A 72,089-nucleotide genomic window follows, 5' to 3' on the forward strand; every position below is an offset into this window, starting at 1 on the left:
GCAAATGTGGTTGCACTGGGAAGCTCGATTCGGTGGCACCATGACTCGATCAACAACATATTCAAGTTGCATTGTAGTCAGGTTTAACTTGAAATGAAATTTATTCGAGCGATAGTATGCCATGAAAATACCATGATATGCAGATGTCAACATAATGCCGGTATTAACCTACACATGCTCATGATCATATTACTTACCGCATAAGCTAGACCAAACAACTGAAATACCACTGAAAACATAGTAAGCGTAGCATGAATATGAAACTAACACATGTGAGATTATTTAAATAACTATATGCATTATATGAGATCATATTCAAGTAAAAATCATAGTCATTGAAATGTCACTCTTGCAAATATTTGTGGTGGCTTGCCTTGGTTCAGAGGAGGGTCACACTCCTCCTGGTTCTCCTCAAGGCAGCAAGATCCTTCTGAAAATATTAGAAATGGTATAAAGAAAATGTCACACAACACTTTTAAACGCACCAGAAATTAAAAATAGCAAACAAAAATCTCAAAATTTACATGCTGATAGAGGAGATCAAGACAAAACCAATGCAAAAAGAATCAACTGATTTGGACTGGTAGAATAGAAGTTATAGCAGCTCAAAGTTGGGTCAATTTTGCGATTTAAAATGAATTTCAGAATAAACAAAAGTGATGACATCGAAGGCGTATTTAGGATTACGCCTCCACTTATACCACGGGAGCGACGGAGAGACTGTCAGGTGGGGCCCATTGTCAGGTTTAGAGGGAGGGGAGGCAGGGGACGGCGGCTCTGTCACCGGTGGATCTGGGGCGAGGAGTCCACGGCGGCCGCTGGCGAAGGGATGGTTGGATGCGCCTCTGCACGGCAAACAAGCACATACCAGTAGTGTGGGCGAGGTGGAAGGACAATGTTGCAGCGTTCTTCTCCATAGGCGGCGGTGGAGGGGGCTTGATACGTCTCCAACGTATCTATAATTTTTGATTGTTCCATGCTATTATATTATCTGTTTTGGATATTTTATACGCATTAATATGCTATTTTATATTATTTTTGGGACTAACCTATTAACCTAGAGTTAGTGCCAGTGTATGATTTTTCCTTGTTTTAGAGTTTCGTAGAAAAGGAATACCAAATGGAGTCCAAACGGAATGAAACCTCCGCGATGATTTTTCTTGGACCAGAAGACAGCCAGGAGACTTGGAGATGAAGTCGAAGGAGCCACGAGGCGGCCACAAGGACGGAGGGCGCACCCCAACCCTTGTGCCCCCCTGTGAACCTCCTGACCTAATTCTTTCGGCTATATATTCCCATATATCCCCAAACCACCCGAAGCATCCACGAAAACACTTTTCCACTGCCGCAACCTTCTGTAGCCGTGAGATACCATCTAGGGACTTTTTCCGGCACCCTTTCGGAGGGGGATTGGATCACGGAGGGCTTCTACATCAACCCTATTGCCCTTCCAATGAAGCGTCGTTAGTAGTTTACCACAGACCTATGGGTCCATAGTTAGTAGCTAGATAGCTTCTTCTCTCTCTTTGATTCTCAATACCATGTTCTCCTTGATGTTCTTGGAGATCTATTTGATGTAATACTTTTTTGCGGTGTGTTTGCCGAGATCCCGTGAATTGTGGATTTATGATCAGCTTATCTATGAATATTATTTTAATCTTCTCTGAATTCTTTTATGCATGATTTGATATCTTTGTAATTCTCTTTGAACTATCGGTTTGGTTTGGCCAACTAGATTGGTTTTTCTTGCAATGGGAGAAATGCTTAGCTTTGGGTTCAATCTTGCGGTGTCCTTTCCAAGTGATAGTAGGGGCAGCAAGGCACGTATTGTATTGTTGCCATCGAGGATAAAAATATGGGGTTTTCATCATATTGCTTGAGTTAATTCCTCTACATCATGTCATCTTACTTAATGCGTTACTCCATTCTTTATGAGCTTAATACTCTAGATGCATGTTGGATAGCAGTCGATGTGTGGAGTAATAGTAGTAGATGCAGAATCGTTTCAGTCTACTTGACACGGACGTGATGCCTATATTCATGATCATTGCCTTAGATATCGTCATAACTTTGCGCTTTTCTATCAATTGCTCGGCAGTAATTTGTTCACCCACCGTATTATTTGCTATCTTGAGAGAAGCCTCTAGTGAAACCTATGGCCCCTAGGTCTATTTTCCATCATATTAGTTTCCAATCTACTATTTTGCAATCTTTTACTTTCCGATCTATAAACCAAAAATACCAAAAATATTTACTTTATTGTTTATCTATCTCTATCAGATCTCACTTTTGTAAGTAACCGTGAAGGGATTGACAACCCCTTTATCGCATTGGGTGCAAGTTGTTTGATTGTTTGTGCAGGTATTCGGTGATTTGTGCATTATCTCCTACTGGATTTTTTTAGGGAATTGACAGTAGGAGAGAACTCCTACTGTTTTTTCATATATCTATATAAATGGGGTGTTTACATAGACATACATGGTTACACACATTGGCTGGCCTCACCACCAGAGGGAGTGTGAAAGCCTATCACCTTCTCAACTTTTGCTACTTTGTGTTTACTAAAACTGTGTTTACAAAAAATGAGACTAGAACATGCAAGGCCTAGTCAAGCGTGGCCTAGTCAAGCGCGGCCCAATATGAGAGCAAGGCCGTTCTGCGAGCAGCCTTGACCCTGTGTTGCAGAAATCCAAGATTCTCCTTAAAGCGCGCATGCCAGGACCCAATGGTGAGATTGACTCCTCTAAAGTGTTTGTTATTTCTTTCTTTCCACAAACTCCAGGCAGCCGTTAGGAAAATCTCAGTGGAGAAGGGGTTGGACCAATCCGTTCGTGCAAGTTGTAGAGCAGTTAACCTGTTATCAAAGTCAGGCCACTAAATGTGCAGTTTGGCCCAACATCTCTTGCTGAATTGGCACGTAAACACCATGTGGTCCACTGTTTCTTCAATGTTCTGCCCGCAGAGGAGACAAGTGAAGTCATTACCAATGTTGTAGTGTCTTCTGCGAAGCATGTTACGTGTGTTGAGTCTGTCGTGGAACAGTAACCAGCCAAACACTTTGATCTTCATAGTGCAACTAGATTTCCAGAGATGCTAAAAGGCGGGGTGCGTGTTTGCATCGCGGAAATAATTGGTGTAGTAGTCTTTTGGTCTGAACTCGGCGGTGCCCCAGATGTAGTGCCAAATATCAGTGAGGGACGCAGAGGGGGAAATCCTGGCTGACTCCTCTTGTATATCTTGTATCTCTCGAAGGGCCTGAGGGGATACTGGGAGTTGAAAGGTTTCATGTAGAGCGGTGGAGGCCCATAAGTCAGCAACGGTCATATCTTCGTGGGTGGCAAAAGAGAAGGCGCGTGGATGCGAGGTTTCCAACACTTCATGCGACCAGAGATCTTTCTAGAGTAGCACGGTCGAGCCGTCAACTACTTGCACCATCGAAACCCCTCTATAAATCGGTGTAAGCTTGAGAATGTCTCTCCACCAAAAGGACCCTACCGGATCCGCGACATGTGGTACTTGATCAGTATAGTGATTATCCCAGAGCATATTGACCCATGGTACGTCTTGTTTGTTGAAGAATTTGTGCAGAAACTTCAGGAGAAGGGCTTCGTTATGGATTTTGATATTAATCACCCCGAGCCCCCCTTGTTCTTGGGTCTACACACCAAATCCCAGGCCGTCAGGGAGTTACACTTGTCACCCTGCTCGGTTTTCTTCGTCCAAAGGCAACGTCTTCTTATTTTATCCAAGATCTCAATAAGTTTTGGGGGGAACTTTAGGGTGCACATGGCAAACACCAGAAGAGAAGTGACAGATGCATTAAGCCACGAGAGCCTACCCCCATAAGACATCATGGCAATGGTGGAAGAGAGACGACGCTCCAATCTGCAGACCAAGGGCATGAATTCCTGGATAGTTGGTCTAGATGTGCCAAGGGGGGAGGCCGAGATAAGTGAACGGCATCGTGCCAACGGTGCAACCAAATATTTTGGCTAAGTTTGCAGTGGAGTTAGCATCTAGATTAATTGGGATGAGAGTGGACTTATGAAAATTAATCTTGAGGCCGATGGAGTATTCATAATCAGAGAGGATCTGTTTAACCCGAGCTGCTTGAAGAGGACAGGCCGGCAAAACAAGGAGAGTATCATCCGCGTACTGAATGACTGGGTAATCAGTTTGCCCATTGCAAGGGAAAGGTAAATGCAGCTCTCCTTGTCTGAACGCCTCATTTACTACTGCCTGTAAAAGCTCGGCTGCGAGAACAAAAATGAGTGGGGACAAGGGGTCCCCTTGCCTCACCCCACAAAGACATTAAAACTGTCGGCCAGGGACGCCGTTAAGGAGCACCGAGGATCGACCAGAGGAAAAGAGGCATCGGATCCAAGAAATCCATCTGTCATTGAACCCCATGTGTTGCATGATGTTTATCATTGGCTCGTGCGCTATGGTGTCAAATGCTTTGGCGAAGTCAAGTTTGAGGAGGGTGATCTCTCTGCCCGAGCTCTGGCATTGATGTAGGTACTGATATGTCCGGCCTTTTATAAACCCATACTGGTTACGATGGATCAGATTCAGAATGGTGCCTTGTAACCGATCGGCCAGTAACTTGGTTAGTAGTTTAAGACAACAGTTTAGCAAAGTTATGGGTCTGTAATCAAAAACCGACTCAGGAGCATTAATTTTTGGTATGAGCGTAATTAACCCATCATTGATACCGGTAATATCCAGCGTACCTTCATAAAACTATGAGCAAAGAGCATAGAAGTCGTGACGAATAATAGGCCAACATGCTTTCAAAAAAGCCCCACTGAAACCATCTCGGCCAGGTGCACGATCAGATGGCATATCTTTGACCACTTCGTCAATTTCTTCATGGGTGAAAGGAGCAGTCAGGTGATCAAGATTGGTTGAATGCAGAATAAGAGCCGTCAAATCAAATTTAATGTCAGAAGGAGAGACTGTCCCTGGACGGGTCTTGTAAATGTGGAATAAAAGGGCCTCTTTAGCAGGGTGATCCTCAACCATCATGCCTGTGACGCCCCCGATTTGACTGTACACTAATCATGCACGCAAATGTGTACGATCACGATCAGGGACTCACGGGAAGATATCACAACACAACTCTACAACATAATTAAGTCATACAAGCATCATAATACAAGCCAGGGGCCTCGAGGGCTCGAATACAAGTGCTCGATCATAGACAAGTCAGCGGAAGCAACAATATCTGAGTACAGACATAAGTTAAACAAGTTTGCCTTAAAAGGCTAGCACAAAAGTAGCGACGATTGAAAAGGCAAGGCCTCCTGCCTGGGACCTCCTAACTACTCCTCGAAGCCGAACTCCATGTAGCATCATCCTCGGGATCTCTAGCTCCTAGACTCCAGCATCTGGTTGCGACAATCAGGTATAGAAGGGGGAAAAGAGGGAGAAAAGCAACCGTGAGTACTCATCCAAAGTACTCGCAAGCAAGGAGCTACACTACATATGCACGGGTATATGTGTAAGGGGCATATCAGTGGACTGAACTGCAGAATGCCAGAATAAAAAGGGGGATAGCTAGTCCTGTCGAGGACTACGCTTCTGGTCATCTCCATCTTGCAGCATGTAGAAGAGAGTAGATTGAAGTCCTCCAAGTAGCATCGCATAGCATAATCCTACCCGGCGATCCCCTCCTCGTCACCCTGTTAGAGAGCGATCACCGGGTTATATCTGGCACTTGGAAGGGTGTGTTTTATTAAGTATCCAGTTCTAGTTGTCATAAGGTCAAGGTACAACTCCGGGCCGTCCTTTTACCGAGGGACACGGCTATTCGAATAGATAAACTTCCCTGCAGGGGTGCACCACATAACCCAACACGCTCGATCCCATTTGGCCGGACACACTTTTCTGGGTCATGCCCGGCCTCGTAAGATCAACACGTCGCAGCCCCACCTAAGCACAACAGAGCGGTCAGCACGCCGGTCTAATCCTAAGCGCGCAGGGGTCTGGGCCCATCGCCCTATGCACACCTGCACGTTGCGAACGCGGCCGCGAGCAGACCTAGCAACCCACACGATCACGGCGGTTACGTCAACACGGTCCAACACGGCGCGCGCCACTCAGTCGCTGACGTCAAGAAGGCTTCGGCTAATACCACGACATCGGGATACCCATAACTACTCCCGCGTAGATGGTTAGTGCGTATAGACCAAATGGCCAGACTCAGATCAAATACCAAGATCTCGTTAAGCGTGTTAAGTATCTGCGAACGCCGACCAGGGCCAGGCCCACCTCTCTCCTAGGTGGTCTCAACCTGCCCTGTCGCTCCGCCATAAAGTAACAGTCGGGGGCCGTCAGGAACCCAGGCCCACCTCTACCGGGGTGGAGCCACCTGTCCTTTCAGCCCCCTCATCAGAATCACTTGCGGGTACTCCTCGAGCCGACCCGACTTTAGTCACCACATGTGTCATGTATATAATGTATATAGGATATACCTGTGATCACCTCCCGAAGTGATCACGGCCCAGTAATATAGCATGGCAGACGGACAAGAGTGTAGGGCCACTGATGGAACACTAGCATCCTATACTAAGCAGTAGGATAGCAGGTAAGGGTAACAACTGTAGCAACAATGACAGGCTATGCATTAGTATAGGATTAACGGAAAGCAGTAACATGCTACACTACTCTAATGCAAGCAGTATAGAGAAGAATGGGCGATATCTGGTGATCAAGGGGGGGGGGGGCTTGCCTGGTTGCTCTGGCAAGTAGGAGGGGTCGTCAACTCTGTAGTCGAACTGGTCAGCAGCAGTGTCGGTCTCGTAGTCTACCGGAGAGAAGAGGGGGGAAGAAACAGTAAATACAATGCAAACATAAGCATGACGATGCGTGACATGACAATGAACAGTGCGAGGTGTGTCCTAACGCGACAGTAGGTGGTACCGGAAGGGGGGGAACATCCGGGAAGTATTCCCGATGTTTCGCGTTTTCGGACAGACGGACCGGAGGGGAAAAGTTGCGAGTTTGATAGGTTAGGGAGGTGTGGTGGACGAACGGACTGCTTATCCGGATTCGTCTCGTCGTTCTGAGCAACTTTCATGTAGAAAACATTTTCATCCGAGTTACGGTTTAAAAGATATGAATTTTCAAAGATTATTTGAATTTCTGGAATTATTTGAATTAACAGAAAAGATAAAATGACGTCAGCATGACGTGCTGATGACGTCAGCAGTCAACAGACTCGCTGACCAGGTCAAACTGACCAGTGGGTCCTACATGTCATAGAGAGAGGGCTAACAGTGGGTTATTTTAATTAAACGTGGTTAATTAGCGGGCTGGGTCCCACATGTCAGTGACTAATTAGCTAAACTAATTACTTTTAATTATAAAATCATTTTAATTAGTTATTTAAGTGGTGGGGCCCGCACGTCAGTGGCTGGGGCCTGCCCAGTCAGCACGTTGACCGCGGTCAACAAGTCAAGGGGGGCCCTGGGGCCCGTGTTTAGTGGCCGTGAGGTGGGGCCCGGAGGGCCACGTCGGCGGGCGGCGCCGGAGACACGCCGGCGACCATCTCCGCGGCGGAGCATCGCCGGGCTTCGCCGGAAAAACGCTACGGGCACGGGGAGAGGTGCGGCTAGGCGCGTTCGATCGAGCGTCCGACGCCGCATCGATCTACGTCGGTCCTGTGGGCTAACTCGACCGGAGTGGCGCGCTTCATCGACGGCAGTGTCGACCGTGGCGGACGCCGGTGTTCTGGTGTCATCGCGAACAACGACAGAGGCTGCGACATGCCCAAAAGAGGGGTCCGACGGGGTCCTAGAGGTGCCCGGAGCACGACTACGAGCTCGGTTGAGCACTTTATCGTCGGTAGCGACGACGACGAGCACCGCGGCGGAGTAAAGCTCGGGTGAAAATGGAAGTGGCGGCTACGGGCATCTACGAGCAGCGCTGAGAGAGGGGAAAGGAGAGACTGCTCACCGGGGAGGCACACGGAGGCCACGGTGGTGGCTTAGGAGCAGCAGGGCGTCGGCAATCGGCGGAGGAGCGCCGGCGACCGTAGGCGCGGAAGAACTCGATTCAGGGGCTGTGGTGGCGCCGAGCTCGAACCCTTGGTCAGAGATGGAGTAGAGGAAGCAGGCGGAGCTGTTGGACTCCTCGGCGAGGCGCGGGGAGCATGGTGGCCGCGTTAATGGCGAACGGCGGCGATGATGGTGTTCGGGCGAGATGGAAAAGCGAGGGAGAGGAGCAGGCGGGGGAGAAAGATCTCGAGGGTTGTCGACGAGGCCTAGGGGACTCGTCCTTATCCCCTCAGCGATGTGGCGGCGTGGGGCGGCGAGCAGGTTAGGCGGGGACGGCGAGGGGCGTGCGCCCTCGGTCGGTTGAACAGAAGAGGAGGGGGAAGACGACAAGGGGAGGGGGGAGGTGCTGGGCCGCTGGACCGATTCGGCCGGCTAAGGCCCAGGGGTAGGCGGTGGATCTCTCTCTCTCTCTCACCTCTTCTTTTACTTTTTTTTAACTTTTCTGTTTTCTTTTATTTTCAGAAAGCAAAATAGTTTTATAAAAACTAATCTTGCACCTAAAATACCAATTTAACTTAGGCCACTGCTATAATTAACTTGGCACCAAAATAAAGTAGTTTAGTATTTTTACCAATTAGAAAGGCAATTAAATTATCGGCTAGGACATTGTTTTATTTAGTTTAGGGCAGTGAAACACCTTATAAAAATGTTGGTTCACCACCAATAGTAACAAATGATTATTAGCCACATGATGAACATTTTAGATTTCATGTTTGTGAAAGTTTGAATTTCACTTAGTAATTGAATTTTGAATCGTTTTTTTAACTAACCCGAGATTAACTAAAGTGATCATGGTGACGTGGTATCGTTAACAGAGGTTTACTGTAGCTTAATTATCCGGGCGTCACAATTCTCCTCCACTACAAAAAATCTCGTCCCGAGATTTAAGAGGGGAAGTGACGGGAAACGGATTTGGTCGCGAAATTCTAACGAGGGTCCTCGATCTTGGTTGCTCTTCTCGAAGCGGTTGATCCATTACGTTGATGTCTTCATTTTCCTGCTTCAGGTCAACATGATGAAGCTGGCATCCTTTTCTCAGGGACTCCATCGTACTTATGAAAGGATAGGAGGGAAACTACAAGGACAGGTGTCTGCAAGGGCTGATATTCGGCAATTAGCTCTGGGGTTTTGGACCAAGGTATCCCTTGAGTCGAAACTTAGGAAAACATCGAGAGCAAAGTAAGAAGGTACAATAAGGAGTTTCAAGCGGCCAGGCAATCGTTCGATGCCTGAAACAGGGCGTGAAAGGGGCTCAAAGCAATCGGGAATAAGTATTGCGTCTTATACCAGAATAGATCAATAGGCAGGTGGCCCGTGAATTACATACAAAGTCAAGCACGAGGAATAACTTTGACAAAAGGGTGTACAGGAGAGTCAGGTTTCAATCCTGTGGAACTGTGGGTTATGGGCCCACCATGTGGACTAAAAAGTAGGAGGAACGGTGACATCTTGCACTGTCATGATAGCAAGACATGTCAGAGGGTAGCCTGTCGATTATGTCGACAACAACGTCGGTACCAATGGCGAGGGACGAAGAGAACCATTTTCCTGCTCGTTGAAACGAGGCGGACCATTAGGCAAAGTTCTCGTCCATCGGTGGTTTCCGAAATGTCACCAACAATAGTAACAGGGTCTTACTGACAGAGTTGTACACCGAGGTGTTTACATAAGCAGGAGAATATTACTGCTTAGATCATATAGATCACCAGAAAGGTTAAACCAAACAATGGAAAGGTAAATATGTTTATCAGATTAAACAGAAGAATGGAAAGGAAAATGTGTTTAAACACATATTTCAAGGTTATATCCTTCCCTAGGACATGGTCAACAGGTGAAGATCGAACTTTGGAAACAAAAAGGATCCATCAGGAACAACTTATAGAATAAGTCTTACAATTTCCTCATGGAAGAATAGCTAACCTTGCTAAAAAGGAAAACTTATAACACTAGGTCCTGCGGCCAGGTGTGTTAGGCATGACGTCACTTTACCGGGTCATAAATAGACCAATGTTACAACTCTTGGAAATATGTTCCATCCATCATATCTGAGCGAGATTCAGATCTGATTGGTGTGAGGATAACTCAGACTCAGGATGCCTGAGAAGAAAGGTGCAACATGAATTGTCGAGATGACATTGTAAGATACTCGAGAATTGAACTATGGAAACGAGTCCCGAAACAAGAGTTCATCATTAAACCAAGGAGAGGATGAGGGGGTGGTTGATGGACTCAGCGACAATTCCTCGAGATTTGCAAAACGAGGGATTTCCACACTTATGTGAACAAGGAGATAACATTTGTCAGATCAAATGATATAGTGAGGTATGCTCGAGGAAAACATACTCAATTAAACATTGGTTGAAAGGTGTACCCGAAATATGGGATTAGGTAGAACGATCAATGTTAGAACGGTGATTCGATAACCAATGGTCTAAGAATGAAATATCGACCAATAACATCAAAGCAATAGGGTTGCTAGAAGTTTTGAAGTCGCACATCATAGTTCAATTGTCGGTTTTCCTTTTAGAAACAACACGGAGACCAAGAAAGAATGGTGATGGGGAGAAGTATCACTGTACCAAGATGTCATACGAGGTGGTGAGATTCTTACGACATACTTGACATAAAAGATGGTAATACTCCAAGGTAGAACATATCATAAGCTAGATAGCAAGGAAATCAAGGTACAACACAAAACACGAACAAATTTGTGTTGAATGGAAGTCAATAAAATGGTCGATGATAAAACAAATCATCGAGGGCAAGGATGGTATTTCTCATCCGGAATTCGATAGATATCTTGGAAGAGCTCAGAAAGTTGATGATGTTCACGTCACATTTGTAGCGAGAATTTTTGAAGAGGTAATCGATCGGCGATGACATCAAGTCAAAGGAATGATGAAGCGAAAAGTTATTGGAACCAGGGGTACGACACAAACTCGAAATCAAGCTTGTTGTCCAAGGCGAAATGATAAGACGAGGAAGGTCGGCGTAAGCTTAGCTCATCGTCGAAAATCGTGCTTCAGAAAGACGGACCAGATAGCACAGTTAAAAAGTTGCATGATAATGACATAGCCGAGCAGGCCAGGGATGACGCGATCGAGTACAAACTCGTAAGCAAAGGAGATTACTAAGAGTTGTTTAATCGTGATGCAGACTCGATTCAGTTATCGATGTCCTTGAGTGTTTAATAACTCGGGGGTCGTGAAAAATTGGAATAAATGAGAATGTAATACTTGATGGAGAACTCATAAGAAGTTATGCAGTTCCGTGATAATCTCGGGATACCAGGGGGTAATACTCGACGACAAACCAAAGTAGAGGTTGGGCTGGGGTATTGCTCTTACAGATGACAAGTGCTTAAACTTGTACGAGAAATGGTATTTAAAGGAGAACATGGTCGGAACCACGATTGCAAAAGGCCAGATCCCAGATATAAGATGAACTTATACCAAGGGAATAATTAATTTAAGAAAAGCTTTAATGATAAGATCTACATCGTGTCCATGGGCATGAACACAAAGTTCAAGATCGACTCCCACTTCTTCAATGCATAACCTTCCCTTCGCCTCTCGTATTTTGATAATGACATTAGTTGTCGAAAGTTTTACCTGGTGCAATACCAGATAAGTATGTCCCGCGAAATCTTTCGGGTTCACACAGATTAAGGAAGGCATAGGTTCAACCCATCGGGGTATCGAAGAAAGATATACTACAAACTTCGGACTAAATATTACAAGCTCGAAAGAAGAGCATTGTTCAAAAAAACAGAGGATACAATTTACCAAAGGCATTATATACCCATGGAAAGGCTCACAAGGTTATTCAATATGAAGGACACTGTCGGATAAAATCCAACAAAGGAACCGATGGTCCACAAGGGATCTGATGTGAGCATCGGTACTCAACCAGAGGAAGGAGAATGCAAGGAGATCTGATTATAGAAGCAACTGACTAGCTCAAAGTTCAAATGCAAAAGAATTATGATTTCCAAATCATGGGGTCAGAAGCAACGCTCTGATCAAGGATGGATAAGTTGAGTAGGCTTAGGGGTACAATCGATGGCAATTTGATAGGTCGAGATCCAGCTCACGTTTAAAATGTCGTCTGAGCCGGAAGAATGAATTCTAGGATATGATTGAGGATTGCGAGCATTCGCAACAAATTGAATCAACGGACTCAAAATGATAATGACAAGAGATGCCAATAAGATTACGAGACTTATGGGATTAACCATAATGCAAGCAAACAAGAATTTCAAGAGCAATAGGCTCCTGAGGATTTTCGAAAGATCGAATAGTATTTTGAAGACTATTGTGGAATACTTGAATCAACTGGGGATGAGCGGATACTCGGTAAGTGCGAGGATTATCCGTAGGGGTATTCAGGTGACAAAGAACAGCAAGGCAGTAAGCTCAGAGGATTCTCGGAAGAACAGAGAGAATTTCGGGGTATCTTGTAATAACAAGATCAACTGGGAAACATTGTATGAATGGCGAGTATACGTGGTTATCCATAGGAGTTTATTGATGAAAGGGAATTGCAAAAGCGATGAACACAAGTCCTCGGGTAATCAGCAGAGAGTATCTTCAGGGTCTTCACGTGCAGCAGACGATCATCAGTAAATAAGGGGCTCTCCGGGTGAAAGTGATAACGAGATCCTAATGTTAGATTTAGTAAAATCATTTAACCCGAATAGAAGAGAGATCAGAGTCCTAGAGTATAGGCAGGGAGTAAAAGATCCTAATACCACCCAATGGCGACGTGGGCCCGGAAGACACACAGCCATGTTAGTAAAAGTTTTGTAATATCTAGACTCGACTTCGGCCAAGGAGTGTGGAAAGGGGGATTCCTACAGGCAGTCGGCTCTGATACCAACTTGTGACGCCCCCGATTTGACCGTACACTAATCATGCACGCAAATGTGTACGATCACGATCAGGGACTCACGGGAAGATATCACAACACAACTCTACAACATAATTAAGTCATACAAGCATCATAATACAAGCCAGGGGCCTCGAGGGCTCGAATACAAGTGCTCGATCATAGACGAGTCAGCGGAAGCAACAATATCTGAGTACATACATAAGTTAAACAATTTGCCTTAAAAGGCTAGCACAAAAGTAGCGACGATTGAAAAGGCAAGGCCTCCTGCCTGGGACCTCCTAACTACTCCTCGAAGCCGAACTCCATGTAGCATCATCCTCGGGATCTCTAGCTCCTGGACTCCAGCATCTGGTTGCGACAATCAGGTATAGAAGGGGGAAAAGAGGGAGAAAAGCAACCGTGAGTACTCATCCAAAGTACTCGCAAGCAAGGAGCTACACTACATATGCATGGGTATATGTGTAAAGGGGCATATCAGTGGACTGAACTGCAGAATGCCAGAATAAAAAGGGGGATAGCTAGTCCTGTCGAGGACTACGCTTCTGGTCATCTCCATCTTGCAGCATGTAGAAGAGAGTAGATTGAAGTCCTCCAAGTAGCATCGCATAGCATAATCCTACCCGGCGATCCCCTCCTCGTCACCCTGTTAGAGAGCGATCACCGGGTTATATCTGGCACTTGGAAGGGTGTGTTTTATTAAGTATCCAGTTCTAGTTGTCATAAGGTCAAGGTACAACTCCGGGCCGTCCTTTTACCGAGGGACACGGCTATTCGAATAGATAAACTTCCCTGCAGGGGTGCACCACATAACCCAACACGCTCGATCCCATTTGGCCGGACACACTTTTCTGGGTCATGCCCGGCCTCGTAAGATCAACACGTCGCAGCCCCACCTAAGCACAACAGAGCGGTCAGCACGCCGGTCTAATCCTAAGCGCGCAGGGGTCTGGGCCCATCGCCCTATGCACACCTGCACGTTGCGAACGCGGCCGCGAGCAGACCTAGCAACCCACACGATCACGGCGGTTACGTCAACACGGTCCAACACGGCGCGCGCCACTCAGTCGCTGACGTCAAGAAGGCTTCGGCTAATACCACGACGTCGGGATACCCATAACTACTCCCGCGTAGATGGTTAGTGCGTATAGACCAAATGGCCAGACTCAGATCAAATACCAAGATCTCGTTAAGCGTGTTAAGTATCTGCGAACGCCGACCAGGGCCAGGCCCACCTCTCTCCTAGGTGGTCTCAACCTGCCCTGTCGCTCCGCCATAAAGTAACAGTCGGGGGCCGTCAGGAACCCAGGCCCACCTCTACCGGGGTGGAGCCACCTGTCCTTTCAGCCCCCTCATCAGAATCACTTGCGGGTACTCCTCGAGCCGACCCGACTTTAGTCACCACATGTGTCATGTATATAATGTATATAGGATATACCCGTGATCACCTCCCGAAGTGATCACGGCCCAGTAATATAGCATGGCAGACGGACAAGAGTGTAGGGCCACTGATGGAACACTAGCATCCTATACTAAGCAGTAGGATAGCAGGTAAGGGTAACAACTGTAGCAACAATGACAGGCTATGCATCAGTATAGGATTAACGGAAAGCAGTAACATGCTACACTACTCTAATGCAAGCAGTATAGAGAAGAATGGGCGATATCTGGTGATCAAGGGGGGGCTTGCCTGGTTGCTCTGGCAAGTAGGAGGGGTCGTCAACTCTGTAGTCGAACTGGTCAGCAGCAGCGTCGGTCTCATAGTCTACCGGAGAGAAGAGGGGGGAAGAAACAGTAAATACAATGCAAACATAAGCATGACGATGCGTGACATGACAATGAACAGTGCGAGGTGTGTCCTAACGCGACAGTAGGTGGTACCGGCGACGGGGGGAACATCCGGGAAGTATTCCCGATGTTTCGCGTTTTCGGACAGACGGACCGGAGGGGAAAAGTTGCGAGTTCGATAGGTTAGGGAGGTGTGGTGGACGAACGGACTGCTTATCCGGATTCGTCTCGTCGTTCTGAGCAACTTTCATGTAGAAAACATTTTCATCCGAGTTACGGTTTAAAAGATATGAATTTTCAAAGATTATTTGAATTTCTGGAATTATTTGAATTAACAGAAAAGATAAAATGACGTCAGCATGACGTGCTGATGACGTCAGCAGTCAACAGACTCGCTGACCAGGTCAAACTGACCAGTGGGTCCTACATGTCATAGAGAGAGGGCTAACAGTGGGTTATTTTAATTAAACGTGGTTAATTAGCGGGCTGAGTCCCACATGTCAGTGACTAATTAGCTAAACTAATTACTTGTAATTATAAAATCATTTTAATTAGTTATTTAAGTGGTGGGGCCCGCACGTCAGTGGCTGGGGCCTGCCCAGTCAGCACTTTGACCGCGGTCAACAAGTCAAGGGGGGCCTGGGGCCCGTGTTTAGTGGCTGTGAGGTGGGGCCCGGAGGGCCACGTCGGTGGGCGGCGCCGGAGACACGCCGGCGACCATCTCCGCGGCGGAGCATCGCCGGAAAAACGCTACGTGGCACGGGGAGAGGTGCCGCTAGGCGCGTTCGATCGAGCGTCCGACGCCGCATCGATCTACGTCGGTCCCGTGGGCTAACTCGACCGGAGTGGCGCGCTTCATCGACGGCGGTGTCGACCGTGGCGGACGCCGGTGTTCTGGTGTCATCGCGAACAACGACAGAGGCTGCGACATGCCCAAAAGAGGGGTCCGACGGGGTCCTAGAGGTGCCCGGAGCACGACTACGAGCTCGGTCGAGCACTTTATCGTCGGTAGCGACGGCGACGAGCACCGCGGCGGAGTAAAGCTCGGGTGAAAATGGAAGTGGCGGCTACGGGCATCTACGAGCAGCGCTGAGAGAGGGGAAAGGAGAGACTGCTCACCGGGGAGGCACACGGAGGCCACGGTGGTGGCTTAGGAGCAGCAGGGCGTCGGCAATCGGCGGAGGAGCGCCGGCGACCGTAGGCGCGGAAGAACTCGATTCCGGGGCTGTGGTGGCGCCGAGCTCGAACCCTTGGTCAGAGATGGAGTAGAGGAAGCAGGCGGAGCTGTTGGACTCCTCGGCGAGGCGCGGGGAGCATGGTGGCCGCGTTAATGGCGAACGGCGGCGATGATGGTGTTCGGGCGAGATGGAAAAGCGAGGGAGAGGAGCAGGCGGGGGAGAAAGATCTCGAGGGTTGTCGATGAGGCCTAGGGACTCGTCCTTATCCCCTCGGCGATGTGGCGGCGTGGGGCGGCGAGCAGGTCAGGCGGGGACGGCGAGGGGCGTGCGCCCTCGGTCGGTTGAACAGAAGAGGAGGGGGAAGACGACAAGGGGAGGGGGGAGGTGCTGGGCCGCTGGACCGATTCGGCCGGCTAAGGCCCAGGGGTAGGCGGTGGATCTCTCTCTCTCTCTCTCACCTCTTCTTTTACTTTTTTTTTAACTTTTCTGTTTTCTTTTATTTTCAGAAAGCAAAATAGTTTTATAAAAACTTATCTTGCACCTAAAATACCAATTTAACTTAGGCCACTGCTATAATTAACTTGGCACCAAAATAAAGTAGTTTAGTATTTTTACCAATTAGAAAGGCAATTAAATTATCGGCTAGGACATTGTTTTATTTCGTTTAGGGCAGTGAAACACCTTATAAAAATGTTGGTTCACCACCAATAGTAACAAATGATTATTAGCCACATGATGAACATTTTAGATTTCATGTTTGTGAAATTTTGAATTTCACTTAGTAATTGAATTTGAATTTGAATTTTGAATCGGTATTTTTTGAACTAACCCGAGATTAACTAAAGTGATCATGGTGACGTGGCATCGTCAACAGAGGTTTACTGTAGCTTAATTATCCGGGCGTCACAATGCCATCATCTGTTCGGAAGGAAGCAATATTGTTCTTGCTGTATCTTTCTGTGGCCACGGCTTGGAAAAACTTGGTGTTTTCATCTCCGAACTTGATCCACCGGATAGTACAGCGCTTTTTCCAATATAGCTTCTGATATTTGAGCAGTCGTATCAAGTGTGACTTGAGTATGCATCTGAAATTTGCCTCGGGTGTTGTCAATCGATGTTTATTTTCAAGCTCATCTAGATCCGCCAGGACAGCGTTGCAGTTGGTGATTGCAACAGAAAGACGAGAGATGTGTTTACTCCAGGATTTTAGAGCGTGCCGTAGAGCTTTAAACTTGCGGCAAAGGATGGTGGCCGCATTATCAGATTGGATTGGTCGATCCCACACTTGCTGCACCACATCCACAAATCCTGGGTGAAGGATCCAGTATGGCTCAAAACGGAAGAGTTTGCTCCTTGGAATTTTTGTCTCAATAGATACAACACAAGGTATGTGGTCGGACACTGGCTTGCCAAGCGGTCTAACGAGAGTTTTAGGTTAGTCCAATGAAGTGAGGTGAGAAACCAGTCAATCTGTTCAAGGAGAGGGTCAAGCTGCATGTTACTCCAAGTGTACGTCCTACCTTGCACAGGAATCTCAATAAGTTGTTGTTTGTAGATGATATCGTTGAATGTAAGCATGCCCTGTGTGTTTCCCCTGGTTTATTACGATTATCAGGAGCGCGCATATAATTAAAATCCCCAAGAAAAAGCCAGTCGTGCCCACTAGGAATGTGAACATCATATAGCCATTGCGTAAACTCTTGTCGATCGTCCCCAATGCATGGCCCATAAACATTTGCTAGCGTCCAGTTTTGAGAGGATTGCGTGCTGACGAAATTGATAACTAGCGCAAAGAGGTCAGTCGAAACTATCGAGCCTGAGAAAACAACGCTTTTCCAAATCATGAGCAACCCACCCGAGGAACCACGCGAAGGAACAAACGCAAATCGATCGAATTGTCTAGGCCAACAAGTTTTAATAAAAGCAAAAGTGACTTCCGACATCTTAGTCTCCTGAAGACAATCGATAGCACAACCACTAGTTTTTATTGCATTATTAAGAGCTAGCTGCTTCTTCCCTGAATTGAGTCCTCGGATGTTCCATGAAAGCACATTCCAGCAGCTCAAACGCGGCATGATGATTAGACAGTGCTGTGAGGGAGAGCTTCTCCCTGTTCCTCCATCGAGGGCACATTAGCAGAAGATTCCGGCAGCACAGTGGGTTCGGCGGACAGAGCTTCAGTAGAAACCCCTGATGCAGGTATAGCACACATGTTGATCCCAATTGACCGCAGAGTAGTAATAGGAGTTGGGGGCGGAATGTCACCTGTGTTAGGAGCTGCAGTGCTGGTGGATCCAACAGAGGGAAAGATCCGAGGCTTCACTTTGGAGTTGGTCTTACGAGTATCAGTGAGGAGGGGGACCTTGAACCCATCATATTTATTTGAGCGAAGACTGCGATAGACTTCAGTTGTGGAAATAGGAGCAGCAGTTCTGGTAGGTCTGGTACGAGTCCCAGTGGTGACAGTAGGAGCCACAGACACAGGCAGAGCAGTCCCAGGAAGTTGGGGATCGGGTAGCGCTGTGGTCTCAGAAATGCCGTCCTCAGTAGCAGCACCAGGTATCTCCTCGATGATCACTGAAGATGGGGCCGGCTGAGTGTGAATTCTTGATTGGTGGGAGAAGTTGAAGCCAGTAGAGTCATGAGTGACCAAAACAGAGAGATGCACAGAGTTGCTTCTCAGACCAAACCCATCCCTCCATGGTCCAAACGAAGCAAGTAACGAGATGACAGCTTGGAAGATGTAGATGTTCAGATTCTTCCTGGGGATTGGGTCATTCAACAGTCTGGACAGAAGTTCATTTCCTTGAGCCGATAGGCCAAACCTTATACCTTGATCGTGTACATCCAGAGAGATCGCCAGAGCTTCAGATTTCAGAGAGGTGTCAGTCACAGCCACCTGTAAGTCTGGAAGAGAGTATTGATCAGACTGAGTGGAGCTAGAACTGTCAGACACAGTAATGGAAACGTTCCAGGCTTGAAAGGCGTTGTCAGTAAGGTTATCTTCAGGGACAAGGCCATGTTGCACAGTCAAACCTTGAGCAGCCAACCAAGCCTGATAATTGACAAGGTGTGGTGGCATAGGCGGAAGCGGTGGGGCAGCAGGTGCTGGCCATGCCCCCCAAGCTGCATTAGCATTGCCCAAGTGTGCGGGGGCCCCATTAGCTGCACCTCGATTGTTACCAGCACCCGGGGCACCATTCTGAACCAGCCAGTTATGCACTTGCTGCTGGTAGAGCTGCTCGGCAGTGAGTTCATGACCAAATTGGGGTTTAGGATTACCATCAGGCGGTGGTTGCTCTTCTCCCGCTGCAGGAACCTCAGGGAGTAAGCCATTCCAGTCATTGCTACGGAGAATGGTGATCTGAACTGTCCAGCAGTCACGGGCACCTCCGAGTTGCCAGACGATGAAACTCTTGGGGATTAAACGCAGACGGATGACTCTGGCCTTGAGAAGAATAAAACAACGATCTTGATGCGGATTGTACCAAGAAACTAATGAACCATACCCGCCGAGAGCTTTGTTGATATAGTAGTCCATCTGATAATCATACAGAAAACCAAACATCATGAGCCAGGCCTCGGGTCCAAACGAGGTGGTACGTCTATTCAGAGCCTCATTATGAGGAACGAAATTGATCAGCAGATCCTCTTCTTCAAGTTCAATCGGGGTGTTCACAACAGTGTCTCTCTAGAAGGAATCCACGAATCCAAAACCCCAATGCCAAAAGGATGGTCACTGACCTCAGTAGTGAACAGCTGCGATTCATGGAGAAGGGCGACGACCTGGTTGCGGATGATTGCGCGTCGATGCAGAGGCACGTAGTGGCTGGCTTCCGCAATGGCCAGGAAGTCGTGATTCAACGGCGCGATGGGGCCGACGACCATGCCACTGCGCATGATGCGGTCCGCTGGGCCTGGCTCGACGGCGAACCCAGGAGGGAGGAAAGGCACCGGATTGAGCGGGTAGTTCGCCATTGTAGGTGAGTGAGGCGAAGGGAGCGCAGGTGGAGCAGACTGCAATGGAGGTGCCTGGGTGAGAGAGGTTGCGATGATGGGAAGGGGCAGAGGGATGCCTGTTGGATTTTCGAGATGGAAGCTGAAGCGTGAATGGGGGCGGTGGGTGGCAAAGATGCCTTCAAAACCCATTTTCCATTTTTTGAAATTTCAGCTTGTGGCACGATGTAGCCACGTGTCCATAGAAACCACAGGCACTCCATCGGACGGTCCTCCTTGCATTATTGGTTTCGAGGCGCTGTGATATGTGATGACCCAAAAATCCGGTTGAATTGATCACACTCGCCATATTTGACTCGGGCGGAGCACGATGAGCAAGGGTGGCACGCTTGTGGCAATCTGCAATTTTATGATCTGGACCGAAGCAATTAATGCAGATGAGGCGTGCTTGGCAGGCGATCTTACCGTGTCCCCATTGAAGGCATCTAGAGCAAAGATTGGCCCAATTAGCGGCAAGAGAATTGATTTCATGCAAGGGGTAATCCGCTTGAGCTAAATCAGCTTTATGTTTTGCACTAAGGACGGGGGGCCACATGTCATGGGGTGGGGCGTAGGTGAAAGCAGAGCGTAAATAACATGTCGGTAACGGGGGGTAAGGCAAATTCACCGGACATTCGAATTGTCCCCATTAAAAGGCACTCAATGGCCATATCCTCCTCATACTCCACAAGGGATAAGAAATGATTCATTAATGCCAAACAATCAATTGGCGGAGCGGAAACCTCATTCTGCTGTAGTGGACATGGAAATGAACCAAATTGAATTTGAATATTTTGCTTGGGAATAATTGTAGCAGAAGTAGAAGCCTCATGATCGTGAGAGTTTGAGAAATTCCATTGTTTCAAATTGACAAGATCAAATTTGCTCAACTCCTTAACAGAGGAATGATCCATAGGCTCATCCTTCTTTAAGAAATCCAAAGATGAGGATAAGGCTAAAGGCTTACGATCCATGATCTCAACCAACTCCTGATCTGCATGCCAATGGGAACCAGAGTAGAACTTGGCAAAACGACCATTGAACAGGTGGAAATGACACACAAAGTCAGGCCAAACACGATCCTTAAGCCCATAGATGAAATGTCCCACTTTGTTGTTGGCCACAGAAAAATGAAACGATCGAGGGGTAAGAGAAATCACATTGAGGCCCGAGCATAGCCCTCCAAGACAGCATTGAAGAGCAACCCCAACAGAGTCATTCGTGAGAGGAAAGGACGCCGAAGAAAAGGAGACCACCAGAAAGAACTCCTTGGTGCCCCGAGAGGGAGAGAAATGAACTGTTGACCCAAATCTTCTTCTCACCTGGTTTGCCAAGGCCAAGCCCGGGGCAAAGTCCCAATGCAGGAGGCCCTCCATGGAGGATCACTCTAGAGGTCGCCATTGGTGATGGAGAGTAGGTGGAGTGAGGAGAGGAGAGGGGAGAGGGGATCCATTCATGGATGCAGCCCCTCTCCTCTTGGTTCTCTAACTGAGGAAAATACTTATCTCTATTTTGCTGCATCACCCTCTCCTCTTCAAGGGAAAAACCAACGCAAGCTCAAGAAGTAGCAGGAAGAATTTCTGGCGCCGTTGTTGGGGAGATCTACGCCAAATCAAGACATACCAAGTACCCATCATAAACTCTCATCTCTTGCATTACATTATTCGCCATTCGCCTCTCGTTTTCCTCTCCCTCACTTCTAAAATGATTTTTGAAAATATTTGCCTTTTCTTTGCCCCTCTTTCATTCGTCTTCTTCATTTGCTTTTTGTGTGCTCGTGTGTGGATTTCTTGCTTTGCCACGATGGCTCAAGAGAATGCCAAATTGTGTAATTTTTCCAACACCAACAATAATGATTTTATTAGTACTCCGATTGCTCCCGCCACTATTGCGGAATCTTATGAAATTAATGCCGCTTTGCTGAATCTTGTTATGAAAGATCAATTTTCCGGCCTTCCTAGTGAAGATGATGCATCCCATCTTAATAGTTTCGTTGAGTTATGTGATATGCAAAAGAAAAAAGTTGTGGATAACGATATTGTTAAATTGAAGCTATTTCCGTTCTCACTACGAGGTCGTGCTAAAACTTGGTTTTCATCTTTACCAAAAAATAGTATTGATTCATGGAATAAGTGTAAAGATGCTTTTATTTCCAAGTATTTTCCTCCCGCTAAGATCATCTCCCTTAGGAACGATATTATGAATTTTAAGCAACTTGATCATGAACATGTTGCATGATACGTCTCCGTTGTATCTACTTTTCCAAACACTTTTGCCCTTGTTTTGGACTCTAACTTGCATGATTTGAATGGAACTAACCCTGACTGACGCTGTTTTCAGCAGAATTGCCATGGTGTTATTTATGTGCAGAAACAAAAGTTCTCGGAATGACCTGAAACTTCACGGAGATTATTTTTGGAAATTATAAAAAATACTAGCGAAAGAATCAAGGCCAGGGGCCCACACCCTTTCCATGAGGGTGGGGGGCGCGCCCCCTGCCTCGTGGGCCCCCTGGAGCTCCACAGACCTCAACTCCAACTCCATATATTCGTGTTCGGGGAGAAAAAAAACAGAGAGAAATATTCATCGCGTTTTACGATACGGAGCCGCCGCCAAGCCCTAAACTCTCTCGGGAGGGCTGATCTGGATTCCGTTCGGGGCTCCGGAGAGGGGAATCTGTCGCCATCGTCATCATCAACCATCCTCCATCACCAATTTCATGATGTTCACCGCCGTGCGTGAGTAATTCCATCGTAGGCTTGCTGGACGGTGATGGGTTGGATGAGATCTATCATGTAATCGAGTTAGTTTTGTTAGGGTTTGATCCCTAGTATCCACTATGTTCTGAGATTGATGTTGCTATGACTTTGCTATGCTTAATGCTTGTCACTAGGGCCCGAGTGCCATGATTTCAGATCTGAACCTATTATGTTTTCATGAATATATGTGAGTTCTTGATCCTATCTTGCAAGTCTATAGTAACCTACTATGTGTTATGATCCGGCAACCCCGAAGTGACAGTAATCGGGACCACTCCCGGTGATGATCGTAGTTTGAGGAGTCCATGTATTCACTATGTGTTAATGCTTTGGTCCGGTACTCTATTAAAAGGAGGCCTTAATATCCCTTAGTTTCCACTAGGACCCCACTGCCACGGGAGGGTAGGACAAAAGATGTCATGCAAGTTCTTTTCCATAAGCACGTATGACTATATTCGGAATACATGCCTACATTACATTGATGAATTTGAGCTAGTTCTTTGTCACCCCATGTTATGACTGTTACATGATGAACCGCATCCGGCTTAATTCTCCATCACCGATCCAATGCCTACGAGCTTTTCACATATTGTTCTTCGCTTATTTACTTTCCCGTTACTATTGTTACAATCATTATAAAACACCAAAAATATTACTTTTGCTACCGTTACTTTTGCTACCGTTACCACTACTATCATACTACTTTGCTACTAAATACTTTGCTGCAGATATTAAGTTATCCAGGTGTGGTTGAATTGACAACTCAACTGCTAATACTTGAGAATATTCTTTGGCTCCCCTTGTACCGAATCAATAAATTTGGGTTGAATACTCTACCCTCGAAAACTGTTGTGATCCCCTATACTTGTGGGTTATCAAAACTATTTTCTGGCGCCGTTGCCAGGAAGCATAGCTCTATTCTTTGAGTCACTTCGGATTTATATCTGCTGGTCACTATGAAGAACTTGAAAGACGAGAAAACTAAAATTTATCCCTCAACTACGAGGGGAGGTAAGGAACTGCCATCTAGCTCTGCACTTGATTCACCTTCTGTTTTGAGTAAGCTTGCGACACCTAAACCTGCTTCTGCTATTAATTCTGATATGTCACATGTTATTGATGATGCCACTTCTGCTATGCTTGATACTTATGATGAAACTACTTCTATGCTTGATACTACTATGCCACTTGGTGAATTTCTGGATGAACAACTTGCTAGGGCTAGAGAGAATGAAATTAATGAAACTGATAATATTGATGAAAGTGATGATGAAGATTCTCCTCCCAAATATGAATTACCTGTTGTGCCTGAGGGCTATGTTATGGATGAAGAAACTGCTAGAGACTTTCTTGCTTGCAATGATAGGAGTGATCTTAAGAAATTATTAGCTAAGGTTAAACAAAAAACTCTGAATGCTAGAATGAAATATGATCCTACTTATGCTACTTCACCTATCTTTGTTACTGATAAGGATTATGAATTCTCTGTTGATCCTGATGTAATTACTTTGGTTGAATCTGATCCTTTCTATGGCTATGAATCTGAAACTGTTGTGGCACATCTTACTAAATTAAATGATATATGAAGGGGAACGCGACAGAAAACAAAAAATTTCCGACCTACGCACCAGCCGAGGACCACTATGGAGACTGCATACATGGTTTGATCTTTTTCGTTACCGACTCGTAGCGCAGCGGGAAGTAGAGTCGATGACGATCGGCGGTGCAGATCCCCGCAGCTAGGATTTACAACCTCCCAACCGTGAGGATGTATACCCTCATCTGCTCCTCAGACAGCCCTCCGGGAGGCGGTCGAACAGCCCCCCCGGACGGTGTCGCGGACAGCCCTTCGGGAGGACCTTCGAAACTCGAACGGTCACTCGGACAGCCCTTCGGGAGGACCTTCGAAACTCGGACGGTCACACGGACAGCCCTTCGGGAGGCACTCACGAACTAAGACCGAAACTACAATCTCTCTACAGAGTTGCACACATACGGTGTCATCTATCCGGCAGGGCTTCGCCGTCCAGAACTAGTTCCTGCCGGAACCCAGACAGCCTTACGGCTCTACGAAACTCTTTTCGTGGGAGGGAGAGAAGAAGCCAGATAATGCATGGCATGTGTATGAGAGCAAGGGATGAGTGTGGAGGGCTGCCCCTCCACCTCTATTTATAGGAAATCCCAAGGGGGTAGGGTAGTTTCACAAAAAACCCAAAATGCACATGAATGAAGTCCTTCCACAAGGACCTAGGAGTGAAACCAAGGAACAAGAGGGTCCCCAAGGGGGGATACCCCATGTGGCCGGCCACACCCCCATGAGGGGCCCAAAAAATGGCTCCTATCCATCCATGTCATCCCCAAGATCTTTTGGAGCAAAGCCCCAAAAGGTGGCTTTCCATAAAGTAACCATAAAGCTGATTTTCACTATTCACGACGACATTTTCAGCGTCTGATCGAACTGAAAATATTTATGTGGGCTAAGAACATTTCCAGTACCCACTAAAATGATTTTCAACGCGTTCCGAAACAATTCCGGTTTTAGTGATTTTCATCTGCGAAACGCATCTGAAGTGGCTCCGGCAGCTCCGGAACATTTCCGGTTTTTATCTCAGAAAATTCCAAAAAGCTTCCAGAATGATTCTGGCATCCTCCAAGAATTATCAGGCATGTGCCGAAACCAATTTGACTTAATGGTGTATCCCGAAACAACTTTTCGGTATCATCGAAACTTATCCGATGACCTCTCTCTGCGGTACGATTCCGCTGTCCGAAACTTTTCGGTGTCCGAAACTTTTTCGGTGATTTTCTCTCAGACTCCCTGTCTAGTATTCAGCAGATAGATGACCCTTAAGCGTGTGACCCTATAGGTTCGGTGAAGTATAGACATGACCCGGAACCCCTTCCGATCAATGATCAACATCGGAGCCGTGGACACCCATATTGACCCCTATACCCACACGAATAAATATTCGAGTGAACCTCCAGTTGCCGTGTGCTATTCCTGTTGCTTCGCGATATGTTACAAATACCCGAGGTGAGACATGTTGGCATTCCCGTGGATCAACAACTTGTCCACTATGCTAGTTACCTCGTTACCGGTATTGTTCTCTTTTCTCGTTATCGTGTTCCGGCATCCCCGTGATCAAATCACAAAGTGTCTGGCCAGACGATGATGGATACCGTAACACCGAGAGGGCCCAGAGATATCTCTCCATCGTCGGAGGAGCAAATCCCAATCTTGAGCTATCAAGTTACTTGACACACTTTTCCATGAACCCGTAAGCCGCCGTAATAGCCACCCATTTACGGATGACGTTTAACAAACCCCAAAGTTCATGAAGCAAGCATGAAGAAACTCGATACTCTCATGGTCTAAGGAATCATGCAAACGTTAACCATCTCTGTGTTATGTACCAATAAACTTGTGACGAATGAATCTCATAGCATAACATCAATCCGGGTCGATTCAACACAAATGTTCTCTTAACATTGTGCCCTCAAAGTTGCTGGCATAGACATGCCCATGACCAGGAAAACAGAATCATCATGCAACACTTGAGCTAGTCTTAGAGGCCAGACTAGGAATACTTCTTACCGTTTATTATTCCACACGTGCATTTGAGTCTTCCTCCGAGCCTCGTGGATATTGCAGACTCGAGAATCATTGCAGTTATAGCATGGAACATAAACATAATTATGAACTCGGAGATAAATAATATCATTTATTATTGCCTCTAGGGCATATCTCCTACAGACTCCCACTTGCACTAGAGTCAATAATCTAGCTTATGCTAATGCACTTCACACCTGTGGCACACCGGTGTAAATATGCTTCGCTTGTGGTATAGCCTGATGTCCAACGGATCTGACGACTTCAGTTCCGTGTGTATCTTTGCATGTCCTCGCGTTTTCACGTTTTCACAAAATTCATATTTTGTGTGGACTTGGCTTTGTATGTATGTGAATCACAGGTCGAACCTGGATTCCTCAGACTGAGTTATGGAGCAACTACCTGCAGTAGTGTCCCATTGTCAAAAGCCATCTTGGAACTATACTAAGTTCATGAATGAACTATATGATTCAACATCTTCTTTGTCGCTTCTAAAGCGTCAACATACTTAGCCCTTGTTATAGAATTCGCCACAGTAACTAGTTTGAACAAATTCCAACTAACTGTGCCACCACATTGTGTGTTACACAAAACCCTTAATTTAAATCGAAAATCGCATGGAGAAAAGATGAAGACTCTATCGATGTAACATTTTACAACGAACTCTTCATGATCTCTGCTTGCGAGAAAACCATGTCATCAGTACTTACTCTAGTACTCTGTGACATCTTTCACTGTTGTCCCATGATCAGTAATTTGATCACTTTGGTATCCATACTCGCAACACCTTGGGAGTATCGGACATATCTGGTTGTTTTACATACCATGGAATACATGATTAATCCAAACACAAAAGTGTGTGGAATCTGCATCATGTATTTTACTCATCAGTGTTTTGGGACACCGAGTCTTGCAAAAACTCTTTCCATGTGACTTTGGCAAGAATCACTCCTTGGCGTTTTAAATGCTAAAAGGTTTTAGCATCTTGTCAATATGTATTCATTGCTTAGCCCCATTAGGTAAATCTATCTCCATAGATCATCATGCCTAATATTGAGGCTATTTAGCCTAAGCACTTCATCGAAAAACTATTTTCAAATGAAGTCCTAATTTGTGTCAAGAAATTTATTTCCAATTACCAATGTGCCAAGCACATAAGGTTTTTAGAAATATTATTACGCTCCCACTTACTTTCTTGAATTACAAGCATCTTCGTTACCCATTGATGAAGTCAAAACCCCTTTGACCATTTCATCAAAACACGAAGATTCCAACTCCATTTTGCTCTCTTCTGTCCATTGCTGGAACTCTGAAGTTTGCATACCTACTAGCATCCTCTGGATCGACAAATTACTTTGGACTGTATCATATACAAGTCCTAGCTTTCATTTCCATCAGATGGAAATCCTTTTATCATCCATGTTTCATATCTCATGATTGAAATATGTATTAATTGCTAGTTCAACCCGAACCGACTTTAAGCATCGCTACGATGAAAACAACCTCATCGTATTATTTCAACAAGTCGAGCTTTATGGATAAAACATTTTATCCGTATCAGTTTTAAGTTCCATAAATATTCGTTAGACTCTAAGTCTTCCGAAAGGTGTATCAAGGTTTTAATCTTGAATCACTTATATGGAAACTAACTCGGGTTGTATTGGCATTTAGCCAATTCCGGAGTCAGGGCCCATCAACGCTTCCTTGTGTATCGTAGGTATAATGTTGTCTAACAACAATATCTCGTTTGCGCACCTGAGAGGTTTGCACGAGCCTTGCCTACGTGGTTCAGCTGCAAGTTCGACCGAAGTTCATACATTTTATTGTAGAGACTTCTGTATCAGTCGCAGTAGGAAACTCTGGAATTTCTTCCAAGGTCTCTTTCCTTTGATCTGATGAAGATACTGTTTATCTCGTCGAGTTGCACTATTCTCCCACTCACCTTTTAGAAAGAACCATTCTCTTTAAAAGCACACCGTTTCGCGGCAAAACTATTTGCCTCGGTATAGTGAGGGAGGAATACCCAACATTTTGGTATAACCTACAAAGTAGCACTTGTCTGATTTGGAATAGGTTTGTAACCTTTTACACAAGCCCCATATTCCAAATGTTAAGAAAAGATATAACATGGTTGGGCGTACCATACCATGGCTTCATTTCAACAGACCCGATGTAGCTCTTTTCAGTGTAAAAGCCGCAGTCTCTAAAGCATCACTTTAAAAGGGATAATGGCAAATTTATTTATGTCATCTTTGACCTTACCATGTCATAAATGGTTTGATTACATCTCCACGGACTTTCCACTTGCAGTGGTGTTCCGGGAGGTGCAAGTTTATGAAACCCCTTTCACAACTCATCAGACATTCGCTAAACATGTAACTCAAATATTCCTTTGTGCAATCAAATTGCAGAAACATAATTTTCTTGTTACAATAACTTCTACTTCATTTTTGAGAACCTTTCGAATGATTTCAAAAGATCCAGACTTACGTCTCATCAAGTAAATATCCATATATCTACTTGAGTCATTTCTGAAGATAAATAAATCCACCACTAACAACACTTATCGGACTACACACATCAAATGTATGATCACTAATAAGTTTGTTGTTCGTTCCTTATGGCCTGTGAACGGTATTTTAGTCACTTCACTTTTCGGAGGAAAGTTGCAAGTGTCAGATGATTCAAAATCAAAAAGACTTCAAAATCCATCATAATGGAATTTTCCATGCGGGTTTCTCCAATGTGACCAAATGTAGTGCCACACTTGTGTGGTATTCTTTTAGTCTTGCGACATTTAGCGTCAGTGTTATGGATGTATCATATTACCCTCAATATTCATAACATACGTCCCATCGATGATGGAAGTATGGCCCTTATGTTATTCATAATACTTAACAACAATTGTTGTTTTTATGAACAACTCTTTTGCAACAAACATTGTGCAATGGGCTAGAGTGTATGAAACTCTAAAATGAATTATGAAAGTAAACCCAGAGGTATTGTATTATTATCAATATTCATAACATACATCTCATTCATAATGAAAGTATGGCCCTTGTGTTATTCATAACATCGAACATAAAAAGTTCTCTTATGAACAACCTTCTTGCAAGATGCCTTATGCAATGGGATAGAGTTTGTAAAACTCTAAATGAATTATGAAAATAAATACAGACGGCAATACACCGATGGAAGGTATAGTAACATTTACTATGTTCCCTGTGTATACCTTAACCTCATTTCTAGCTAGTCTTTCAGGCCATAGTAGTTCTTACATCGAGTTGCAACAGAATGCAATCGAGCGGGCATTTTTGTGATGAACTCACAATACCCAAGAATTAGTGATTAACATGTTTAACCATAATTCGCAAGAACTATATCTTTGACCAGCCTTCTATACATCAAAAACTTGTATGACATTCATACATGAGCTGGATATTCCAGTCTTCTTTCCTTTTGCCTTTATACTTCTAGCAGTTTAACTTTTAGTATTTCTCCTACTCTCAGAAGAAGCACCCAACTTAAGAGTGGCATTAGCCCCGGACTTCCTAGGCGTGTAAGTCATACTAACACCCTTTGGACACTTCCTTTCTCTTTAAGTTGTTGTTTTATTCACCTTTCATTATATGACAGGCGTTCTTCTGGATCCCTTTCCCAACAGTCAAATGCATAGTAAACACTTTTACTAATACTTGCAAACAAACATTGCTTTGTTTGTATCTGAAAATAATTTTCAGTTCCATGAATATCATATAACTATCCCAACTTTCGAAGTTTGGGTTTCATGGAAGCAAACATATTCCACTTGACCGTAACAGAATTCTAGCTTTTGGATCAAAGGACGAGAGTCACATGATCCATAGCATTAGCGGGAGGATACGGAAAGCATGCGATAGGACAAAGTCCTTCTCGGCACTTTTGAGGACAATCCTCATATTACGGTACCAATCGTAAAGTTTTAACCAGATATTTAACAGCTATTCAATTTTAACAGGGAAGGTGGAAACGCGAGCCATTATTCTACAACTATTTGCATATAACACTTAGACAATGTTCATAATTAATTGCACTAAGAATTAAACATGTTAATTCAACAGTGCGCTCCCACTCAAATCAATATCTCTCAAAATTGATTGTGAGTGATACAAGACCCACATTTCAATTGTTCGCCATTGGTGTAACACCACTGATGACGAAAAATCTCAACCGGTAGGCCAACTTGCCAATCACATCTCTATGTGACTCTTGTTCATCTTTCGATGCGTGTGTTCCGAGCTCATGACGGTCATGCCTGAACGTCAAGACAACCAAGTGATCTCGCTGTGAGGTCTCAACTCACCCGCCTCACACTTCTCTAATCGTTCGTACCCGTGTGACACGGCGCACCCCGAAAAGATAGGTGCCGTGACGGTGCTACACTTGGGAGAACACTAACTACTTGGTATTTTAAGTGAGAGATCACCCTAATAAAAGCGACTACCGTGCAATCAAGAAGGGTGCATCATAAGGGATAAACATCTCAGGCAATTCATAATAGCATGATATGGTATAGCCCTTTCTGACGGAGAAGTCTTTCATTTCTTCATCTTCGGCATTCGCGTCGGTGTTCACCTTCGCGAAGATTGCCACCACCTTGTCGATGCACCAGATAATATTGCTATCTCTATAGCTAACAAAATAATGCATTACAACAAGGTTGACACGCAGGTCATTAAAGTGCAATCATATGGCTCCAACCATCATGCCGAATCATGACACGCAGGTCATCTTAATCAAATTACATCATATAGTCATCTCATACATAATCGAATTAGTATGAGCACTGCTATACCACATCATATGCACATCCTGCAAAACCAAGTTAGACGCCTCTAATCAGTTTATGCAAAATTTATTTTACGTGGCTTCTAAGGTTTTGACTTAAACCGCAGCGACCAACGTTTTATCATCAAGTATGATTATTCAAGTAGCTAGATTAACATCTCGGGGTGTATGAAACACGGGATAATTAAATCTCGAGCCCCATACTAAACTTCGTCATACGCATGACCCCCGTGCAGATCATATCTGCAATGCCCTTTCATCTGCGAATTTCATCTTTCTTTTGACTACGGCAGAACCCAAAGAACTGATAGCACTTCCATGATCAATCAGGATCACGGATTGCCAGACCTTTGTCAAATTCCACCATGCTGTCTCGAGATTGAGCAAACGCAAATTCTAGGGAAGCAACAAGAACCTTGGGTAACAGATTTCATCTGTCACCCGCATAAATAATTTTCAGCAATAGATCTCATCTACTACCTAATTATATTATGCAATACCCATACATCTCCATGTATTCTAGATCGAAACCTGCATCTACGCATAGCACGGCTCTTGATGCCACTGTAGGGGAACGCGACAGAAAACAAAAAATTTCCGACCTACGCACCAGCCCAGGACCACTATGGAGACTGCATACATGGTTTGATCTTTTTCGTTACCGACTCGTAGCGCAGCGGGAAGTAGAGTCGATGACGATCGGCGGTGCAGATCCCCGCAGCTAGGATTTACAACCTCCCAACCGCGAGGATGTATACCCTCATCTGCTCCTCAGACAGCCCTCCGGGAGGCGGTCGAACAGCCCCCCGGACGGTGTCGCGGACAGCCCTTCGGGAGGACCTTCGAAACTCGAACGGTCACTCGGACAGCCCTTCGGGAGGACCTTCGAAACTCGGACGGTCACACGGACAGCCCTTCGGGAGGCACTCACGAACTAAGACCGAAACTACGATCTCTCTACAGAGTTGCACACATACGGTGTCATCTATCCGGCAGGGCTTCGCCGTCCAGAACTAGTTCCTGCCGGAACCCAGACAGCCTTACGGCTCTACGAAACTCTTTTCGTGGGAGGGAGAGAAGAAGCCAGATAATGCATGGCATGTGTATGAGAGCAAGGGATGAGTGTGGAGGGCTGCCCCTCCACCTCTATTTATAGGAAATCCCAAGGGGGTAGGGTAGTTTCACAAAAAACCCAAAATGCACATGAATGAAGTCCTTCCACAAGGACCTAGGAGTGAAACCAAGGAACAAGAGGGTCCCCAAGGGGGGATACCCCATGTGGCCGGCCACACCCCCATGAGGGGCCCAAAAAATGGCTCCTATCCATCCATGTCATCCCCAAGATCTTTTGGAGCAAAGCCCCAAAAGGTGGCTTTCCATAAAGTAACCATAAAGCTGATTTTCACTATTCACGACATTTTCAGCGTCTGATCGAACTGAAAATATTTATGTGGGCTAAGAACATTTCCAGTACCCACTAAAATGATTTTCAACGCGTTCCGAAACAATTCCGGTTTTAGTGATTTTCATCTGCGAAACGCATCTGAAGTGGCTCCGGCAGCTCCGGAACATTTCCGGTTTTTATCTCAGAAAATTCCAAAAAGCTTCCAGAATGATTCTGGCATCCTCCAAGAATTATCAGGCATGTGCCGAAACCAATTTGACTTAATGGTGTATCCCGAAACAACTTTTCGGTATCATCGAAACTTATCCGATGACCTCTCTCTGCGGTACGATTCCGCTGTCCGAAACTTTTCGGTGTCCGAAACTTTTTCGGTGATTTTCTCTCAGACTCCCTGTCTAGTATTCAGCAGATAGATGACCCTTAAGCGTGTGACCCTATAGGTTCGGTGAAGTATAGACATGACCCGGAACCCCTTCCGATCAATGATCAACATCGGAGCCGTGGACACCCATATTGACCCCTATACCCACACGAATAAATATTCGAGTGAACCTCCAGTTGCCGTGTGCTATTCCTGTTGCTTCGCGATATGTTACAAATACCCGAGGTGAGACATGTTGGCATTCCCGTGGATCAACAACTTGTCCACTATGCTAGTTACCTCGTTACCGGTATTGTTCTCTTTTCTCGTTATCGTGTTCCGGCATCCCCGTGATCAAATCACAAAGTGTCTGGCCAGACGATGATGGATACCGTAACACCGAGAGGGCCCAGAGATATCTCTCCATCGTCGGAGGAGCAAATCCCAATCTTGAGCTATCAAGTTACTTGACACACTTTTCCATGAACCCGTAAGCCGCCGTAATAGCCACCCATTTACGGATGACGTTTAACAAACCCCAAAGTTCATGAAGCAAGCATGAAGAAACTCGATACTCTCATGGTCTAAGGAATCATGCAAACGTTAACCATCTCTGTGTTATGTACCAATAAACTTGTGACGAATGAATCTCATAGCATAACATCAATCCGGGTCGATTCAACACAAATGTTCTCTTAACATTGTGCCCTCAAAGTTGCTGGCATAGACATGCCCATGACCAGGAAAACAGAATCATCATGCAACACTTGAGCTAGTCTTAGAGGCCACACTAGGAATACTTCTTACCGTTTATTATTCCACACATGCATTTGAGTCTTCCTCCGAGCCTCGTGGATATTGTAGACTCGAGAATCATTGAAGTTATAGCATGGAACATAAACATAATTATGAACTCGGAGATAAATAATATCATTTATTATTGCCTCTAGGGCATATCTCCTACAATATAGCCACCCTGTTCACTAATGATGAGAAACCTCGCTACTATTATATCCTTCAAATATTTCCGTTCTCATTAAAGGGTGATGCTAAGATATGGTTTAATTCTCTTGATCCTGGTTGTGTGCGTAGTCCCCAAGATATGATTTATTACTTCTCTGCTAAGTATTTCCCCGCTCATAAGAAACAAGCTGCTTTAAGGGAAATATATAATTTTGTGCAAATTGAAGAAGAGAGTTCCCACAAGCTTGGGGGAGGCTTCTCCAATTACTTAATGCTTTGCCTGATCATCCTCTTAAGAAAAATGAAATACTTGATATCTTTTATAATGGACTAACCGATGCTTCAAGAGACCACCTGGATAGTTGTGCTGGTTGTATTTTCAGGGAAAGAGATGAAGCTGAAATTCTATTGAATAATATGCTGACTAATGAAAATAATTGGACACTTCCAGAACCAACTCCTAAGCCAACTCCGAAGAAAAGGGGTGTTCTATTTCTAAGTCCTGAAGATATGCAAGAGGCAAAGAAATCTATTAAGGAAAAAGGTATAAAAGATGAAGATGTTAAGAATTTACCTCCTATTGAAGAAATACATGGTCTTAATTTACCGCCTGTTGAAGAAATATATGGTCTTAATTCATCACCTATTGAAGAAACACATGGTCTTAATAACCCGACATAGGTAGTAAAGGTAAATTCTCTCTATAGATTTGATGAAGGTGATATTCCTCGCTATAAGTCTGCTAGACAGTGCTTAGATGAGTTTGACAATTTTATTGTTAAACAAGAAAACTTTAATGCTTATTTTGGTAGAGAATTAAAATGCAATTCTTATATGCTTGAACACTTGAGTGATTATATGTCTAAAGTTAAAGGTGAACTTAAACTCATTAGTAAACATGCTTCTATGGTTACCACTCAAGTAGAACAAGTACTTAAAGCTCAGAATGATTTGCTTAACGAATTAAATAATAAGAATAATGACTTTGCTATTAGAGTTGCAACTAGAACTGGTAAAATGACTCAGGAACCTTTGTATCCTGAAGGCCACCCTAAGAGAATTGAGCAGGATTCTCAGAGAAATAATGTTGATACACCTAGTCCTTCTAAAAGGAAGAAAAAGAAAAACGATAGGACTTTGCATGCTTCTAGTGAACCTGTTGTAGACACACCTGAGAATCCCAATGATATTTCTATTTTTGATGCTGAAACACAATCTGGTAATGAACATGAACCCGGTGATAATGTTCATGATGATGCTCAACCTAGCAATGATAATGATGTAGAAATTGAACCTGCTGTTGATCTTGATAACCCACAATCAAAGAATCAATGTTATGATAAGAGAGACTTTGTTGCTAGGAAGCACGGTAAAGAAAGAGAACCATGGGTTCAGAATCCCATGCCTTTTCCTCCCAAACCATCCAAGAAAAAGGATGATGAGGATTTTGAGCACTTTGCTGAAATGATTAGACCTATCTTTTTGCGTATGCGATTAACTGACATGCTCAAAATGAATCCTTATGCTATGTATATGAAAGAAATTGTTACAAATAAAAGAAAGATACCGGAAGCTGAAATTTCCACCATGCTTGCTAATTACACTTTTAAGGGTGGAATACCTAAGAAGTTAGGAGATCCAGGAGTACCCACTATACCATGCTCCATTAAAAGAAACTATGTTAAAACTGCTTTATGTGATCTTGGAGCCGGTGTTAGTGTTATGCCTCTCTCTCTGTATCGTAGACTTGATTTGAATAAGTTGACACCTACTGAAATATCTTTGCAAATGGCCGATAAATCAACCGCTATACCTGTCGGCCTTTGTGAGGACGTGCCTGTTGTGGTTGCAAATGTTACTATTTTAACGGACTTTGTTATTCTGGATATTCCCAAGGACGATAGTATGTCTATTATTCTTGGAAGACCCTTTTTGAATACTGCAGGGGCTGTTATTGATTGCAACAAAGGCAATGTCACTTTTCATGTTAATGGTAATGAGCATACGGTACACTTTCCGAGGAAACAACCTCAAGTTCATAGTATAAACTCTATTAGAAAAATTCCATCGATTATATTTGGAGGTTTTGAATTTCCTCTTCCTACTGTCAAAAAGAGATATGATATTCTTATTATTGGGGATGTGCATATCCTCGTTGAGGTAACCTAGTGTTATTCGAAATTTCTCCGGTTCCATGTTATTCGGAATGAGTTTGTTAACAAGGCTTGATAAACCTTGTTAGTGGATTCCTTTTGATGAGCATGAGATGGATGAAGTTAGAAAGCACAACCTGCTGTACCCTCATTTTACTTTCTGTTATTTAGTTGAAATAAAGTAAAATTAGTATTTTCTGTCTGTTTTTTTTAATTATCCGTGCACTAAAAAATACCCCGAAAATAAAAGTTCTCCAAATGCCCCGAAATTGGAATATGATTTTTTCTGGAATATTTGAGAATATCTGGCACTGAGAACATAACAGGGGGAGCTGGCACCTGGCCATGAGGGTCCAGGGCGCGCCCACCCCCTGGGCGGGCCCACCTGCCTCGTGGGCCCATGGTGGCTCCCCTCCACTTATTCCTGCATCCACACACTCCTTCTTCCTCCCAAGAAAATCACCAACCAGCTCAAGCACGAGTTCTAGCTCATTTTGCTGCGATTTTGGATCTCCTAGCTCAAAGCACCTCTCACAAAACTGCTTTGGGGGATTGTTCCTTGGATGTGACTCCTCCAATGGTCCAATTAATTTTTGTTCTAGTGCTTTATTCATTGCAAATTTGTGCTGCCTAGGTGACCATGTTCTTGAGCTTGCATGTCAAATTTATTTGGTCCCAAGTAGTTTTAATAAATGATATAGTCTCTAGGCACTTGTAGGAGTAGTTACTATCAATTTTATGAGTTTGGTTTACTTTTATTTGAAGTTACTAAATTTTTTAGAAATTTTCAGAAAATGATGAAGAGATTTTTGAGGGGTTCTTCGAGCCGAAGCTCGAAGGATAAACAAAGTGAAGAAGAGGAGAGACCCAAATATAATCTGCCTCGCACCGTGGGGGTTCGGCCGTGTGAATGGCCTTGTGATGATTTCTTAAGAGCAGCCGGGATTTATGATGATTTTTATGAGTTGGCTGAGAATGCAGGCCTTACCAACTTCCTCCGCGACCGACGCGAACAGTATCTCTTACTCACCAATATCTTTGTGCAAAATTTTCATTTCCACTCTAGGAGGTCACCACCTTCGGTGGATTTTTATTTATATGATGAGTATAAGGAGATGCCCCTCTCTGAATTTTGTGAGGTTTGCAAGTTACCTTTTCCGGGTTTCATAGAGGAACCACATAGTAACGATGTGGAGGGGTTTGTTGATACAATTGCTGTAGGGGAAACGAGGAAGGTTTTCGACGCACGAATCACTAGCATACATTTTCCTGTTCTACGTTACTTTGCTATATTTGCTAGTAGGTGTTTAATTGGTCGCGGAAACTGTGGAAACCTGAGTGTCCCTGATATTATTATTTTGTGCCATGCCTTGTTTCGTGATGACACATTTAGTATGGGCGCTATTGTTGCAAAGCGGTTAAATCTTAACCGTACTAAGGGCCCTATCTTGGGAGGCATCTTCGCCTTGCGCCTCGCTGCATACTATAACATACCTATTAGGCACTATGAGAAAGAAGAAAAATTGATGCCTACTATTTTTCTAGATTATAAGAGTATGGTAGCGCATGATTTTATTGTTAAGAATAGGGAAAGGGCGCTTAAATACAAACTGTTATTTGATAAAAATCACCCCGAGACTATCACCTTGCCTGCTCCTTCCTTGATTGATTTATCTGCAGGCCAGTATCTCGTTCCGCTGGCGACCATGCAAGCCTACCGGAACCCTACATTAGCTACAGAGCCGGAGCCGGAACCACAATTTGATCCTCCACGACAGTCTGATTACCAGTGGGATCCGGAGATGATTGCCAACCAATGGCAATCTGAGGTTTCATCCCAGTACGACCCCAGTTATAACCATGGATATCCGCCAGGCCAGTCGTGGCAATAGACCAACTTAGGCCAAAAGCCTAAGCTTGGGGGAGTACGTATTTCTCACCGACATTACATTTATGTTCACACGCTCATTGCTAGTTGTCGGTGTTCATACTTTTTCATTGTACTATCCATGCTAGTTTATTTTTCTTTTTATGCTTTCTTCTTGTGTGATCGATAAATCTTAAGAAAAACCAAAAAAATAGTTGTAGCTTTTAGCTAGTTTACTTTCCATGCTGTAGTAGTATTGATTAAGAGAAAACCCAAAAAGATTTCTTGTTTTTCTTTTGCTTGTTGGGAGCTTTCCCGTGTAAATAGTTTTATTTCTTTTCTTTTCTTTGGGGGTCGATAGGAGAAGACCATAATGAAATTGTTGAAGTGGCTCTTATATGCATTCTTGTTGATTTAACCAAGAACCCGTATTGCCTCGTCTTCTCCTGTTTATTGAATGCTTGCAGATTCCAGCTTAGTCCAATGCACGTGCACTATTATTATTATTCACATCGTTCGGTCGTGCAAGTGAAAGGTAATTATGACGATATATTATGAAATGATTGAGATGAGAGAAGCTGGTATGAACTCGACCTCTCTTGTTTTTGTAAATATGATTAGTTCATCGTTCCTGATTCAGCCTATTATGAATAAACATGTTTGCAATGACAATTAGAGATTATAGTTACTTATGCCATGCATAATTAGCTAGGAGTTTATAATGGTTTACCTTGCGTGCCAACATGCTATTAAAATGGTTATGATGTGGTATAGTAGGGTGGTATCCTCCTTTGAATGATTCGAGTGACTTGACTTGGCACATGTTCACACATGTAGTTGAAACAAATCAACATAGCCTTCACGATATTTATGTTCATGGTGGATTATATCCTACTCATGCTTGCACTCAATGTTTATTAATTTTAATGCATGTTCATGATTGTTGTCGCTCTCTAGTTGGTCGCTTCCCAGTCTTTTTCTAGCCTTCACTTGTACTAAGCGGGAATACTGCTTGTGCATCCAATCCCTTAAAACCCAAAGTTATTCCATATGAGTCCACCATACCTTCCTATATGCGGTATCTACCTGCCGTTCCAAGTAAATTTCTATGTGCCAAACTCTAAACCTTCAAATGAAATTCTGTTTTGTATGCTCGAATAGCTCATGTATCAACTAGAGATGTCTGTATCTTCCATGTTAGGCGGGTTATTCTCAAGAGGAGTGGACTCCTCTCCTCACTCACGAGAAAATGGCTAGTCACCGGGATGCCCAGTCCCATGCTTTATGCAAATCAAATAAAAATAATTGCAAACAAAACTCCCCCGGGACTGTTGTTAGTTGGAGGCACTCGTTGTTTCGAGCAAGCCATGGATTGATGCTTGTTGGTGGAGGGGGAGTCTAAACTTTACCGTTCTGTTTGGGAACCGCCTATAATGTGTGTAGCATGGAAGATATCGCCATCTCTTGGTTGTTATGTTGACAATCAAAGTATGCCGCTCAAAATATTATTTATCTCTATTTCAAAATCGAGCTCTGGCACCTCTACAAATCCCTGCTTCCCTCTGCGAAGGGCCTATCTATTTACTTTTATGTTGAGTCATCACCCTCTTATTAAAAAGCACCAGATGGAGAGCACTGCATCCATTACTATTAATTTATATTGGGTATGACTGGATCTCTTTTACCATGAATTACAATGTTTAGTGAGTCCTTGATCTTTAAAGGTGCTCCGTATTTATGTTTTGCGGTCTCAGAAAGGGCTAGCGAGATACCATCTTGTTATATCATATCATGATTGTTTTGAGAAAGTGTTGCCATCCGAGATTTATTATTATTGCTCGCTAGTTGATTATGCCATTGACATGAGTAAACATGAGACCTAAGTGTTATTGTAAATATGGTTAGTCATAATCTTTGCTGAAAACTTGAATGCCGGCTTTACATATTTACAACAACAAGAGCAAACAGAGTTTGTAAAAGTTTTTTCTTCAACACTTTCAGTTTATCAACTGAATTGCTTGAGGACAAGCAAAGGTTTAAGCTTGGGGGAGTTGATACGTCTCCATCGTATCTACTTGTCCAAACACTCTTGCCCTTGTTTTGGACTCTAACTTGCATGATTTGAATGGAACTAACCCGGACTGATGTTGTTTTCAGCAGAATTGCCATGGTGTTATTTATGTGCAGAAAGAAAAGTTCTCGGAATGACCTGAAACTTCACGGAGATTATTTTTGGAAATTATAAAAAATACTGGCGAAAGAATCAAGGCTAGGGGGCCCACACCCTTTCCACGAGGGTGGGGCGTGCGCCTGCCACCCTGGGCGCGCCCCCTGCCTCGTGGGCCCCCTGGAACTCCACCGACCTCAACTCCAACTCCATATATTCGTGTTCGGGGAGAAAAAAATCAGAGAGAAAGATTCATCGCGTTTTACGATACGGAGCCGCTGCCAAGCCCTAAACTCTCTCAGGAGGGCTGATCTGGAGTCCGTTCGGGGCTCCGAAGAGGGGAATCCGTCGCCATCGTCGTCATCAACCATCCTCCATCACCAATTTCATGATGCTCACCGCCGTGCGTGAGTAATTCCATCATAGGCTTGCTGGACGGTGATGGGTTGGATGAGATCTATCATGTAATCGAGTTAGTTTTGATAGGGTTTGATCCCTAGTATCCACTATGTTCTGAGATTGATGTTGCTATGACTTTGCTATGCTTAATGCTTGTCACTAGGGCCCGAGTGCCATGATTTCAGATCCGAACCTATTATGTTTTCATGAATATATGTGAGTTCTTGATCCTATCCTGCAAGTCTATAGTCACCTACTATGTGTTATGATCCGGCAACCCCGAAGTGACAATAATCGGGACCACTCCCGGTGATGACTGTAGTTTGAGGAGTCCATGTATTCACTATGTGTTAATGCTTTGGTCCGGTACTCTATTAAAAGGAGGCCTTAATATCCCTTAGTTTTCGCTAGGACCCCGCTGCCACGAGAGGGTAGGACAAAAGATGTCATGCAAGTTCTTTTCCATAAGCACGTATGACTATATTCGGAATACATGCCTACATTACATTGATGAATTGGAGCTAGTTCTATGTCACCCTATGTTATGAATGTTACATGATGAACCGCATCCAGCATAATTCTCCATCACCGATCCAATGCCTACGAGCTTTTCACATATTGTTCTTCGCTTATTTACTTTCCCGTTGCTATTGTTACAATCATTATAAAACACCAAAAATATTACTTTTGCTACCGTTACCACTACTATTATACTACTTTGCTACTAAATACTTTGCCGCAGATATTAAGTTATCCACGTGTGGTTGAATTGACAACTCAACTGCTAATACTTGAGAATATTCTTTGGCTCCCCTTGTGTCGAATCAATAAATTTAGGTTGAATACTCTACCCTCGAAAATTGTTGCGATCCCCTATACTTGTGGGTTATCATTGCACAATCTTGGGAGAGGATGAAATTGATGATACGAAATTTCCCTACTCATGGTTTGAATTTGTGGATGATTATACAAAACTTTTATGCCGGATTGAATTTTGCTTCTAGAAATCTTTTAGATTCGGGCACGGGAGGTACTTTTATGGAAATCACTTTAGGAGAAGCTACTAAACTCCTAGATAATATTATGGTTAATTATTCTCAATGGCGCACCGAAAGATCTTCCACTAATAAAAAAGTGCATGCGATTGAAGAGATTAATGTTTGAGTGGAAAGGTGGATGAACTAATGAAATTATTTGGTAGCAAGAGTGCTTCTATTGATCCTATTGATATGCCTTTGTCTACTTTGATTGTGAATAATAATGAATCTATGCATGTGAATTTTGTTGGTAGGAACAATTTTGGTAATAACGCTTATAGAGGTAATTTTAATCCTAGGCTGTTTCCTAGTAATTCCTCTAATAATTATGGTAATTCCTACAACAATTATTATGGAAAAACATAATATGATGCCCTCTGATTTTGAGATTAGTGTTAAAGAATTTATGAGTTCGCAAAAGAATTTCAATGCTTTGATTGAAGAAAAATTGCTTAAGATTGATGATTTGGATAGGAACGTGGATATAATTTATCTTGATGTTGATTCTTTGAAACTTAGATCTATTCCACCCAAGCATGATATTAATGAGTCTCTCAAATCTATGAGAATTTACATTGATGAGTGCAAAGAATGTACCGCTAAGATGCGTGCTCAACGAGATTGGTTTGTAAAAACGCGTTATTCTAGTTTCCATGAAAATAAAGATGAAGATCTTAAAGTGATTGATGTGACTCCTATTGAATATTTGTTTTCCAATATAAATCTTGATATAGATGGGACCGGAGATGAGTCAACTTTAGTTAAAAGGCGTCCCAATGATTCGGAGTTTTTATATCTTGATGCAAAAATTGATAAAAGTGGGATTGGACAAGTCAAAACTTTAAGTAGCAATGAACCCACTCTTTTTGATTTCAAAGAATTTAATTATGCTAATTGTTCTTTAATATATTGTATTTCCTTGGTGAGATCAATGTTGAATTCTCCTCATGCTTATAACCAAAACAAAGCTTTTACTAAACATATCGCTGATGCTATGATGCAGTCTTTTGAAGAAAAGCTTGAATTGGAAGTTTCTATCCCTAGAGAACTTTATGATGAGTGGGAACCTAGTATTAAGATTAAGATTAAAGATTATGAGTTCCATGCTTTGTGTGATTTGGGTGCTAGTGTTTCCACGATTCCAAAAACTTTATGTGATGTGCTAGGTTTCCGAGAATTTGATGATTGTTCTTTCAATTTGCATCTTGCGGATTCCACTATTAAGAAACCTATGGCAAGGATTAATGACGTACTTATTGTTGCAAATAGGAATTATGTGCCCGTAGATTTCATTGTTCTTGATATAGATTGCAATCCTACATGTCCTATTATTCTTGGTAGACCTTTCCTTAGAACAATTGCTGCAATTATTGATATGAAAGAACGAAACATTAGATTTCAATTTCCGTTAAGGAAGGGCATGGAACACTTTCCAAGAAATAAAATTAAGTTGCCATATGAATCTATTATGAGAGCTACTTATGGATTGTATGCCAAAGTTGACAATACCTAGATCTGTTCGTGTTTTTATGCCTAGCTAAGGGCGTTAAACCATAGCGCTTGTTCAGAGGCAACCCAATTTTATTTTTGTTCTTTTCTTTTTGCTCCTGTTTTTCAATAAATAATTCATTTAGCCTCTGGTTAGATGTTTTTTTGTGTTCTAATTAGTGTTTGTGCCAAGTAAGACCTTTGGGATAGCTTACGGTGATAATTGTTTTGATCTTGCTGAAAAACAGAAACTTTTGTGCCCAGGAAAACAATTCTCGTTTTTTACATAAGCGTGCTTTTGACATGATTCTTTTTGAAAAAGATTGGTACACAAATTTCCCAGGTTTTCCTAATTTTACAGAATTTTTGGAGTTACAGAAGTATTCGAGAGTTACATATTACTACAAACTGTTCTTTTTTGACAGATTCTGTTTTCTTTGTGTTGTTTGCTTATTTTGATGAATCTATGGGTAGTACCGGGGGGTATGAACAATGGAAAAGTTGGAATACAATAGATATTACACCAATATAAATAAAGAATGAGTTAACAACAGTACCAAAAGTGGTGATTTATTTTCTTATACTAACGGAGTTTATGAGATTTTCTGTTGAGTTCTGTGTTGTGAAGTTTTCAAGTTTTGGGTAAGGATTTGATGGACTATGGAATAAGGAGTGGCAAGAGCCTAAGGTTGGGGATGCAAAAGGCACCCCAAGGTAATATTCAAGGACAACCAAGAGCCTAAGGTTGGGGATGCCCCGGAAGGCATCCCCTCGTTTGTCTTCGTCTATCGGTAACTTTACTTGAGGCTATATTTTTATTCACCACATGATATGTGTTTTGCTTGGAGCGTCTTGTATGATATGTGTCTTTGCTTTTTAGTCTGACACAATCATCCTTGATGTACACACCTTTTGAGAGGGACACGCATGAATCGTGATTTATTAGAATACTCTATGTGCTTCACTTATATCTTTTGAGCTAGGCAATTTTGCTCTAGTGCTTCACTTATATCTTTTTAGAGCACGGCGGTGGTTTTATTTTATAGAAATTGTTGAACTCTCATGCTTCACTTATATTATTTGAGAGTCTTTAAACAGCATGGTAATTTGCTTTGGTTATAAATTTAGTCCTAATATGATAGGCATCCAAGAGGGATATAATAAAAATTGTCATGTAAAGTGCATTGAATACTATGAGAAGTTTGATTCCTTATGATTGTTTCGAGATATAGAGATGGTAATATTAGAGTCATGCTAGTGAGTAATTGTGAATTTGAGAAATACTTGTGTTAAAGTTTGTGATTCCCGTAGCATGCATGTATGGTGAACCGTTATGTGATGAAGTCGGAGCATGATTTATTTATTGATTGTCTTATGAGTGGCAGTCGGGGACGAGTGATGGTCTTTTCCTACCAATCTATCCCCCTAGGAGCATGCGTGTAGTACTTGGTTTTGATAAGTAATTGATTTTTGCAATAAGTATGTGAGCTCTTTATGACTAATGATGAGTCCATGGATTATACGCACTCGCACCCTTCCACCATTGCTAGCCTCTCTAGTGCCACGCAACTTTCACTGGTACCATACACCCACCATATACCTTCCCCAAAACAGCCACCATACCTACCTATTATGGCATTTCCATAGCCATTCCGAGATATATTGCCATGCAACCCACCACCGTTCCGTTTATTATGACATGTTCCATCATTGTCATATTGCTTTGCATGATCATGTAGTTGACATCGTATTTGTGGCAAAGCCACCGTTCATAATTCTTTCATACATGTCACTCTTGATTCATTCACTAATAGGGAAAACCCTAGTAGTAGCGCTTGAAATATGCATAGCAGTAGCGCTGGGTCCAGCGCTACCACTAAGGCGCTACAGCTAACTAGTAGCAGTTGCGCTGGAAAGGGAGCGCTGCTGCTATACCTAGTTAGCAGTAGCGCTCTCCTTTGGGCAGCGCTACTGCTACTTGTAAGTAGCAGTAGCGCTTGTTCTAAAAAGCGCTGCTACTAAATTTTCCTGTATTTTAAAAATACAGCTTATTTTCATTGTGTGGTTTTATATATAGTACTTTCATCATATGATTTTATGACCATGATTACTTATTATATATAACAGTGGGTGAAATGAACGTGGAGTAGATTCAAGTGGAGGCAACATGTGGTGCATGTCGAAAGTACTACTCTAATCCAAACTTGATCTAGTTTGGATTAGTAGTACTTTCGATGTGCACCACATGTTGGCTTCACTTGAATCTAATGCAGGTTCATTTCACCCACTGTTATATATAATAAGTAATCATGCTCATATAACAACTTAGCATCATGCATCATCGATCATAATAACAAATAACTCATCATTGGTATCATAATAACAAGTCATACTCATCATCGTCGATCATACAACTTCTACTCGATACCACATCATCATCATAGTCATCTAACCAATCCTACTTAGTTGTTCTTAGCACATGATCATGAGTATTATTAACTAGGACCTACTACCTTCTCTTAGGTAAAATAGCATAAAACAAGATAGGCCCTAACTCTCCATTATGGAGAATGGAGATTATGCTGTCTTCAATTCTTGCCTTTCGCACAATGTTGCTTCCAAGTACCTCCTTACGACTGTCCATACATTTTTCCATTCTTTGATTTTCATGTCTCTACTTCTTTTAGAAATCCGATATGGACAGGCGAGATTCGTAGGATGACTTGGCCGTATGTTCAAAACATCAAGGCAGCCATTCTGATACATCAGATGAGGCACACAATCATTCGGGATTCTCTGTTGAAAAACATAGTAATAACTTCGTAGTTAGCAATGTAGTTAAGTTTTCAAAAAATTATGCAAAAGATGCACCGGATGTAGTAATACTAAAAAATCTTACCATGGCATCTCCATGGATGTTACCGTAGTTCAACACGTGCACTAGTGGCACGTATTGACCATAATGTGGAGGAGTTTTATAATAGATATTGTAATTCTCAAGATCAGTACAAAATGCGACCAGACGATTTTTCTCCTAATAAGTTAACTCAGAGCCATCGGTGTAGTAGGTTGTGTCTACCATGTTCCGCACATTGTTTGAACAATGAAAATAAGCTGTCAATGGAAATAAGCTGTCAACTATTTTAAATTGAACATTATAAATTAGTTAATAACTATGTTTGAGAAACTCACATAGCGGTAGAACTGGAAGCGTATCAACCAGGACCCAAATGTCCATATTGTCTTGGTCGATGTCAGGATCACCAAGATCCATGGTGATAAGCATACCCTCATAAAAACCATACATCTTGCAAAGTGCTTCCCAATTTTTGCAACCAAAATGGGTTACGCTCTTAGAGTTATACAGATTTACTTCAAAATGAGTCCTTAGGTGAATTTTCTTTGTTTTGAAATTTTAATGGTCTTCAAAATCCATCCTCTCCAAGACATAGCGTCTTGCATGGCATGGGATAAGCTACTCGAATTGTAAAAGATGAAAATTACACGTTGAAATAGCTGAAGTCATGCTTAATTACAAAAAAAACACTTGTCGTCGTTGCGTACCGTTACAACATCGAAGGTCTCCTGGAGCTTAATGCTGAAGCGCCGATCTTCGTCCAGGTGAGGCATGTCGCACAGACCTCGGTCGTTGTTGCACCAGCTGCACTCCCCCGAGAGACTTTTGTCGTCCGATGACGACATTTCCTACGTTCATAATCAAAGATTAAACTTGTACAATTCAATATATGTACTACAAAAATTAAATTAGATCATTATTATTCATCACGGGTTGACTATCGGTCTATCGAGTCTTTTTCTTGAAAACTCTCAGCTCGCGTGGTGTATACATTCGACCGTTGGTGATGGTAGCTCCTCCTTTCGTTCCCGAGTGCATTACACCAAAATGTCTAGCACACGGGAACGAAGGAGAAGGGACCCCCACGACAACAGACGGGATTTTTCGTCCTCTCATATGTGGTGGAGACTCTCACACACTGATTCCTCTCTGACATTTGCGACCGTCGGTGATGGTCGTTACGCCTCCTTCCCCTAGTGCATAACAATGGTCTAGCACCCGGAGAAGAAGGAGAAACGACCCTCACGACAACAGTCGGGCTTCTTCGTCCTCTCTCATATATGGTGGATACACTCCCTCACTGATTTTTCGACCTTCGGTGATGGAGCCTCGACAGACTTAAAGTCAACCCGAAATTTCATTTAATTATTTTTCTAGAAAATCCATCCCACTCGATATTTCCTACATATTCTAGCACAAGTCATGCCAGAATTCACGAAAAAATCCGGCATGACCTTTGCTAAAAAAGGACATATCGAGCGCCTGAAATTTGCCGGAATGGAAATTAATCAACACTGCGGCAAAACATCGGCCACTATAGGTGGTGTAACCTGCAAACATGGCCGGCCACTTGGGCAAGCACAAATCCTATTTCAGCAACACAACATATACATGTTTATATCTACATCATATGGGCAAGCACATATCTAAATCGTAAAATAAATTAGTATTCAAATTAGCATTCATTCAATAAGCAAAACTAAATCATCTCTTTCGTCCATACATCGTCGAATATTATCACTAATAGATGTCGAATAGTATCATACATATAACATCACTAATACAGATAAACCGTAGCGAACGATGGGTATCGATGCGGGCGGTGGACAACCAAAGAGAAGGAACCATCACAGGATCATAGCTCTAGTGAGATCCCTAACGAACCTCCCAGGTATTGGAGAACGTGCCCTCCAACACAACCATGTAGCGACGGACGTGCTCGTCCTCCTCGCTGACACGGTGGTGTACCACCTCTGCGGGGTCCTCAAGCCTCACCGTCACTGGCCCACGCGACCGCCACCAAAGAAATTTCGGGTCAACGACGGGCTGGCTCCTCAACAAGTTGCGCCCCCCGGAAGGTAGCACCTCCCAGTACCAGCCCGGCGGAGCCCAATCCCGGACATGGCTCCTCACCAAGCCCAGGCCTCCTCCGCCGAGTCGACGACGAGGATGCGGGATAGGCATCGTCGACGTCGATGCGGGAATACTTGGTTTAACTAAAAAAATAAACTAGTTCTATTAATTTTCTTACTAAAAATAAACTAGTTTTATAGTAAAATTTTAATTAGATCATCAAATCTCATATACCTAATTTTCTTACTAAAAATAAACTAGTTTTATTAATTTAACTAGTTCATGTAAGCACTTACTATAAATAAAATAAACTACACTTACTAAAAATAAACTAGTTTAACTAGTTCTATTAATTTTCTAACTAATTCTATTAAACACTTACTAAAAAAAAGTGAAAAAACTATATTGAATTTTTTCTATAAACTAAACACCACTACCCTAAATTAGCATCTACTTAATTAGTTACCTAACCTGCTTCCCTAACTAAAAAACATCTAAGTTAATTAACTAAATTCACCAAAGTTAATTAACTAAATTCACCTAAGTTATCTAGCCTAATGAAGTAAATGGAGGGAGGAGGAGTACCTCACGGTGGTGAAGGAGGCCGGCGGGGGAGGAGGCCGGCACGGGGATGAGGCCGGCGGGGGAGCAGAGCCGGCATGGGCGAGGGTGGCCGGTGTCGATGTCAAAACCGGCTGATCTCTAGTAGGGGGTCCCGAACTGTGCGTCTAGGATCGATGGTAACAGGAGACGGGGGACACGATGTTTACCTAGGTTCGGGCCCTCTCTATGGAGGTAATACCCTACTTCCTGCTTGATTGATCTTGATGAATATGCGTGTTACAAGAGTTGATCTACCACAAGATCGTAATGGCTAAACCCTAGAAGTCTAGCCTATGTGAATATGGTAATGAGTATCCCTATCCGGACTACTCTCTCCGGTTTATATAGACACCGGAGAGACCTAGGGTTACATGGAGTCGGTTACGTCAAAGGGAATCTTCATAGTCGGTCGCCAAGCTTGCCTTCCATGCCAAGTAGAGTCCAGTCCGGACATGGGTATAGTCTTCGGCCTTCATGTCTTCATAGCCCATCAGTCCGGCCCATTGCTAATAGGCCGGACGCCCGAGGACCCCTTAGTCCAGGACTCCCTCAGCCGGCGGGGGAGGAGGCCGGCGCGGGCGAGGGCGGCCGGCGGGAGAGCTCCGGTGCGGGGGACGGCGGTGCGCAGGGGAGGGCGGCGGCGACGACGGCGGAGAGAGGCGAGTGAGTGTCTGAGGGTGGGGGAGTGAGAGAGAGAGGTCGAGCACGGGCCGTTGGGCTGGATAAAGAGCCCGTAGTAGTAGCGCTTATATGTAGAAAGCGCTACTGCTACGTCCGGTAGCAGTAGCGCTTCATACATAAAAGCGCTACTACTATGCCTGGCCTGCCAGCAACGGCCTAGCAATTGTAGTAGTAGCGTGTTGTTACTAAAACAGCGCTACTGGTAAGTGCATAGTAGTAGCGCTTTTTATAAAAAGCGCTACTGATAAGTAGTAGCAACGCTTTTTTATAAACTACTACGATGCTACTTTCTATAAGCATTTTCCTAGTAGTGATTGCACATCCTGGTACACTGCCGGAGGCATTCATATAGAGTCATATTTTGTTCTAAGTATCAAGTTGTAATTGTTGAGTTGTAAGTAAATAAAAGTGTGATGATCTTCATTATTAGAGGATTGTCCCATGTGAGGAAAGGATGATGGAGACTATGATTCCCCCACAAGTCGGGATGAGACTCCGGACGGAAAAAAGAGGCCAAAAATATGAGAGAAGGGCCAATATAAAAATGAGAGAAAAGAGAGAAGGGACAATGTTACTATCCTTTTACCACACTTGTGCTTCAAAGTAGCACCATGATCTTTATGATAGAGAGTCTCCAATATTATCACTTTCATATACTAGTGGGAATTTTTCATTATAGAACTTGGCTTGTATATTCCAATGATGGACTTCCTCAAATTGCCCTAGGTCTTCGTGAGCAAGCGAGTTGGATGCACACCCACTTAGTTTTCTTTTGAACTTTCATAAACTTATAGCTCTAGTGCATCCGTTGCATGGCAATCCCTAGTCACTCACATTGATATCTATTGATGGGCATCTCCATAGCCCGTTGATACGCCTAGTTGATGTGAGACTATCTCCTTCTTTTTGTATTCTCCACCACCATATTCTATTCCACCTATAGTGTTATGTCCATGGCTCACGCTCATGTATTGCATGAAAGCTGAAAAAGTTTGAGAACATCAAAAGTATGAAACAATTGCTTGGCTTGTCATCGGGGTTGTGCATGATTTAAATATTTTGTGTGATGAAGATGGAGCATAGCCAGACTATATGACTTTGCAGGGATAAGCTTTCTTTGGCCACGTTATTTTGAGAAGACATAATTGCCTTGTTAGTATGCTTGAACTATTATTGTTTTTATGTCAATATTAAACTTTTGTTTTGAATCTTATGGATCTGAACACTCATGCCACAGTAAAGAAATTACACGGATAAATATGTTGGGTAGCATTCCACATCAAAAATTCTGTTTTTACCATTTACCTACTCGAGGACGAACAGGAATTAAGCTTGGGGATGCTTGATACGTCTCCAATGTATCTATAATTTTTTATTGTTCCATGCTATTATATTATCTGTTTTGGATGTTTTATATGCATTCTCTATTTTATACTCCCTCCGTTCCTTGATATAAGGTGTATAGATTTTTGAGAAAAAACCCGAAATATAAGGTGTATTGCGTTGCACCACTCGTTTGGATAATTTTTTGAGGGATTTGGTAACATTTCCTTATATTAGGCAAGCTCCTCTATTTTCTCATGCCAATTAGTCAGGTGTAATCTCGCCCAAAACTTGTGAAATTTTCCCTCCACGTGTGTTCTTTAATTCCCGTGCCAAAAACTATACACCCTATATTTAGGAACGGAAGGAGTATTATTTTTGGGACTAAACTATTAACCTAGATCCTAGTGCCAGTTTCTGTTTTTTCCTTGTTTTAGAGTTTCGCAGAAAAGGAATACCAAACGGAGTCCAAACGGAATTAAACCTTCGCGATGATTTTTCTTGGACCAGAAGACAACCAGGAGACTTGGAGATGAAGTCGAAGGAGCCACGAGGCGGCCACAAGGACGGACGGCGCACCCCCCACCCTTGTGGCCCCGCCATACACCTCCTGACCTAATTCTTTCGCCTATATATTCCCATATATCCCCAAACCACTAGAAGCATCCACGAAATCACTTTTCCACCGCCGCAACCTTCTGTACCAGTGAGATCCCATCTAGGGACCTTTTCCGGCAACCTGCCGGAAGGTGATTCGATCACGGAGGGCTTCTACATCAACCCTATTGCCCTTCTGATGAAGCGTGAGTAGTTTACCACAGACCTACGGATCCATAGCTAGTAGCTAGATGGCTTCTTCTCTCTCTTTGATTCTCAATACCATGTTCTCCTCGATGTTCTTGGAGATCTATTCGATGTAATACTTTTTTGTGGTGTGTTTGCACTACAAAAAAGTACACTTCCGTGATGATACGTGTTTGTCACAATAGGTCTTGTTTTCTGCCATGCATGTACATCCATGATGATTTTATGACAGAATCAAGATAGTCATACCTGTGCTGTCGTAGAAGTGTTCCATGACATTACCAAAATTATCATCATGGAAGTGTCCACTTCCATGACGATAAATGGCACGTCATGGAAGTGCTTTCATCAAGCGTAACCGACACGTGGCATCCACCGTAACGAGTCACCGTTAAGCTATCGGGTCCGGTTTTGGATCTGATAACCCGCTAACAGCCACGACCAATGGCAATTTTCCACGTGTAAAATTCTCATTGGCCGACGTAACCACGTGTCAGCTCCGCGTTGGCACAGATGTCACTCATCCAATGGGCGAGATGCACCTATGATATGTTGACATGTGGACTGGCCCAACAGTGGCCCATAAAGATTAAATGGGCCAGCCCAACTAAAGGCCCACAAGATTTTGCACACCATAATGGGCCGGCCCAGCTAAAGGCCCACAAGATGTTGCAGACCATAATGGGCCGGCCCAGCTAAAGGCCCACAAGATTTTGAAGACACTAGTGGGCCGGCCCGTTAACAGGCTGCCATGTTTTGGGCCAAATGTTGGCCCATATTTGATCCGGTCCATTAACAGCCTGCCACGTTTTGGGCCTAATAAGGGCCCATATGAGATCCGGCCCGTTAATAGCCTACCACGTTCTGGGCCATATTACGGCCCATATCAGATCTGTCCCTTTAAGAGCCTTTCGGCTAAATTATGACCCATATCAGATTCAGCCCGTCAATTGGACGTTGTGCTTTTGGGCCCACTTGAGGCCCGGTTAGGATTTTTGTTTGCTAAAGGACATTTAGTAATACGTCCTGATATTAGTTTCGGCCTGTTAAAGGCCTGTTTAACATTTCGGCCCTATATTTATTTCGGCCTGTTAAAAGCCTGTCATATAGTTAGGCCTAACTATGGCCCGTTTTGCATCCGGCCTGCTCACAGCCGATAATCTGATTGGGCCAAACAAGGATCGACACAATTTTGGCCTGTTAACGGCCCGTGATGTGATTGGCACAATCATGGGCCGGGGTCTATTTCGGCCTGCTGTCGGCCCATGAGCTGTTCGGCACGTTTCAGGCCCAACCTACTTTTCAGCCTACTAAAAGCCCATTGAATTTTCTTACGAAAATGGGGCCGGCGGTTTACTCGGCCTATTAAAGGCCCGAAACTACTAGTGGGTCAGTTTACAATTAGGCCTGTTAACAGACCAAGATGACTGGGCCCATGATGCGGCCCACACATAGTGATTTGCATGACGGCCTGATTATGTACCGTAATTTTCCCGTTTGGCCGGTTTACTTTTCACGGAGCGAAGACAGGATATATATATAGTTAAATAACTACAGAATCATGAATAAGAAAAAACCTAGACTATACAATAAAGAAATTATGGCATATTACATCCACTGGGCATCAAAGTTCGCCACAGAACTGACAGCACTTCAACACAGTTCAAGAAAGGTTAGCCCAGCCCAGGAGCTACAGTGCAAGCAGCTTAGCAACCTGATGATACTGCGCTTCTTTGACGCTTATATCCACTAACTTAAGCTGCATAGCATAAATAGATGTCATGTACTTATGGTTAATCTTGCATAGAGATTGGAGTGACTTCATCGAGCTTGTGTCACTGAGTAAGTTTGACATTACATCAAGACATGACTTTGTGGTTGTATCCCTACCCTCAAGATCTGTTGCCTTCTTCTCTGGAATATATGTTAGTGGGCAAACAAAGGGTTCATCTCACTATCATTGTGGCAGTTCTTCCTAGCATCAGTGTTCTCACCCTGAAAGAGAAACAAGTAGGTAGACAACAGTTTTGCACATATAAGCATCAGCGTTATCAATTCATCTAATTTCTTTGTCAGAAATAAAGAGACACGGTTTAAAATAGCATTAACATAATAGGCATTGTTCATAGTTAAGATGGCAGGAAATGTCATTGTGCAGGAGCGGCCAGCTTCACCAGACCACTGGATTACAGATCAAGAACACAAGCATACATGTAGTTCTAAACAACGTATAAGCATGAATGGTGAGTGTATTGTCAATTTATACCATTTCAGATTAGTAAATAAAGAGACACGATTTAAATAACATTAATATAATATGGCATTGTTCATAGTTGAGACATAGCAGGATATGGCATTGTGATGTTGTTGGTAGTTTCACCACACCACTGGATTACAGATCAAGAACACAAGCATACACATAGTGCTAAAGAAGATAACTTGCTATGTTTAGTTTAATTTACATGGTACGAATAAGGAACTAGGTTGTAGAACTAAAGACTGAAATTGAGAAGGAGAAACTTATTTTTATATACTTCTTCTTTATAAACTTTGAACAAGCAATTTGATGCAGATGACAAAAATAAACAAAATTTGCACTCATAGCTATCCAAATATACACAACAAAGTTTGAAGGCTCGACGAGGACAAATTTACATTAATAGTGAAGATAGGCTCTATAAAGCCCTTGTCCATATTTATGGGGGGGGGGGCAATTGAAGAAGTTTACCGCACACTCTTCTTCAAGAGCATTGCCTTTATTCTACATTTTGTAAAGAGTAAACATAGATGTGAAAATATAGGAACAAATGGCGATTATTTCACCTAAGATGCAGAGTACAAATGTAAATACAACATACAGGCAAAAGGCACTGACAAGAGCAATGCGGAGCTAAACTTCTTTAGTAACATTGGTTTTATTCAATATTTTGTCAAGAGTAAATGTAGATTTGATGTGTAGAAAATGGAGGGCAAGGAAACATAAGCTGCAAAGTGTACATGAAGAACTAGCTCACAAATATAAGTACAGTGATGAAGGACAGCAGATGATTACAAGAAAAATGCAGAACTAAATTTCTTCATAGGCATTGGGTTTATTCTACATTAATTTAAGCATTAATATAGATCTGATAATTTGGAGCGAACAGTGGATAAGCAAGCTATAATGCACAATGATGTCACATAATCCACCAGGTATGAATGTAAGGACAGCGATAGGACAATAGGTACTCACAAGAGCAAAGCAGCGACCAACATAGTTGCGATATCCTAGGTTTTGCGGCACTGGTTCTATCGCCAGTATACGCCGGGTGCTATGTGATTTCTCCGGTAGCACCACCATTTTCAAGGACTTTGCTTGTACTCCTTCAGGTTCTGCAATCACCCTTTTCCTTTTGGATGTCTGAAACACAAGAAAAACATTTGAATGGGAAAACATGGTATGACAACAAATGGAATAGGTGTTGATAATGGATAGGCATGGTATCTTCACATATATCATGAGTAAACTAAGCAGATGGCGGTACAACAACGCAAAAGAAATGCAAGACACCTTATGCAAGATATGTGCAACCAATAAAACATTGCCAAATTAGAACATGCAGCTTATTGGGTGAATAGGATAGGCCATCTGCCTTTGACTCCTTGCGCTCAGAATAGTCATTAGGATCATATTCTAAATACGAATCTATAGGTCGGGAGTATGTGGGTTTCATTGCATCCACAATGGACCTCAATCCCTTGATGCCAAGTTTGTTACCCATTGAACTGTTCTGCAATATTCTTCTGATGTGCGCATTCATATATTCATTGTGATTACGTACAATATCTGAAAAGCATGAAAACATAAATAGTAGTGAGATTATCTTTGTAATGCAGAGGATATTGTAATATAATAGGGGCTCCCTGTAAATCCTTGTGTGTTATTACTGGATTTTGATGAGAGAGCACATGTGTGCTGTAATATGGTGAGTAGATTAATATAATCTGGCACAACTACACAAAAAAAAGGCTCCCTATTGGGAGCTCCAAATGTAAGGATAGTTGGCAGATGACAGGTTCATAATATACCATATAGAAAGTTTATTGCCAAACCATAATAACGAGAGCGCAGAGCGAGTAGGCAGATCATAGTGTAGATAATAGGGGTACATGATGACCCACAAGTATAGGGGATCTATCATAGTCCTTTCGATAAGTAAGAGTGTCGAACCCAACGAGGAGCAGAAGGAAATGACAAGTGGTTTTCAGCAAGGTATTCTCTGCAAGCACTGAAATTATCGGTAACAGATAGTTTTGTGATAACATAAAATCTTAACGAGTAACAAGTAAATAAATAACTAAGGTGCAGCAAGGTGGCCAATCCTTTTTGTAGCAAAGGACAAGCCTGGACGAACTCTTATATAAAGCAAAGCGCTCCCGAGGACACATGGGAATTTTTGTCAAGTTAGTTTTCATCATGCTCATATGATTCGCGTTCATTATATTACTTCGATAATTTGATATGTGGGTGGACCGGTGCTTGGGTGCTTCCCTTCCTTGGACAAGCCTCCCACTTATGATTAACCCCTCTCGCAAGCATCCGCAACTACGAAAGAAGTATTAAGGTAAACCTAACCATATCATGAAACATATGGATCCAAATCAGCCCCTTAAGAAGCAACGCATAAACTAGGGTTTAAGCTTCTGTCACTCTAGCAACCCATCATCTACTTATTATTCCCAATGCCTTCCCCTAGTCCCAAATAATGGTCAAGTGTCATGTAGTCAACGTTCACATAACACCACAAGAGGAGAGACAACATACATCTCATGAAAATATAGAACGAATACCAAATTCACATGATTACTTATAACAAGACTTCTCCCATGTCCTCAGGAACAAACATAACTACTCACAAAACATATTTATGATCAAGATCAGAGGAGTATTAATTATCATTAAGGATCTGAAAATATAATCTTCCACCAGATAAACCAACTAGCATCAACTACAACGAGTAATCAACACTACTAGCAACCCACAGGTACCAATCTGAGGTTTTGGGACCAAGATCGAATACAAGAGATGAACTAGGGTTTGAGAGGAGATGGTGCTAGTGAAGATGTTAATGGATATTGAACCCCTCTCGATGAGAGGATTGTTGGTGATGACGATGGCGATGATTTCCCCCTCCCAGAGGGATGTTTCCCCGGAAGAACAGCTCCGCCGGAGCCCTAGATTGGTTCTGCCCAGGTGATCAAAAACGGGTTTAGAATCAGGTTCCATATTAATTTTGTGCTGACAGAGAGCGGGATTAATGCCCTTTAAATCATCAAGAGTATATCCAATAGCATCTCAGTGCTTCTTCAGAACCTTCAATAATCTTTCTTCTTCATGTTTTGATAGGTTAGCACTAATAATAACAAGATATATCTTTTTCTCATCAAGATAAGCATATTTCAAAGTGTCCCGAAATTGTTTTAATTCAAACACAGGATCACCTTTAGGTCGAGGAGGACCTCCTAGAGTTTTAATAGGCAAATTGTGTTTAAGCAGAGGTCGTTGTTCAAAGAAAATTTCATCTATCTCATTTCTTTCATGCATATGCATATCATTTTCAGGGTCTAGAAAATATTGTTCTATTGGATCAGTAGGAGGCACGACAATAGAAGCAAGACCAATTATTTCATCCTTACTAGGCAATTCTTTCTTATGATGCTTTCTACTAAACTTTGAAAAATTAAACTCATGAGACTCATCACCAAAATTTACACTGACGGTTTGTTTGTTACAATCTATTTTGGCATTAACGGTGTTCAAGAAAGGTATACCAAAGATAATGGGACAAAAGTCATCTGGTGGGGAACCAAGAACAGGAAAATCAGTAGGATATTTTATTTTCCCACACAAGACTTCAACATCTCTCATAATCCCAAGTGGTGTGATGGTGTCTCTATTAGCAAGTTTAATAGTAACATCTATGTCTTCTATTTCAGCGGGTGCTATATCATTCATAATTTCTTGATATAAGGTAAAAGGAATAGCACTCATGCTAGCACCTAAATCACATAAACCATGATAACAGTGATGTCCTATTTTGACTGAGGCAACAGGAATGCCAACAACGGGTCTATGTTTATCTTTTTGATCGGGTTTGGCAATTCTAGCAGCTTCATCACAAAAGTAAATAACATGCCCATTATATTTTCTTCCAAGAGATCTTTAACCAAAGCAAAACTAGGTTCTAGCTTGATTTTCTCAGCCGATTTAGGTGTTCTAATATAACTTTTATTGACCACAGTTGAAACTCTAGCATGTTCCTTTATCCTAACAGGTGATGTCTACTACACAACCTTCTTCTTGTAGACGTTGTTGGGCCTCCAAGTGCAGAGGTTTGTAGGACAGTAGAAAATTTCCCTCAAGTGGATGACCTAAGGTTTATCAATCCGTGGGAGGCGTAGGATGAAGATGGTCTCTCTCAAACAACCCTGCAACCAAATAACAAAGAGTCTCTTGTGTCCCCAACACACCCAATACAATGGTAAATTGTGTAGGTGCACTAGTTCAGTGAAGAGATGGTGATACAAGTGCAATATGGATGGTAGATAAAGGTTTTTGTAATCTGAAAATATAGAAATGGCAAGGTAACTAATGATAAAAGTGAGCGTAAATGGTATTGCAATGCTAGGAAACAAGGCCTAGGGTTCATACTTTCACTAGTGCAAGTTCTCTCAACAATAATAACATAATTGAATCATATAACTATCCCTCAACATGCAACAAAGAGTCACTCCAAAGTCACTAATAGCGGATAACAAACGAAGAGATTATTGTAGGGTACGAAACCACCTCAAAGTTATCCTTTCTGATCGATCTATTCAAGAGTCCGTAGTAAAATACATGAAGCTATTCTTTCCGTTAGATCTATCATAGAGTTCATACTAGAATAACACCTTAAGACACAAATCAACCAAAACCCTAATGTCACCTAGATACTCCAATGTCACCTCAAGTATCCGTGTGGGTATGATTATACGATATGCATCAGACAATCTCAGATTCATCTATTCAACCAACACAAAGAACTTCAAAGAGTGCCCCAAAGTTTCTACCGGAGAGTCGAGACGAAAACGTGTGCCAACCCTTATGCATAAGTTCATGAGGTCACGGAACCCGCAAGTTGATCACCAAAACATACATCAAGTGAATCAATAGAATACCCCATTGTCACCACGGGTATCCCACGCAAGACATACATCAAGTGTTCTCAAATCCTTAAAGACTCAATCCGATAAGATAACTTCAAAGGGGAAACTCAATCCATTACAAGAGAGTAGAGGGGGAGAAACATCATAAGATCCAACTATAATAGCAAAGCTCGTGATACATCAAGATCGTGCCAAATCAAGAACACGAGAGAGAGAGAGAGAGATCAAACACATAGCTAATGGTACATACCCTCAGCCCCGAGGGTGAACTACTCGCTCCTCGTCATGGAGAGCGCCGGGATGATGAAGATGGCCACCGGTGAGGGATCCCCCCTCCGGCAGGGTGCCGGAACAGGGTCCCGACTGGTTTTTGGTGGCTACAGAGGCTTGCGGCGGCGGAACTCCCGATCTATTCTGTTCCCTGATGTTTTTAGGGTATATGGATATATATAGGCAAAAGAAGTCGGTCAGGGGAGCCACGAGGGGCCCACGAGGGTGGGGGCGCGCCCAGGGGGCAGGCGCGCCTCCCTGCCTCATGGCCACCATGAAGCTTCCTTGACTTCAACTCCAAGTCTCCTGGATCACGTTTGTTCCAAAAATCACGCTCCCGAAGGTTTCATTCCGTTTGGACTCCGTTTGATATTCCTTTTCTGCGAAACACTGAAACAAGGGAAAAAACAGAAACTGGCACTGGGCTCTGGGTCAATAGGTTAGTCCCAAAAATAATATAAAAGTGTTTAGTAAAGCACATAAACATCCAAAACAGATAATATAATAGCATGAATACTTCATAAATTATAGATACGTTGGAGACGTATCAACAGGGAAAGGTGGTTTTTCAATATAAGCAGTAGGAACAAATGGAACAACAATATAATAATTTCATCTTTAGCTATTAGCGGTTCTATAATTTCTTATTTAATAGGTGGATGATATTTAAACCACATCTCCTTAGGGAGATCAACATGAGTAGCAAAGGATTCACAAAAGGAGGCTACTATCCCAGAGTCAAGTCCACATTTAGTGCTAAACTTTTGAAAAGCATCGGTATCCATAAAAGATTTAACACAATCATACTTAAGCTTAATACCTGACTCTTTACCTTCGTCGAGTTCCCAATCTTCAGAGTTGCGTTTAATTCTTTCTAAAAGATCCCACCTAAATTCAACAGTCTTCTTCACAAAGGAACCAGTACATGAAGTATCAAGCATGGATTGATCATCACGAGAAAGCCGAGCATAATTTTTTTGAATAATAAGTTCTCTTGAGAGCTCATGATTATGGCATGAATATAACATTGACTTAAGCCTTCCCCAAGCTAGAGCGATACTTTCTCCTTTATGAGGCCAAAAATTATATATATAATTCCGATCACGATGAACTAGATGCATATGATAATTTTTTGGTGAAATTCCAATTTTAATCGATTCCAATTCCAAGATCCAATATCATCGCATAGCCTATACCATGTCAATGCTTTTCCCTTCAAAGATAAAGGGAAAACCTTCTTCTTGGCTTCATCTCTGAGTAAACCTGCAAGCTTAAATAATCCACAAATTCCATCCACATATATCAAATGCATATCAGGATGTGCGGTTCCATCTCCTGCATAAGGATTAGCTAGCAGTTGTTCTATCATACCCGAAGGAATTTCATAACCAATATTTTCTGTAGGTGCAGTAGGTTGAGGGGTAACTAATTGTGTTTCCGGTTGAGGTGAAGATACCCCGAACAAACCCCTCAAAGGATTGTTCTCCATGGTATTCAACAATATAACCATCACATAAAGCATTCTTTTCATGATCTACAAGCATAGAATTTTTATTACTCTCCACATAAGCAAATTTGTTCTCATGCATAGTTGTGGGAGCAAACTCAACAAAATAACTATCATGCGAGGCATAATCCAATTGAAATTTAAAATCATGATGACAAGTTTCATGGTTATCATTATTCTTTATAGCATACATGTCATCACAATAATCATCATAGATAGCAACTTTGTTCTTATAATCAATTAGAACCTCTTCCGAAATAGTGGATTCATCACTAAATAAAGTCATGACCTCTCCAAATACACTTTCATAATTATCACAATAAGATTCAACACCCTCCAAAATAGTGGGATCATTACTTCCTAAAGTTGACACTCTTCCAAACCCACTTTCATCAATATAATCATCATAAATAGGAGGCATGCTTTCATCATAATAAATATTCTCATCAAAACTTGGGGGACTAAAAATATCATCTTCATCAAACATAGCTTCCCCAAGCTTGTGGCTTTGCATATCATTAGCATCATGGATATTCAAGGAGTTCATACTAACAACATTGCAATCATGCTCATCATTCAAAGATTTAGTGCCAAACATTTTAACGCATTCTTCTTCTAGCACGTGGGCACAATTATCAGAATCCTTATTTTCACGAAAGATATTAAAAAGATGAAGCATATGAGGCACCCTAAATTCCATTTTTTGTAATTTTATTTTATAGACAAAACTAGTGATAAAACAAGAAACATAAAGATTCGATTGCAAGATCTAAAGATATACCTTCAAGCTCTAACCTCCCCGGCAACGGCGGAAAAAATTGCTTGATGTCTACTACGCAACCTTCTTCTTGTAGATGTTGTTGGGCCTCCAAGTGCAGAGGTTTGTAGGACAGTAGCAAATTTCCCTCAAGTGGATGACCTAAGGTTTATCAATCCGTGGGAGGCGTAGGATGAAGATCGTCTCTCTCAAACAACCCTGCAACCAAATAACAAAGAGTCTCTTGTGTCCCCAACACACCCAATACAATGGCAAATTGTATAGGCACACTAGTTCGGCGAAGAGATGGTGATACAAGTGCAATATGGATGGTAGATATAGGTTTTTGTAAGCTGAAAGTATAAAAACAGCAAGGTAACAAGCGATAAAAGTGAGCGTAAACGGTATTGCAATGCTTCGAAACAAGGCCTAGGGTTCATACTTTCACCAGTGCAAGTTCTCTCAACAATAATAACATAACTGGATCATATAACTATCCCTCAACATGCAACAAAGAGTCACTCCAAAGTCACTAATAGAGGAGAACAAACGAAGAGATTATTGTAGGGTATGAAACCACCTCAAAGTTATCCTTTCTGATCGATCTATTCAAGAGTCCGTAGTAAAATAACACGAAGCTATTCTTTCCGTTCGATCTATCGTAGAGTTCGTACTAGAATAACACCTTAAGACACAAATCAACCAAAACCCTAATGTCACCTAGATACTCCAATGTCACCTCAAGTATCCGTGGGTATGATTATACGATATGCATCACACAATCTAAGATTCATCTATTCAGCCAACACAAAGAACTTCAAAGAGTGCCCCAAAGTTTCTACCGGAGAGTCAAGAGGAAAACGTGTGCCAACCCCTATGCATAAGTTCACAAGGTCACTGAACCCGCAAGTTGATCACCGAAACATACATCAAGTAGACACGTGAATATCCCATTGTCACCACAGATAAGCACATGCAAGACATACATCAAGTGTTCTCAAATCCTTAAAGACTCAATCCGATAACATAACTTCAAAGGGAAAACTCAATCCATTACAAGAGAGTAGAGGGGGAGAAACATCATAAGATCCAACAATAATAGCAAAGCTCACGATACATCAAGATCGTGCCAAATCAAGAACACGAGAGAAAGAGAGAGATCAAACACATAGCAACTGGTACATACCCTCAGCCCCGAGGGTGAACTACTCCCTCCTCATCATGGAGAGCACCGGGATGATGAAGATGGCCACCGGTGAGGGATCCCCCCTTCCGGCAGGGTGCCGGAACAGGGTCCCGATTGGTTTTTGGTGGCTACAGAGGCTTGCGGTGGCGGACCTCCCGGTCTAGGTTATGTTCTAGATGTTTGGGTATATATAAGAGGTGTTGGCGTTGGGAACAAGTCAGGGGGGTCCACGAGGCGGCCACAAGGTAGGGGGCGCGCCCGGGGGGGTGGGGCGCGCCCCCACCCTCGTGGGGGCCTTGGGACTCTTCAGGTCCGTCTCCGGTACTCCGTGGGCTTCTTCTGGTCCAAAAACAATCTCCGTGAAATTTCATGTCAATTGGACTCCATTTGGTATTCCTTTTCTGTGATACTCAAAAACAAGGAAAAAACAGAAACTGGCACTGGCCTCTGGGTTTATAGGTTAGTCCCAAAAATCATATAAAATAGCATATAAATGCATATAAAACATCCTAGATGGATAATATAATAGCATGGAACAGTAAAAAATTATAGATACGTTGGAGACGTATCACTCTCTACCTTGTGATGAATTGAGTCTTTTCCTTTGAGGTTTTGTTATGTCGGATTGAATCTTTGGATGTGAGAGAACTTGATGTATGTCTTGCGATGGGATATCCTTGGTGACAATGGGATGTTCCATTGATTCACTTGATGTATGTTTTGGTTATCAACTTGCGGATTCCCGTGGTGACATTGGGGTAATCTCTGCATAGGGGTTGATGCACGTTTTCATATTCCTTTCTCCGGTAGAAATCTCGGGGTGCTCTTGAAGTTCTTTGTGTTGGATTGAATATTATGAATATGAAGTTGTTTGATGCATATCGTATAATTGACCCACAGATACTTGTGGTGACATTGGAGTATCTAGGTGACATTAGGGTTGATTGATGTGTATCATATGTTGTTATTTTACTATGAACTCTAGGGATGTTTGTGACACTTATAGGAATAACTCAATGGATTGATAGGAAATAATAATTTTGATGTGGTTTCGTACCCTACAAGAAATTTCATCTTATGTCATCCACTTGAGGGAATTTTGCTACTGTCCTATAAAACTCTACGCTTGGAGGCCCAACACGAGTCTACAAGAAGAAGATTGCGTAGTAGACATCAAGCTCTTTTCTGGCGTCGTTGCCGGGGAGGTTAGTGTTGGGGAATGTAGTATTTAAAAATTTTCCTACGATCGGGCAAGATCTATCTAGGAGAAGCATAGCAACGAGCGGGGAGAGTGTGTCCACATACCCTCGTAGACTGAAAGCGGAAGCGTTTTGGTAACGCGGTTGATGTAGTCGAACGTCTTTGCGATGCAACCGATCCAAGCATCGAACGTACGGCACCTTCGCGTTCAGCACACGTTCAGCTCAGTGACGTCCCTCGAACTCTTGATCCAGTTGAAGCCGAGGGAGAGTTCCGTTAGTACGACGGCGTGGTGACGGTGATGATGAAGTTACCAGCGCAGGGCTTCGCCTAAGCACTACGACGATATGACCGAGGTGTGTAACTGTGGAGGGGGCACCACACACGGCTAAGAGATACTTGTGTGTCTTTGGGGTGCTCCCTTGCCCACGTATATAAAGGAGGGGGGGAGAGGAGGCTGGCCTAGGAGGGGCGCGCCTATAGGGGGAGTCCAACTAGGATTCCCAATCCTAGTTGGAGTCCCCTTCCTTTTCCAAGAGGGGGGAGAGGGAAGGAGTAGGAGAGGGAGAAGGAAAGAGGGGGGCGCCGGCCCCTCCCTAGTCCCATTCAGACCAGCCCATGGGGGGCCGCGCGGCCTCCCCTTGTGGCCCTTCTCTACTTTCCACTAATGCCCATGAAGGCCCAATACTTCCCTCGGTGAATTCCCGTAACTCTCCGGTACTCTGAAAAATACCCGAACCACTGAGAACCTTTCTGATGTCCGAATTGTTGGGGAACGTAGTAATTTCAACAATTTCCTACGCTCACACAGGATCATGGTGATGCATAGCAACGAGAGGGGAGAGTGTGTCCACGTACCCTCGTATACCGAAAGCGGAAGCGTTAGCACAACGCGGTTGATGTAGTCGTACGTCTTCACGATCCGACCGATACTAGTACCGAATGTATGGCACCTCCGAGTTCAGTACACGTTCAGCCCCTGTATATAAAGGAGCAAGGGGGAGGCTGGCCGGCCCCTGTAGGGCGCGCCAGGAGGAGGAGTCCTCCTCCTAGTAGGAGTAGGACTCCCTTTCCTACTCCTACTAGGAGGAGGAAGGGAAGGAGGAGAGGGAGAAGGAAGGAGAGGGAGGAAAAGGAGGAAAGGGGGGCCGCCCCCCTAGTCCAATTCGGTTTGGGTTGGGGGGCCACGCGCCCTGCCTCCTCTCTTCCACCACTTGGCCCATGAGGCCCATTACTTCTTCCTCGTATTTCCGTAACTCCCCGGTACCCCGAAAAATAGCCGAATCACTCGGAACCTTTCCGATGTCCGAATATAGTCGTCCAATATATCGATCTTTATGTCTCGACCATTTCGAGACTCCTCGTCATGTCCCCGATCTCATCCGGGACTCCGAACTACCTTCGGTACATCAAATCACATAAACTCATAATACCGATCGTCACAGAATTTTAAGCGTGCGGACCCTACGGGTTCTAGAACTATGTAGACATGACCGAGACACGTCTCCGGTCAATAACCAGTAGCGGAACCTAGATGCTCATATTGGCTCCCACATATTCTACGAAGATCTTTATCGGTCAAACCACATAACAACATACGTTGCTCCCTTTGTCATCGGTATGTTACTTGCCCGAGATTCGATCGTCGGTATCTCAATACCTAGTTCAATCTCGTTACCGGCAAGTCTCTTTACTCGTTCCGTAATAAATCATCCCGCAACTAACTCATTAGTTACAATGCTTGCAAGGCTTATAGTGATGTGCATTACCGAGTGGGCCCAGAGATACCTTGCCAACAATCGGAGTGACAAATCCCAATCTCGAAATACGCCAACTCAACAAGTACCTTTGGAGACACCTGTAGAGCACCTTTATAATCACCCAGTTACGTTGTGACGTTTGGTAGCACACAAAGTGTTCCTCCAGTAAACGGGAGTTGCATAATCTCATAGTCATAGGAACAGTTATAAGTCATGAAGAAAGCAATAGCAACATACTAAACGATCAAGTGCTAAGCTAACAGAATGGGTCAAGTCAATCACATCATTCTCCTAATGATGTGATCCCGTTAATCAAATGACAACTCATGTCTATGGCTAGAAAACAAAACCATCTTTGATCAACGAGCTAGTCAAGTAGAGGCATACTAGTGACACTCTGTTTGTCTATGTATTCACACATGTATTATGTTTCTGGTTAATACAATTTTAGCATGAATAATAAACATTTATCATGATATAAGGAAATAAATAATAACTTTATTATTGCCTCTAGGGCATATTTCCTTCACGAATATAGCCTTCCAATATATCGATCTTTATGTCTCGACCATTTCTAGACTCCTCGTCATGTCTGTGATCTCATCCGGGACTCCGAACGAACTTCGGTTATCAAATCACATAACTCATAATACAAATCGTCATCGAACGTTAAGCGTGCGAACCCTTCGGGTTCGAGAACTACGTAGACATGACCGAGACACCTCTCCGGTCAATAACCAATAGCGGAACCTGGATGCTCATATTGGCTCCTACATATTCTACGAAGATTTTTATCGGTCAAACCGCATAACAACATACGTTGTTCCCTTTGTCATCGGTATGTTACTTGCCCGAGATTCGATCGTCGGTATCAACATACCTAGTTCAATCTCGTTACCGGCAAGTCTCTTTACTCGTTCTGTAATGCATCATCCCATAACTAACTCATTAGTCACATTGCTTGCAAGGCTTATAATGATGATCATTACCGAGAGGGCCCAGAGATACCTCTCCGATACACGGAGTGACCAATCCTAATCTCGATCTATGCCAACCCAACAAACACCTTCAGAGACACCTGTAGAGCATCTTTATAATCACCCAGTTACGTTGTGACGTTTGATAGCACACAAGGTGTTCCTCCGGTATTCGGGAGTTGCATAATCTCATAGTCAGAGGAACATGTATAAGTCATGATGAAAGCAATAGCAATAAAACTAAACGATCATTATGCTAAGCTAACAGATGAGTCTTGTCCATCACATCATTCTCTAATGATGTGATCCCGTTCATCAAGTGACAACACATGTCTATGGTCAGGAAACATAGCCATCTTTGATTAACGAGCTAGTCAAGTAGAGGCATACTAGGGACACTCTGTTTTGTCTATGTATTCACCCATGTACTACGTTTTCGGTTAATACAATTCTAGCATGAATAATAAACATTTATCATGATATAAGGAAATATAAATAACAACTAGGGCATATTTCCTTCAGTCTCCCACTTGCACTAGAGTCAATAATCTAGTTCACATCGCCATGTGATTTAACACCAATAGTGATTAGTTCACATCTCCATGTGACTAATACCCAAAGGGTTTACTAGAGTCAACAATCTAGTTCACATCGCTATGTGATTAACACCCAAAGAGTGATCATGTTTTGCTTGTGAGAGAAGTTTAGTCAATGGGTCTGCCACATTCAGAGCCGTATGTATTTTGCAAATTTTCTATGTCTACAATGCTCTGCACGGAGCTACTCTAGCTAATCGCTCCCACTTTAAATATGTATCTAGATCGAGACTTAGAGTCATCTAGATCGGTGTCAATGCTCACATCGATGTAAGACTTTACGACGAACTCTTTGTCACCTCCATAACCGAGAAACATTTCCTTACTCCACTAAGCATAATTTTGACCGCTGTTCACTGATCCACTCCTAGATCACTATTGTACCCTCTTGCCAAACTCATGGTGAGGTACACAATAGGTCTGGTACACTACATAGCATACTTTATAGAACCTACGACTGAGGCATAGGGAATGACTTCATTCTCTTTCTATTTTCTGTCGTGGTCGGGTTTTTGAGTCTTTACTCTACTTTACACCTTGCAACATAGGCAAGAACTCCTTCTTTGACTGTTCCATTTTGAACTACTTCAAAAACTTATCAAGGTATGTACTCATTGAAAAATGTATCAAGCGTCTTGATCTATCTCTATAGATCTTGATGCTCAATATGTAAGCAGCTTCACCGAGGTCTTTCTTTGAAAAACTCCTTTCAAACACTCCTTTATGCTTTCTAGAAAATTCTAAATTATTTCCGATCAACAATATGTCATTCACATGTACTTATCAGAAATGTTGTAGTGCTCCCACTCACTTTCTTTGTAAATATAGACTTCACCGCAAGTCTGTATAAAACTATATGCTTTGATCAACTCATCAAAGCGTATATTCCAACTCCGAGATGCTTACACCAGTCCATAGATGGATCGCTGGAGCTTGCACACTTTGTTAGCACCTTTAGGATTGACAAAACCTTCTTGTTGTATCATATACAACTCTTCTTTAAGAAATCCATTAAGGAATGCAGTTTTGATAACCATTTGTCAGATTTCATAAAATGTGGCTATTGCTAACATGATTCGGACGGACTTTAAGCATTGATACGACTGAGAAAATCTCATCGTAGTCAACACCTTGAACTTGTCGAAAACCTTCCGCAACAAGTCAAGCTTTGTAGATAGTAACACTACCATCAGTGTCCGTCTTCCTCTTGAAGATCCATTTATTCTCCATGGCTTGCCGATCATTTGGCAAGTCCACCAGAGTCCATACTTTGTTCTCATACATGGATCCCATCTCAGATTTCATGGCTCAAGCCGTTTCGTGGAATCTGGGCTCATCATCGCTTCCTCATAGTTCGTAGGTTCGTCATGGTCTAGTAACATGACTTCCAGAAAGGATTACCGTACCACTCTGGTGCGGACCCTACTCTAGTTGACCTACGAGGTTCGGTAATAACTTGATCTAAAGTTTCATGATCATCATCATTAGCTTCCTCACTAATTGGTGTAGGAATCACTGGAACTGATTTCTGTGATGAACTAGTTTCCAATTCGGGAGAAGGTACAACTACCTCATGAAGTTCTACTTTCCTCCCACTCACTTCTTTCGAGAGAAACTCCTTCTATAGAAAGGATCCACTCTTAGCAACAAAGATCTTGCCTTCGGATCTGAGATAGAAGGTGTACCCAACAGTTTCCTTTGGGTATCCTATGAAGACACATTTCTCCGATTCGGGTTTGTGCTTATCACGCTGAAACTTTTTCATATAAGCATCGCAACCCCAAACTTTAAGAAACGACAGCTTAGGTTTCTTGCTAAACCACATTTCATACTGTGTCATCTCAACGGATTTTAGACGGTGCCCTATTTAATGTGAATGCAGCTATCTCTAATGCATAACCCCAAAACAATAGTGGTAATTCAGTAAGAGACATCATAGATTGCACCATATCTAATAAAGTACGGTTATGACGTTCGGACACACCATTACGCTGTGGTGTTCCAGGTGGCGTGAGTTGTGAAACTATTCCACATTGTTTCAAATGAAGACCAAACTCATAACTCAAATATTCGTATCCGCGATCAGATCGTAGAAACTTTATTTTCTTGTTACGATGATTTCCACTTCACTCTGAAATTCTTTGAACTTTTCAAATGTTTCAGACTTATGTTTCATCAAGTAGATATACCCATATATGCTCAAATCATCTGTGAAGGTCAGAAAATAACGATACCCACTGCGAGCTTCAACACTCATTGGACCGCACACATCAGTATGTATTATTTCCACAAGTCTTTTGCTCGCTCCATTGCTCCAGAGAACGGAGTCTTAGTCATCTTGCCCATGAGGCATGGTTCGCAAGCATCAAGTGATTCATAATCAAGTGATTCAAAAAGCCCATCAGCATGGAGTTTCTTCATGCTCTTTACACCAATATGACCTAAACGGCAGTGCCACAAATAAGTTGCACTATCATTATTAAACTTATATCTTTTGGCATCAATATTATGAGTATCACTGTGATCGAGATTCAGTAAACCATTTACATTGGATGTAAGACCATAGAAGGTTTTATTCATGTAAACAGAATAACAATTATTCTCTGACATAAATGAATAATCGTATCGCAATAAACATGATCCAATCATATTTATGCTCAACGCAAACACCAAATAACATTTATTTAGTTCCAATACTAATCCCGAAGGAAAAAGGGAGTGTGCGATGGTGATCTTATCAACCTTGGAATCACTTCCAGCACACATCATCACTTCGCGCTTAACTAGTCTCTGTTTATTTTGCAACTCCCGTTTCGAGTTACTACTCTTAACAACTGAACCAGTATCAAATACCGAGGGTTTTCTATAAACACTATTAAAGTACAAACATGTATATCAAATATACCTTTGTTCACTTTGCCATCCTTCTTATCCGCCAAGTATCTAGGGCAGTTCCACTTCCAGTGACCATTTCCTTTGCAGTAGAAGCACTCAGTTTCCGGCTTGGGTCTAGCTTTGGGCTTCTTCATGGGAGTGGCAACTTGCTTTCCATTCTTCTTGAAGTTCCCTTTCTTTCCCTTTCCCTTTTACATGAAACTAGTGGTCTTGTCAACCAACAACACTTGATGCTTGTCTTGATTTATACCTTCGCCGATTTCAGCATTGCGAAGAGCTCGGGGAATCATTTTCTTCATCCCTTGCATATTATAGTTCATCACGAAGTTCCAGTAACTTGGTGATAGTGACTAGAGAACTCTGTCAATCACTATCTTATCTGGAAGATTAACTCCCACTTGATTCAAGCGATTGTAGTACTCAGACATTCTGAGCACATGCTCACTGGTTGAGCTACTCTCCTCTATCTTGTAGGCAAAATTACTTGTCAGAGGTCTCATACCTCTCGACTCGGGCATGAGTCTGAAATACCAATTTCAACTCTTGGAATGTAACGCCCACGATGCGGCTATATCTCCCACGTGTCGAGGCACGACTTAGAGGCATAACCGCATAGTGGTTTTGTCGCAAGAAGGGTCATCTTCACACAATCCCATGTAATGAACAAGAATGGGATAAAGAGTTGGCTTACAATCGCCACTTCACACAATACATAAATAATATCAAACATACATCATCCAAAATACAAACATATAGACCGGCTACGGTCAAAATCCAGATGAAAATAAGACAACCCCAAATGCTAGATCCCCGATCGTCCCAACTGGGCTCCACTACTGATCATCAGGAAAAGACACATAGTAACGACCACGTTCCTCGTCGAACTCCCACTTGAGATCGACGCCATCGTCTGCACTGGCATCGTCGGCACCTGCAACTGTTTGGTAGAATCTGTGAGTCACGGGGACTCAGCAATCTCACACCCGTGAGATCAAGACTATTTAAGCTTGTAGGAAAAGGTGGTGCAAAGAGGTGGAGCTGCAGCGGCAAAAGCATATATGGTGGCTAACTTGCGCAAATGAGAGCGAGAAGAGAAGCAGCGGAACGAACGTCATCTAGCAATGACCAAGAAGAGGTCCTGAACACCTACCTACGTCATACATAACACAGACCGTGTTCACTTCCCGGACTCCGCCGAGAAGAGACCATCACGGCTACACGCGCTTGGTATATTTTAATTGGGTCAAGTGACAAGTTATCTACAACCGGACATTAACAAATTCCCATCTGCCTCATAACCGCGGGCATGGCTTTCGAAAGATAATACCCTGCAGGGGTGTCCCAACTTAGCCCATCATAAGCTCTCACGGTCAACGAAGGATAAACCTTCTCCCGGAAAGACCCGATCAGTCTCGGAATCCCGGTTTACAAGACATCTCGACAATGGTAAAACAAGACCAGCAAAGCCGCCCGAATGTGCCGACAAATCCCGACAGGAGCTGCACATATCTCGTTCTCAGGGCACACCGGATTGTCCAAGCTTCCGATAGGCCAGACTAGAGTTGCCCCTGGTGGCCACCGGCGACTGACAGTTTGGACCAATACTCAGGGGAGCACTGGCCCGGGGGTTTAAAATATAGATGACCCTCGGGCTCTAGAAAACCCGGGGAAAAAAGGTATAGGTCGCAAATGGTAAAACCAAGGTTGGGCCTTGCTGGAGGAGTTTTATTCAAGGCGAACTATCAAGGGGGTCCCATAAATCACCCGACCGTGTAAGGAACGCAAACTCAAGGAACATAATCCCGGTATAACAGTAACTAGGGCGGCAAGAGTGGAACAAAACACCAGGCATAAGGTCGAGCCTTCCACCCTTTACCAAATATATAGATGCATTAATTAAATAAGAGATATTGTGATATCCCAACATATCCATGTTCCGACATGGAACAAACTTCAACTTCACCTGCAACTAGCAACGCTATAAGAAGGGCTGAGCAAAAGCGGTAACTTAGCCAAACAACGGTTTGCTAGGGAAGGATGGTTAGGGCTGACATGGCTAAAATAGGAGACATGATATAGCAAGAGATAGGTAGCGAGCATGGCAATAGAGCGAACAACTAGCATAGCAAAGATAGAAGTGATTTCGAGGGGTGGTCATCTTGCCTGCAAGATTCTCAGAGTTGTCGAAAGCTTGATCCTGGTAAGCGTACTCGACAGGTTCCTCGTTCACGAACTTGTCTCCCGGCTCTACCCAAGACAAGAACACAAACAAACGGAACCACAATCAGCAACGAGAAATGCGCAAGCAACATGATGCAAAACATGTATGATATGCGAGATATGATATGCGATGCATATGCGTGCTCCGGAAGGAAAATGATGAACATGGCAGTAACTTGGCAAACCAAGCATGCCACTGGAAAGATGAGATGATTTCGGTCGAAATCGATATAAAGATCACCGGAAT

Source organism: Triticum aestivum, chromosome 7D (genome assembly GCF_018294505.1).
Source record: "Triticum aestivum cultivar Chinese Spring chromosome 7D, IWGSC CS RefSeq v2.1, whole genome shotgun sequence".
Lineage (NCBI taxonomy): Eukaryota > Viridiplantae > Streptophyta > Magnoliopsida > Poales > Poaceae > Triticum > Triticum aestivum.